The following is a 72089-nucleotide window of genomic DNA, read 5'->3' on the forward strand; positions in this document are numbered from 1 at the left end:
TCATAAACTACAAGACCAAATGGGTTAGTTCCACTTCTGGAAGTTAACATTTTGAGTTAAGAATCAAACCCAATTGGTCTTGTATTAATTGAATTTACCATTTAACAGAAATAACGAATATCATTCTGTTGCGCATGATTTTGACTGCTGTGAGTTTACTGTAATGTTTCAATTATTATGAGAAATCTATGTAGAATAAAAATACAATAAAAATAGTTATGGAAACCTAGCTCATGTGTGCTTCTGTGACGATTTTTGGTAAATTAATTTATATGTTATGATCTATTGAATTGAGTAATCTTTCCAAGTAGAATTCTGTCTTGATAAAACTAGCTGCTGAACTATGTGAAAATACATGAAACGTGTTGGTTGATCGATATTTGCTATGTTTTTGACTAAATTTCCCTTGTGGGGAATAATTACTAGTAATGTACAATGTTAGTACTTGATACTTATGTAGTTGTTTACACATGTAACGTGTCACCAATGTGTTTGTCGAGTCACACACAATTCACAAACGAAATACGAAACGTATCTCATGCATAGGTATTATGTGCCGAGTCTAGAGACTCAATAATAGTTCCAACACTTAGAAAATCTCATTCTTGTTTTAGAGCGCTAGTGAGGATTTTCTGTGACGCGCATCTCTCGGTTGACTTGTTTTTGAATTCTTCGCAAACAGTGAGTTTCACGTCCCCTTTTTACTCTTTTTAAACGCTTTTATTTGGGGGAGATAACATACTCCAACGCTGTAGATTTTGTTTAGTTTTTATATATCACTTGTAAGGCTAAGTGGCAAACAAACCAACTAAAGTCCTTCATAACATCGAACCGGTTAATATTTGGATAATAGCGAGTCACTGTTGAGTAGTACTACTGGGTTTGTCAAACCCAGTAGTACTACTGGGTTTGACAAACCCCACCCAACTCTAAACTCGACTGTAGGTCGAGTGGGTGTAATCTTGGCTAACACATTTCCATGGTCGTGGTTGACATGGTGGCAAGCAATTGATAAACAGTCAGCTTCGGTGTCGAACACTTAGTAATACATGCTTGATAGGTTAGCTACCTATTGATATATAAATTGACTTAACACTATCTGGTAACGCAAACGCAAACGCAAAACGTAAACGCAAACGCAAACGCTTTATTTATATAAACTTGTGAACTCACCAACCCAGTGTTGACACTTTTAGTATGTTATTCTCAGGTAGCCGAGGCGGGCGCGCGGTTTAGGACATGCATTCGCTAAACATCATTGTTTTAAAAACTGCTTTTAATTTCTGTCTTGACAACTTGTGTTTTTAAGTCGTCATGTGTGGCGCAACTATTTTGGTTTACGATTTACGCTTCCGCATTTTTACTTAAGACTTGATGTCTTGGTTGTTTGAAACTTTATTTTTGGTGTTTGATTATAACTAATGATTCCGATCCTGTTAGTTCACACTCTCTGACGGTAAAACTCCGTTAGTGGATTTTGAGGGTGTGACAGATTGGTATCAGAGCCATTGGTTATAGCGAACTAGAATTGCATGCATACTAGACTATAACCGCAACAACCCATTAGTTATAATTATACGCACTGCATATGTATAAATATTATATATATATATATTATATTTAGTCCTTTATTTTCTTTATCTCTTTACCTCATTCACTCATACGCGCGCATACACGACTTATCCTGTAACGATGTCAACGCCATCATCATCATCCGACCCGGTGTCCCACGCCCCAGGAAAGGAACCACAGCTTCCCAACCCATCACCACCTCGAGTAGTCCCAGCACTAGCAGCCCCTGCACCGAAGAGGCACCGCCCATCTGGAGAGGTGTAAGAGGAAAACGGTAACAAGAGTTGGTACCCAAGTTTGATCGTACGGTTTGTTTACCGAGAGAAAGTTCCCCCACTACCTCTCCCGGGCTGTCTCATATCCTTCCAAACCCTACCACCCATAACCGAACCAATGGAGCGTGCTTTCGCAGCTATCGCCTCCTGTCTAGAGCATGAAGTGGGATATATGCGCTCGACGAGAGCGGATGTTACTGGATAGATAGAGGATGGAGCAGAGGCTAGGAAGATAATTTACTACCTGACCGAAGCCATGAAGGAAGTTCAGGATGCTCATGTTCAGCTAATGAAGCTAGTGATCAAGATGCAATCAGAGGTGACAGACTTGCAGAACGAAGTTTGGATAGCAAGAAGCCTTGCAGCAGTAGCTCTAGCTCGTTGTGAGACACTAGAGGTGCAAATTGCTCCGAACGTCGCATAACCGACGGAAGATCCTGAAGAGGATCCTGAGGAAGATCCAGAGGAGGAGCCGGCTGAGGAGGACGCACACTCGGACGTGTCCTCAGTAGGCGACAACCCAATTCGTTTGACGGCACCGAGGGAGCCATAGGGTTCCTGCATTGGGCCGAGAAGGTATAGTCAGCTTTGAGATATGCAACTGTCCACCAGCCAGCAGGGTTAAGTTTGCTGCTAGAACACTGCAAGATTCAGCCCTCACCTGCTGGAATTCCAAAGTGCAAATACTCGGATTGGAGTTGGCGAATGCTATGAACTGGGAGGAATTCAAGAACATGTTGCGGGAAGAGTACTGTCCTAGAGACGAAATCTCGAAGTTGGAGTCGGAATTTTAGGCGCTGAGGATGGTGGGTTCTGAGATTGAAGCCTACACCACCAGTTCTCACGAACTGGCGGTGATGTGCCCGCGGATGGTTGATCCACCAAGTAAGAGAATCGAGATGTATATCGATGGTTTGGTACCCCAGATTCGGGGTATGGTGACGTCTTCTAAACCAACCACTATTCAACAAGCGATCCGAATAGCCCACAAGCTGACGGATCAAGCAGTGGCACAAGGTGCGTTACCACCTAGAGGTTCCACCTCTAAAACCCGCGACAACTCGAGCAATGACAACAGTAACAACAACTCTGGGAATGGAAAGAGGAAGTTTGACAACACCAGGTCCTCATCATCGAACCCCCCACAGCAACAACACCACCGTAAACCCGAACTCGCTCGGAACTTCAATAATCAGGGTTCCAACAATAACAACAATGGTGGCGGACAGGGTTCGAGTTGATATGCTGGAAACTACCCGAAGTGCAACAAGTGCAACTATCACCATGCTGGCCCATGCGACCGTATCAAGTGTTTGCGATATGGTAAATTGGGTCATCAGGCCAAGGACTGTAGGGGAGACCTAGCGGCTAAGGGTGCTCCTAAACAGCCTACAGCGACGAAAGGGTGCTTTGAGTGTGGTCAAGAGGGTCACTTCAGGAAGGATTGTCCCAAACTGAAGCATAATGAGAACAATGAAGGCAATAACAGTAGCGGGAGCAGTGGTAAAGGTAGAGCTTTCGTCATTGGGTCGGGCCAGGCCCGCAGCGATCCGAATATGGTTACCGGTAAGTTCCCTGTGAACGACTTTTCTGCTTCTATTTTGTTTGACACTGGAGCTGATAGGAGTTTTGTATCGAAAGCCTTTAGTAAACTTTTAGACTTAACTCCAACCCCGTTAGATGCTAAGTTTCCTGTTGAATTAGCTGACGGTAAGTCTATAGAAACAACTCATGTACTAGCTGGATGTAAGTTGAAACTGTCGGGTCATACCTTCGATATCGACCTCATACCCTTTATGCTTGGTAGTTTCGATGTCGTTGTCGGCATGGACTGGCTATCCGAGAATAGATCTGAGATTATATGTCACGAAAAGATAGTCCATATCACTACCTCTTCCAGCGAAATCATCTCGATACAGGGCGAGAATAGCGGCATGACTACAAGCGTCATCACCCTCATGAAGGCGCAGAAATATTTGCGAAAGGGCCATCCAGCGATTTTAGCTCATACTGTTGAGAAACCCGCGGAGGAGAAGCAAATCGAAGGCATACCGATTGTGCGGGATTTTCCGGAAGTCTTCCCGGAGGATTTTCCTGGACTCCCACCTATTCGACAAGTCGAATTCCAAATCGAATTGGCCCCCGGTGCAGCACCCATAGCCCAAGCCCCGTATCGGCTCGCACCAGCAAAGCTTCAGGAGTTGTCCACTCAATTGCAAGACTTGTCGGATAAAGGTTTTATCCGACCTAGCTCATCACCATGGGGAGCCCCTGTCTTATTTGTTCGAAAGAAGGACGGGACTTTCCGCATGTGCATCGACTACCGAGAGCTGAACAAGGTGACGATCAAGAACCGTTATCCCCTCCCCTGAATTGATGATCTTTTCGACCAACTTCAAGGATCGAGTTACTACTCGAAGATCGATTTGAGATCTGGTTACCATCAATTGAGAGTGCGCGAGGAAGACATTTCAAAGACGGCATTCAGAACTCGGTACGGTCACTACGAGTTTTCAGTTATGCCTTTTGGCTTAACCAACGCACCAGCCGTATTCAAGGATCTTATTAACAGAGTATGCAAGGTGTACCTCGACAAGTTTGTGATTGTTTTTATTGATGATATCCTCGTCTACTCCAAGAACAAGACCGACCACGAAGAACACCTGAGGTTGATCTTAGAATTGTTGAAGAAGGAACAACTGTACGCTAAACTCTCGAAATGCGAATTTTGGCTTCGCGAGGTTCACTTCTTAGGACATGTGATCAATGAGAATGGAATCCATGTCGATCCCGGCAAGGTAGAGGCCATCAAAAACTGGGAAGCACCTAAGACTCCGACTGAGGTGCGACAATTCCTAGGACTGGCTGGCTACTACCGACGTTTCATCGAGGGATTTTAAAAGATTGCTCAACCCCTCACCGCACGGACACAATAGGGTACTAAGTACAATTGGGGTGACGTGCAGGAGTCTGCCTTCCAACTGTTGAAAACCAAACTCTGTAGCGCACCTATCCTAGCCCTCCCCGAGGGAACAGAGAATTTTTAGGTGCATTGTGACGCATCGATATAAGGTCTCGGTTGCGTGTTGATGCAACTCGAGAAGGTTATAGCCAATGCCTCTCGACAACTACGGATCCACGAGAAGAACTACACGACCCATGACCTGGAACTCGGAGCCGTGGTGTTTGCTTTTAAGATATGGAGGCATTACTTGTACGGTACCAAGTTTACTATCTACACCGACCACAAGAGCCTCCAACATATCTATGATCAAAAGGAGTTGAACATGCGACAGCGTCGTTGGGTTGAGCTACTTAAGGATTATGATTGTGCCATCAAATACCACCTGGGAAAGGCCAACGTAGTGGCCGATGCTCTCAGCAGAAAAGAAACCGATAAACCTAGACAAGTGCGAGCATTACAATTCACGATTCACGCCAACTTACCTGATCAGTTTCGTGATGCTCAACTCGAAGCGTTGAAAGACGATAACCTCCCATTAGAACTCATGTGGGGCATGGACAAGCAGCTTGAAACCAAATCGGACGAGGTCCGATATTTCAAAAACCGGATCTGGGTCCCTTGATACGAAGAGTTGAGAACTCTAGTGATGGACGAAGCACACAAGTCCCGATATTCCATTCACCCTGGCTCAGATAAAATGTACCATGACCTAAAGGCACTTTATTGGTGGCCAGACATGAAGGCCGAAATTGCCACCTACGTGAGCAAATGCTTGACTTGTGCAAGAGTCAAAGTGGAATATCAGAAACCATCTGGTCTGCTATAGCAACCGGAACTCCCAACATGGAAATGGGAACACATTTCCATGGATTTCATCACGGGATTACCCAAAACACCGACGGGATGCGATACCATCTGGGTGATCGTTGACCGGTTGACGAAGTCTGCGCATTTCTTAGCGATCAAGGAATCGGACAAAATGGAAAGACTGACTCGCATCTATATGAAAGAAGTAGTGTCTAGACACGGAGTGCCTGCCTCATCATATCTGATCGAGATTCCCGTTTCAGTTCGCACTTCTGGAAGTCACTACAGAGCGCACTAGGCACCCGCCTTGATATGAGCACAGCATACCATCCTCAAACGGATGGGCAAAGTGAACACACCATTCAGACGTTGGAAGACATGTTGCGTGCGTGCGTGTTGGATTTCGGAAAAACTTGGGAACCTCACTTGCCCTTGGTAGAGTTTTCGTATAATAGCAGCTACCACGCAAGCATTAAAGCAGCGTCGTTTGAAGCGTTGTATGAACGAGAAGTGTCGATCACCTCTTTGTTGGGCAGAAGTGGGTGATAGCCAAATCACTGGTCCAGAACTAGTACTTGAAACGCCTGAGTGTGACGTACAGATTACTCAAAATACATGTGACACTATTAAGTGACAATATTATCATTAATTAATTTAAACATCAAGTACACAAGTTTGTAACATGAAATACATGGAAAATATAAGAACAATTTAACGACTTGTCCATTTATTGAAATACCCTAAGTTCTAATATCTTCTTCTTGTTTCAACTTCGAATAAATGTACCTGTAGCATATATATAAAATAATGTCAACTAAATGAATAGTTGGTGAGTTCACACAAGTTTTGATATAAATACATAAAAATCTACAATTCCATGAACAAGTGTAAATGAGCAACTAAGGTCCTTTCCAGTTGGGATTGTGCACCAATGTACTCGGATAATAGCGCAAGTAAGTGTCCTTTCCGTTGGTAACAACCATCGTACTCGGATCGGGGGTCCCTATTCCACTCATAACATCGAGGTCCTGAGTGCATAGGGGAGCGTATGATCATACTTAATGAGGAAACCATGAGCATGTAATCTTTGAGCAAGTAAGCAAATAAACACACAAGTCCATGTAGCGAATTGTAGTTTGTAAATAATGAATAAACGAAATTGTAATTTGGATAGGATATATATGCTACCCCCAAAAGTAAAAGCGTAAAACGGGGTGTGAGAAACTCACCTTGAAGTTGAAGACAAAGTTGAAATAAAACCGAAAGAGCGTAAATGAAACCGAAGCAATTGAACGACACGAACTAAAATTACAAGTACAAAAATTAATTATTACTAACAACTTAAAAAGTAAAAATAGGCCGGGTTGTCGGGGATTAGAGATGTTAAATTTTTATTTTATTATGGAGTTGGATATTATAATATTTATTCTAAAGCTTCAACGAATTTTAAATGAATTTTAATATTACCCATAAATTACTATATTAATATCAACGGGATTTTTAGCGTTAACGGTATATTTTATTTTAGAATAAACGTTTGTTGGTTTAGAAATTTTAAAGTTATACAACGACACTATACATATCATTTTATATAATTATTTTACGAGTTTAACGAGTGTTACCGGGTTTTGAGAGATTGGTTTTTGAACGAAATTGCTAACGGAAATTTAAACAAGTTTTATTTTAACTATAAAACTAATTTTATTTATTTTGTATGGTTTATATATCTAATTTATTATAACTAATAAAAATGACTTTTAAAAAAATATAGAATGGGTTTGCTATGACCCGGGTTCGAACCCGGGTCTTCATGCCCATACAAAGCATACTCAATCACTGGACCAGAAAGCCTTTGTTGTTAAAGATGGAAAACAATTAGTTATAAACAGAAATTAAACTTCATCTTCTTCACCTTAAACCCTAGAAATTCCAATTCTCTTAATCCATTTCAGATTTTATTGATTTAGATTAGGGGTTTTATTAGACGGGTCGAAACAATGAAAATACATATTACAATTACCTTCCAAGGTTATGATTTGACAGAGAACCGTACGTTGGTCGGAATGTGATGATAAGAACGAATTGATGATATAAAGGAGTTTGTTAGTGTAAAATTATGTCTGTAGCACGTTTAGAAGAGAATATGGATGTTATTTATAGTTGTAATTGATACGTTGGATGGTTAATTCGTGTTATTGAAAATTAATTATATTCCGACGGTTTGGGGTTTGAATCCGAACGTTGGAGGTGTTATTACGCGTAATAGGTCTTGATTAAGCTTTAGGGTGATGGTGCAACGGGTTTTAATCATTAAAATTGATTAAAAATGGCGTTTTTGGATGGTTTTTAATGTCGCCGGAATTTGTTCGTCGGCGCCGGAATTTAGCCTCGCCGGAAAAACGTGAGGGAGGGGGAAGAGAGGGCCGGCTGGGGTTTTTTATTAATATAATATTATAATTTAAATTCCAATTTTCACTTTAAGCCCCTCAACTTCTTAAATATGTATATAAACTGTTTTTGCTTTATTAATGTTTAACCCTTGAACTTTATAACCATATGTAACTTAATCGAAACTTGGTATATTTTATTATCTTGGGATTGTTTACGTTTTATACCCGTAGAGTTTGGAGATTGATTATTTTATAAACTTGTATAGCTCGGAGATTCGTTATTTGAACTAAACAGATAAACAATGAATGAGAAATAACTATAAATCGTCGTAATTAATATTATATATATATATATATATATAAATAGAACAAAAAAACCGAAAATTTAAAATGGGTCGGGTTTTCGGGTTTGAAAAGTAACGAATGTCACAGATGGTGCGAACCGCGGTGGAGCGGCTTGCACACGGGGTGCTTCTCGACAATATTGGGTAAGGTGGCCGAATCGGTGGCAATTGGTGCACACCCGACATGTGGCTTGGGTCGGGTGGTGGTGTTGGCAAGTGTTGCAAAACGGGTGTGGGCCGGTGTAGGGCTTTTTGCTTGGAGAGGCTTGTTGGGCTTGCGGTTGGGCTAACAAATAATTTTGGGAGTTGGGTTTTCTCTTGTTGTTGCGGTAGTGGGATGAGTTATTGTGGTTGTTATTCTTGGAGGACTCAGGCTTATAGGATTCAGGCTTAGACTCTTTAGTGGGCTCAGGTGTGGGCTTATCATTGGGCTTCTTAGAATTCTTCCGCGTCAAGGTCCCGGCCTTAACGTGGTTCTCGGTGAGGGTACCGGCTAAGGTGATGGCATCATGGAGGGTTTGAGGGTCACGACTTAGAACAGAGTCTTGAATTTGCATAGGCAAACCCGAGATGTACTTGTCGATTTCTCGTTCAAGTGGAGTGACCTTGTGGGGAATGAGAAGGCTTAGTTCATGGAAACGGTCGTTGTAGATGGTGTCATTTCCACTTTCTTGTTTCAAGTTCCAAAACTCTTCTTCCAACCTCCGAAGCTCATGTTTCAGGCATAACTTCTTGAGCATGAGTTTCTTGAGGTCATCCCATGGCAAGGCCATGGCAACCTCAGCGTCGAGCGTGTGCTTTTCACCGTTCCACCAATTAAGTGCATTCTTCTTAAGCATACTCGAGGCGTATGTGGTTTTCTTGTCCTCGGGACATTCACAATGGAGAAATATGCTATCCGTATCTTCAAACCATTGCAGGAGAACGGTAGCACCGTCAATACCGAAGTATTCGGGCGGGTTGGCACTCTTGAATTGTTTGAGGGGGTAAGCATTTTTGGATGATGAAGAAGCATTCACAATTTGCAATTGGGAGATGATCGTTGGGAGGGCTTCCACGATGCCCTTAGTAATGTGGGACGACATGTGGCGACCAGAGTTGCCGGTGCGACGGCCATGACTGATGAAGCGAGAAGACATACTGCAGGGGTAAAAGGTGTAAAATTCGTAAGACTCGGGTGAATGTTGCAAGTATTATTAATTGACGAAATATAGTAATCGTGTATTGAGGTTGGGATTGTGTTTGAGAATTTTCATTACTTACGAGCAATGTTGTAAAAGTAGGTCTACAAGGTCGAGTACTCTCCGAGTACTCGCTACAAGGTATGGTGCCGAGGGGAGTTTCTTTAACTCCGCCTAGTTACTAAAAATTGGTCAAAGGTGGTCAACATTAGCCTGAATCACATCTAGTCGGTCAACTTGGGTCTATTTTGACTTAAAAAATACAACATAATTTGTATTCCTATAATATTAAAGAACAAATATCATTATTTTTAATTAATGATTAACATTTTTTAGAATAATTTAGTGTTTAAAAATGTATTTCTCTTATTTATATTGATATTTATTTATTTTGTTATAAATATTGGTAAACTTATGATATTTGAAATATGTATATTACCCAAAATCAAATTTTCTTTATATTTATCATCTCCGAGTACTCCCCGAGTACTCCCTCCAAGGTGGTCGGCCGCCTAGGGACCGCCTAGCGACTTTTGCAACATTTCTTACGAGACTTGATTATATAACATTTTATCATCTTTAAAAAAAATAATATAACAACATAACTTGAATTACAATACATGGGTTCATTTGTCGGTTAGGGCTTCATGAGCCACCATGGGTTCTTCCAACAAATGAAAAATATCAAACACCAAATAAACAAAAACAATCGAAAATCGAATTTGAGGGGGGTGTCGAGGTAGATGATTGAAGTAGTTCGGGAACCACCCCATTGAACATACTTCATCCATTATATCAACAAATCACAATACGGAAAAACCGAGTTTAGCCACGAAATCACCGTGAATTCGGTTATAAATTTATGGATGTGATCGTCACATGACCACGTTGATACAATGAGGGTAGTAGATTCGGGTACGTTTGGTGTGATATGCTTTGGCCTAATAAGTTCCACACCCTTTCCGAACACTCCAGGAAGGCATCCAGATCTCGTGGTTGATTGAGATTTATGCGCATTGTACTTCCTTAGGCTCGCAAGCCTTGGTGTCAAGGGTTCGGTAAACAAGTGCGTACCTCTTCTAGTTACTACATATCCGTCCCACGAATCATCCTCAAGGAGAGGGGAGCGAAAAGGTGGGATTTCCTAAGGAATTTCCCGGAAAAAAAATCGTCCTAGAGTTTAAAAAAAATAATTTTGGAGGATGAGGCATAGCCTCGGATTAAGTGTGTGCTTTTTGTGTACAATTGTATATGATGAACAATATAAATGTGCTAAGCTATGTACAAAATTTAAACAAGTAGGGTGCACGTATAGGAACACGTATAGGGACCCTAAGAATGCTACTAGGTCGTTACGTCTAACCACCTATCTTATAGCCTTCGGCTCTGATACCAATCTGTCACACCCCAACCTACGGCGGAACATGCCGGGGCGCGACTTTGATTGTATCATAGCTCAGAAGACACTAAGTGAAATACACGTATCAATATCTAAATTATTCATTCATATATCAAGTTCAAAAGCACAAACATCGTTTCAAATAAAATACCGTTACAATTAAATATTCAAAACATAAATAACTTAAAATAAAAGTTCTCTTCAATCATCAAGCAACCTAAGGTCTCATCTAACTTCCAATACTTGATTCATCCGATAAAGCTGCATGCGCCATGCGTGAAAAAATATATTTTGTCAACATAAAGTTGAGCAAGTAAACCACAGTTTTGAGTATGTATAATATTAAAATAACAATTCCATGCAATAATCGTAAATTACTACAACTAGCAACAATAAATAAAAGTTGTCTTTTCAACCGAATCGCATTGATAATGGTTTAATTCGACGGCGTATGATCATACTAATGAGGATGAGGATGAGGATGAGGTACCAACCAACATAAAAATAAACACATAGTCATATTCGCACATAACAACTAATCGAGCAATTACAATTATGCATATAAAGGAATTATAGTGAAAACAATAAATTGATTTTGAACGCATAACTCCCCCAAAATTGTAAAGCGATAAAAAGGGGGATGTGAATTTACTTACCTTTAATGAGGGATAAGCGAGGACGAGATAATAAAAGAAAATGCTAGGATGGAAAACGATCAAGCTTCCCGATATTTGCCGACAATTAATCCTAATTATTAACGATAAAGAGAGTTAAATATAGTCATAACGAAATATTAAGGATCTATGACGGGTTTTGAGAGTCGATATGGTTGTGTGTAACATTAAAAATATTGATTGTTACATCTTCGTTAATTATAAGGGTTATTAATATATTTATGTTTGCTTCCGTTATAAAAAAATGATATTTTATAAAGTGATATAAAAGTTGGAAATCTAAGACGAAAATGAATCTTTAAAACGAAAACGAGTTATCATATTCATTCATACATATATACAAGATTTTATGGAGAAGACGACAAGTCTAAAGGTTCGGTTTATCAAATTTACGTTTATTAAATGTTATAACCATATATTAATATAAAAGAAACTTATTAAATTGTTACAAAAAAAAAATAAATAACAAAACCGGGTTTTAGGATGACGAGAAAATGGCTCAATTTGTCGGTTTTTATAATATTTAGATGTTTATTTAAGTAAAAGATAAATAATGTTTAAACAATTAAATAAAATAAAAAGAAAGAAAAAATGCCAAAAAAAAAACATGGCTGGGTCGGGTTCGAACCCGCGACCCAGCCCTTGTTAATCAAAGAATCAGCCAACCGAGCCAACATGACCAGTTGTTAATAGTTGCAGATCTAACTATATAAACGAGGTTTAAAAAAAGGACATGAACCCTAGATTATCCAATTGGATAATCTGGTCCATGTTTAATCAAACGTGTTTAGGGTTAATGATCTATGGTGAAGCGCGATTCTAGCCGTACCTTTTAATTGTATTAGAACTGTGGTTAAGATGGTATAATCGATCAAGTTAGTTGCGGCCAAAGGAGGGTAATTTGAGTGACGGGATGATAGTGTAAATCAAATTGGGTTTAGGGGAAAAGTTGGCGACGAGGGGAAGAGGGTTTCTGCGAGTTTAATTGATTCGTAACGAGGGGTTTATATAGATCACGAGTTAGGGTTTGTTCGTGGCTTAATTAGGTTAATTCATCAAATTACGGCCTAATTAACACGCTCCTACTATAATTAATTGTCGGTTATGCGTTTATTCGACTGAATATGCCACTTGCCCAAGTTAATTGATCATAAACGAGCGGGATTGAAGATTTTGAAGGATTTGGGGCCGTCGGGTCAGGTTTGGGTCAACTGGTCGGACCAGGGTGGGTGGTTTGGGTTATTTATATATTATTATATATTATAATATCATGATTTACATAACTGGCACCTGAAGTTTATAGATGTAAGCGAGAATGGGTTAAAATTTGAGTTTGGGTGAGATTTGTCAAGCTCTTGTAAGTTTAAGTGTTAAAACTACAAAAAAATACTCAATAAATACGTCGGTGTTATTAAATGAGTGACCCGAACCCTTAAACGGGTCGGGTTAATTACAAGAATATAAAAAATGAAAACCCGAAATATTACAAGTTAGCTATATCCATTGCTAATTTGCAGTCGGGCTTATTTCTTTTAGACTTTTCAACATGTTTGTTTCTTCTGTTTGTTGATGATTATGTTTGATGTTTCAAATATCACCTTATAATATTATAAGTATGAGTGTTGCAACATGGTGCTAGATATACATACACAATAATTTGGGATAAAATTTAGTGATATTCATATTCCTTAAATTACAATTAATAAAATTCATTCTCACACACATTAAATAGCACAAATTAATATATAAAAATATTACTTGGACGAAAAAAAAAAGCGTCGAAGCTATATGTTTTTTTTAACCCAGTTTAAAATCTTCTAATAGTTTATCTTAAAAAACATAACCCCTGGTTCTCCTGTTCTCTGTTGAAAGAACCTTTTCCTTGATACCACTTGACACCTAATACGCCACCATAATAGTAGAAACCCCGTAGCTTAGATTCGAACTTACGACCTCACACAATAAGTCTGATTTTATCTTCGTTGGCCATAACCGGAAAAAAATGGAAGACAAAATGAAACCCACGTGGAAAGGAAAAGTTAAAATTATAAAACATTTTGATACATTCTCAGTCTGCTTCAGATCCATTCTCCCACCACCATGTCGGAAATCACACCACCATCACCGGACCACCACCCATCACCACCACCGGACCACCACCTTCACCCCCGCCGCGAGCCATTCGAACACGGCCTCATTCCACTCCAAAAACTCATCTTCACCGACGCCACACAAACCTTAACCTCTCTCCGAGACAAACTTCTTAACCACCCACTCTCCAACAACAACCGAATCCATTCCAATGTACTCTCCGAAACACTGCAGATCTCTCAGGAACACGCGCGCCTTGTGTTCGAGATCATCGCGTCCGTTCATCACTCTGTGTCGGACCCCATTGTGAATGCCAAGGCTGATGATGCTGGTGTGAATGTGTATGATCTGGTTATTTTTCTGTATATACAGTCGTATAAGAGGTTGTTGCCTAGAGGGCATAAGGACTCCCCTGCTATTGCTGATGTTTGGCCGTCGAATTCGGCCTTCGATGGGTTCCTGTCGGCTCTTACGCCCTTACAGGTGCTGCTTTCGGTTATTCATTTCGAATTTCATTGCGTAGTTATGATCTAATTTATGCATCAAGAGGAATATATATCATTAAATACCGAATGCATAGTGGCGAAGCTTGGACGAAACACGCGTGTGTGTGTGTGTGAGGGGGGGGGGGGGGATGTTAATGAGCTACGCCACTGAAATAAATCAAGCTCCGTTTTATGGGAAATTTTAAATTTGACGGGTAATGGCGGATCTTGAAATTTAAAATTGGCAGCCTATTAATGATGTTAAAGGAATAAGGTTAATAGTTTACACGCATCTACAATAAAAATGGATCGATTTACCGCTTCATTACTAGTGAAGTTATGTTTGGTCCATTGAGACGTTTTCGTTCATTACTTATGGGCTTCATAAGTCCAAGCGGAGCAAAATTAATGCCTGGTCCGAATATGAATAAGCCAAATCTTGGATCAACTCTGTATTATAGTTTTGACACAATTGGATACTAGACCAATATCTTATTCTTTACTTGCAACCAAATTAGGAAATGTAGTACTTAAATTAGAACTTTAGGCAATGTAGCGTTAACTATCACAAAGCTTGAACTTAAATTAGACATTCAAATGTTATTGCTTTTTTTTTACTTAAACTAACACGCGCTATCCATTTCATCAAACAGTTGGCACGTAGCAATGTGCGTAGGTCGATGCCATCACATGCTGATGAAGAAGCTCATCAGTTATCATATCTACACAAACATCTTGGCAACCTAATATCCCTTTTGGCTGAGCCTGTAGAAGGCAAACCCGAAGCCGAAGATTCACTGGTTTGTCAAATAATTTTTTAATTTTTATTTTTGAACACCCTTTATTCACGCACTTTTAACAAAATAACGGTTTAACGTTTGCAGGTTTTGACAATGGAAAATTTTGAGCATCTTTCGTTCCTAATCTATTTTGGTGAAAAAGGGTCGTCGGGGAGTATTCCTTTAAGTCAAAACGCTCCGTTTTTTGCTAATTTGGATCCTGATATGCCTACTGCCCCGGTTCCTGCATCACAAGTTCATGATTGGATTGAACAGAATATTAACTCTGCACTACAACGTATCTCTGAAAGAGTTGCTGCAAAAGAGAACGGTTCCGGGCCTACTAGTGCTTCTGATCATGATGCTTTGATGGCTGATGATGCTGCAAAAACTGTTAAGCACTCAATAAGTTCCAAGGGCTTTAGCCATATTGAAGGAATCTCTAAGCAATCATATGTAAAACAAGCATCTGAACTTAAAACCTCTTTTGTGAAGGTTAGTTTTATGGATCATTACTTTTTTAACCTTCTATGATTTCCTCTATAACACTATGCAAATTGTAAAATGTTATGTTATTATCCTGCAGATTGTGAATTGCCATGAGTCGGTTATTTATCTCTTAGCTCCTTTAAATTATGCCACGGTATATGGTTGCTCTGATGCAACTATAGTGCTTGGTGCTGTTGGAAAGGTACACCATAGTAATTCTTTTTTCAAATTTTTAGTATTTTTTCCTGAAATTTAAAATTTTAATCATCTTTTATTAAATATAATCTAAAACCCTTTTAACATTTTTGTCATGTTGTTCATCAGGCTGTAAGAATCGAGCATTGTGAAAGAGTTCATGTGATTTCAGCAGCAAAACGTATTTGTATCACCAACTGTCGTGAATGCGTATTTTATCTAGGGGTAAATCAGCAACCCCTTATTGTTGGCGATAACCATAAGTTGCAGGTATTTATAACACTGAAAACTTGTACAATATCATATTCACCTGACCAAAAAAGTTAATATGAAATGTACTCATTCTAAATACTCAACATTTCATTAAATACAAGTTCTAATATGACCATTATACCCTTCTCTTTTTCCTTATACTCCAAACTCTGACATCCTAATACAAGTTTTAAGAGAAGGGCACGGATGTCATAAATTTGGGTATATTCAATATTATGATTTTTTGTTCATATACCATGTTTTGAGGGGATATTTGAAGTTATCCCATTTTTAATTTACACTATTCATAACATTTCAGTATATCACATTGTTAAACTTTTGATAATGTTATAAAATGATGTACAGGTGGCACCTTATAATACATTTTACCCACAATTAGAGGAACACATGAAACAAGTTGGTGTTGAAGCTAGCCCTAACAGATGGGATGAGCCTATTGCACTTGGTCTCGTGGACCCACATGATTTGGTTTCACATCCAGCTGGCGTATCCGATTGTCAAACTGAATCCGCTGCTCACTTAGAACCCGATCAATTTACCAATTTTTTGGTACTCTCATATGGTTTTATTATTATTATTATCATTGTTATTTTTTTTATTTGCTTTTTAATTTTTTTGCAGATTCCGAATTGGTTTCAAGATGAAGGATGTGGGTCCACAAAAGCCAATCCGTTTCCACTGCCTGGTGTGTACATGTCATCTCAGCAAAAGAATGTATGTTTATGAGTTATGACCTCATGATAATTATTAAACATTTAATCCACCATGTCCATTAATCTAATTATTTGGTTTTTCCAGGACAAAAATTTAGCTGAAGTTAAACAGATATTGAAAGAAACACAACTGGAAGATAACAGAAAGCGTGAGTTATTAACCGCGCTTCACGTATACTTCAAAGACTGGTTATATGGTAATGTTCATGGCACTTCCATTCACATAACCACCTCCTAATTTTGTTTTTATTTTTTGATCTTTATTTTTTGGTTTTTGGTTAACACTGTTTTAATATGATGTATTGCAGCCTCTGGGAATGTTAGGCAATTGTACTGTTTACAGGGAGAATAGCAAGGTGAAACGAAGTTGGAAAGATATAATGAAACTTGATTTGGAAGATGATTTTGCTAACTTAATATAATTTTTTTAATGCTTCAAGTTATAGAGCTTTGTTTCTATACAATAACATTCTGAGCTAATGTGTTTTTACCATTAATTATTAAATTGTATGATCATTAGCTACCATGGATACTGCATGTCTTAATTTTTTATAAAATTTGTAATGCTGACATGTAAAATAGCAACAATTGTTGTATTTCTTGGTGGTTAAGATCAAATGCTTTGGTTGTGGCTTTTCTGTGGTAAAATTTTGTTCAGTTATGATTATATTATATGTGTACAAATAATTGAAACGAACCGACTTTTGTGCCTTTCATTTTTACACAAAATATTATGGTTCGGAAAAGTTTTGTTGCATTTTTTATGAATAATATAGTAGTTATATTGAACTTGACTCCCCTTATATAAAATAAAATGTTTACCATCGTTAACGACTATTTACCAACATTATTAGCAGGGTGTTTATATAAAGAGGTCTTTTTATATAAATGAAACTCCATAATCATTGTTAAATCCAATGCTATTTAAAGAAATGATGTCTATAAATGAGACATAAAATCATACAAATTCATTGACTGCAGTCTGCACATATTAACAAAATCTCCAGGTCTATCATCATAACATCATATGTTCTATGTTTCCAAGAATCTTAACTTCACTCAGATCACCATTCAAACAAAACACAAATGCAAAACTTGTTATCTCATTATTCTGACGTTACGTTGCTAACTCGAAGGCACCAATGCAAGGATCTTTTCTGCTTGATCCGGAAATAAAGTTATGAAAAGATAAGCACCTGCAAAGAAAATTCCAAACTGAATTGTAATCCTTTATTAAAAGGCATATGATTATTTTCAGAATTATTGACCTATCAGTTATTTATTTAATATACAACTTTGGACAAAATGTGTGTTAACCGAAGCGACCACAATAGTTTGACACTTTGACAATGTAAAAGTTACCTATTTGACCCGAACCTGTTGTGAACCGTTACCCAACCCGCCACCTCTAGCAGATGTTTTGGAAACTATTACTTCGTTTTGTGAATAACAAAAATGTGTAAAATGACAACTTACAGATGAGTACGGTTCCAAGAACAGCTGAGATTTTGCCTTGCACTTGAACTAAACCACCCTTACCAGCGTCTTGTAGCTCTGTGGTACCCTCAACGTCGAACCATCCTAAAAATCCACATCAAACAACCCTCTTTAAGTCGCGTATTAATATTATATAGAATTCGTGTAGACAAGGTTTACTCAATTGGAGATATGATGTGATTAGATTAAGGGTTCCATTTTAATTCTATTTAATGGATGCCTATATATAACTAGTTATTTTCAAATAACAAATTCCAGTGCATGCATATGTATAAACCAGAAATTTTGAGTGTAAGAAATTGAACCTGGCTTTACTGACTGGAGTCCTGATGTTATACATGCAATATTCTGAAATCCAGCTGCCTCTAACTTGTTTGCAGCACCAGAAGATCTTAAGCAACAAGAAAACAATAAGTTTAAATCATAATCAATAGGCTTTTATTTAAACCGTGAGACCCTTTACCAGAAAATTCACAGCCCCACTATTACACTGCTAACTAGTTGGACCAGATAAAACGCAATTTGCTCTAGCCTTTTAAGGGGTGGAAGTTGGATTCAAACCTTAGGCGTGCCACCCCTTAAAGGTTAATTATTTATTATAGTTGAACCAAAAGCAAATGATATATATACCTGAGTCCTTCTTGGCATACTATTAAGATTTTACTGTTGGGTGAGAATTTGCTCTTTACCGACTCCACGAATTCGGGATTAGGCTTTGTAAATGGTAATCCATAAAATAATCCCGAGAAGTTGTTATGCAGTTGCCTGTTGATTATAGTTCCTGCATCAAATAAAAAACAAAGAATCAAAGCTACAAACATGAACCCTGACACAACACAAGTATTAGTAGGTTGACACGAACACGACCCGTTAAAAAAAAAAGTTATTTAATTTTTCTCACATTCTAATACTTCACAAAATTTATAAATTTACATACTTTTGTATTTTTTAAAACAAATATGTTTGTATAAAATTTATTTTAAGGTCACACGGGTCAAACTCGGTCGAAACAAAACCAACCTGAACCCGTTTAGACTAAACTGAAACCCGTAAATTTTATGTTTACGAAGAAGTTAACCCATTATACCTATATCATTGTCTTTATTTTCAATAAAGAGAGGAACATGACTACACGATTTGATGTGAGCTCTTTCGTACTGAATTCGATCCCGAACGTCCACAATCGAGTACCCTTCTTCTCCCACAAGTCTCCTTGCTTCTTCAGCGTTTACATAACTAATCTCCGCATTTATTCTTAAACTCTTACGCATAATTCTTGATGTTCTTCCATTATTATTACCAAACCTCAATGAAATTGCTGAAAAAACATATTGCAATCAGTTACCAAATTAATGAAAAATATTGGGAAAAAATTAAATATTAGTTACCTTCGAGAAGAGAGTGCTGAAGAGCAACAGCAACAGCAACTGATCCCCGCCATTAATGAAATGTTTGGATATTTTGTGAAGATAGTGATTAAGCTTCAAGTTAAGTCATGGGTGGGCCGCAGAAATTTAAGAGATTCAATTGAATTTTGACACGTGGAACTCTGGAAGATGAATGGGATTGGATTGGATTGGGTTTTCTGAAGTTCCTTTTTTCCCCCATTAAATTGTACATAGAAAATGGTTTACCAATATGCAGAATGTTTATCGGGAATCACGGAACCCATAATTACCTGTCACTAATGGGTTGAAACGGGTCTCTCCCGTTGATAAGTGTAAACCAGCCGAGCTATATGTGTATTATTCGGGATTTGCTCACTAAAAGCTCAAATCCAATCAAACTTAAATGAGCTTGAGCTTAAAACGAAGCTCGTTTAAAAAACATTTCTGAGTCGTGCTTCATATCCAAAGTATGGCTGAAGTCGCAAACGTATTACCTGTTTAAACGTAATAAACTTTGTTTAAGATAGTAATAATTAAATAATGCATAATATTTTATTTATATAAAATCATTAATTATAAATATACACAAAATAATGTGTATGTATAAAACTATAACTAAAATTTATAAACAAGGGTATGACTAATTATTCTTACAAGCCGGGCTTGGGATTTAGATAAAGTTTAAAACGAGCCAAGTTTAAGCTCTGCCACTTTATACCATTTTCACAGTTGTTTACAAATTAAATTTTAATTTTGTATCAAACTTATATATATTTATTAAATTAAATCGTGTAAATTGTAAGCATCGGTAAAATTTGGTCCCTATTTGATGATTTGATGGTAAGAATAGTTGAAACTTGAACCTAAGTAGGAGTTTAGAACTAATAAGATATTTACATTGCTTTACTTAGTGTTCCCATGTGTGTTTAAGGAGATAAGTAAAAGGAACCAAAAGACTACTCGAAAGCATTTGTGTTCTAGAGTTTCTTTAGTGAAAGAAAGTGGAGAAAAAAAATAACTTTTAATTTCTTTTAACCTCTTTGAACTCTAGAATACAAACTTAAATTATACTATTCCATTTTCGTCATTTTCTCTTCTCTTCCTAATTCACTTTCACTTCTTTGCTTTCGATTATTAAACTAACGAACATAGTGTTAGATAAAAACAAATCCATTAACCGATCCCTGTATAGCCCATTTCTTAGTTAGATCGTTGTATTGGTCGATCCATGTTTTAAAAACCACAAAACATAATAACGGTATCATATCACGATCTATTTAATAGAATCATGAGTCGAACAGAAAACTCATTAGCATATGTGATCAATCTGTAACAAGTCAAGGAAAAAACTGTAACTTTATTTCAGAAAACCATTCTTCATCAACCTTGATTAATTCAACACTAGACCAAAGGAGGGCATGTTTACATCTCCAAAACAGAACATACAACAAATTTTCAAAATATTAATCAGTCTTGATAACATCAGCAGAAACAGACACTCAATTGGCGGCATCAGCTCGTTTCTTGGTGGTATACGGATAATATTCCTTACCCGTATCAACTCTCGTGGTCTGTCCGCCAACATCAATGGCCGCAGAGGTAGCCGCAAGTGCAGCTCCAGCAGAAAGTGCTGTTGAAATGCTCTTGCCTACAAAACAACTTGCCATGTCATTATTAACACGCACACACAATATATATATATATATATATATATAGGATGAGTATCATTACAGAACTGTTAAATAATTTAAGAACTTGAAGGAACCCTTGAAAACTAACGTTTTTTTAAAAAAATTTTGTATGTTATGTGATTTAAGTGTAGCGTTATCATTTTTTAAATCTATATTTACGATTACAATTTTGAAAATTAGTTTTTATACATATCTATGTTTTGTTTTACACATATGTAAACTTGTGATTAATATATGTAATCAACAAGTTTTATGTAAAATATGATAAGACTATTCTTAAATAATGTTAATATAAAAAAATTAAAAAAAAGTTTGGTTGTTTAGAGTTCCTAATTGTTCTTAACTTTTTTATAGTTCTTAAAGGATAATATATAGGGTTGGTATCATTTAAGAACTCTAAAAAAGTTAGGAACTCTTAGGAACCCTTAACAACCAAACAATTTTTTAATTTTTTTTATATATAAACATTATTTAAGAGTAGTTTTATCATATTTTATATAAAAAAAATTTATTACATATATTAATCACAAGTTTACATATATGTAAACTTTATGTACTAACAAATTTACATAGGTGAAAAACAAAACATAGATATGTATAACAACTAATTTTCAAAATTGTAATCGTAAATATAGATATACAAAGTGATAAAACTACTCTCAAATAACATTAACATACAAAAATTTTTATAAAAAACGTTAGTTTTCAAGGGTTCCTTCAAGTTCTTAAATAATTTAACAGTTCTGTAATGATACTAGTGGGGGGGGGGGGGGAATCTGTGTTTTCACTATATATTGCGAGAGCACATAGAACATAGTAAATAATTAATTTTTTCAATTTTTATAACCTTTAAAATATAAGAAAATGGTTCAAATGCAATGTTTGTTCATATTTCCCGAGATTCAAAAAGACAAATATGAACAAATTTTGTTTATTTATAATAGGTACCCATATGTAACTCATGAAACAAATTAGTTTCATATTTGTTTCATGGTTTTTGTATGTACAAACAAATTAGTTTCATAGTTTTTGTATGTACAAACAAACAAATTAGTTTCATGGTTTTGTATGTACATAACATACACATTTGTATGTAGAAGTAGATAGAGGTCTGAGAGTTGCATCTCATGGCTAAATGAGTTTACCTATTTCTGGCATGGCTTTATAGGTATAGCACAATCACATAAATGGCTACTTTCGTGATTTTCTCAGCTAAATGAGACCATGGTTCTCTAATAATATACTATTGAAAATGAGCTAGTCTGGTAAACTTAACATATTGCAACTTGCAAGCAAATCGCTTATTGTAATGAAATTATATCAATTGTAAACAAATAAACATCTTCAAACAATGAATTTTACGTTTATTAGCTTATATAAAAACCCTTATTTGTGAAATAACCATTCTTCACCTGGGCTTATATTGTCCTAAAATAAGCATAAAACATAAGTAACACTTAAATTATCTATCAAAGATACTAACTTCCCAACATTTATTTCTACAAAAAACATCAAATAAACTACTGCAGACAATAGATTCTCCATAAGTATACACAACAAGTATGAACATCATCAAACAATAACAGCTAAATTATCTACATTACACAAAGATTAGATACTTAGGTGAACAAAAAGATGGTTACCTTTGAAACCAAGAATGGCAGCACCAGTAACGAACCCACCAACTGCGCCATTAACAAAATCCCTCTTCTGTCTATAATTCTGAGTCAACTGCTCCACACCAATATAAACCCCACCAATGGCAGCAAAAGTCAACCCATGGTTACCCATCATCTTCAATGTCCTAATCAAACCAGGCAAAGCAACATTTCTTTCAACACGAGGCACATCAAGCCAAGTAGCAACTACGGTTCCCCAAATGGTTCCAGCAGCCAGACCAGTTGCAGCACCCTTCATAGTCTTTGTCAACGAGGAATCTTCTTCCTCCAAGTATCTTCGATCTGTAGTATCCATACGTCTCTGCTAACTGGACAAATTCATTCAAATATTCAATAAGTTCAACATATAAAAACCATTATAGATTTCAAAGAAAAAGCTTTACATTTGTATCAAATATAGTTCACATATTGTAGCCAGATAGCCTAACATTATCGGTAACACAATAACTATATACATAGGATCCTGGAAATTAAAACAGCACAGTTTACAACTAGTATCTATAAACTAATCTGTATCCATATTTATAGCTGTATATATAGGACCCTGGAAACAAAAACAATACAGTCTACAACTAACTATATCTATAACTAATCAGTGTAACAGCATAACAACAGAAATAACCATCTGTATCTATGACTATAACTAATCTGTTATCTGTGTATCAACTAGCTAGATGCTATAATAATAATAATAATAATAATAATAATAATAATAATAATAATAATAATAATAATAATAATAATAATAATAATAATAATAATAATAATAATACACAATATGAAAATCACAAGGTTTTTGCTTGATCAATTTCGTATTTGAATTGATTGAAATAAATCTGGAGGTTATAAAAAGAAAAGCACCCAATTGCTGGATTCATATACGAAATTAAGATCAAAGAAACAATAGGAAGCTCAGTTATAGGTTACAGTCAATTTAATTTAGTAAGGCAAACCCTAGAATCTAAATCAGAGGATCGATTGCTCACCGGAGTTACTGACAGAGGCGGAGGTGAACAACGGATCAGCGCTGAAGAGACAGAAGACGACTGTCTTTACTTCAGGATTTCTGGTTGCTTAGGTTACATTTTAGGGTGTTAACCGGGTCGTGTTCACGGGTTAGCAGATCCAACCCGACACCAACCCGAAAAGTTGGTAGTTTGGTACGAATCCAAGTACGACCCGGAATAAAAAAACAGTGTCCGGCGCGTAAGTCAGAATGGGATACTATACTTTTGGGTTAACCCGAACACCACATATCTATACGAAATTGTTTTCAAATATAATTTATTATTATTTTTAATTTATATCCATAAAGTAATATTTTAATGTTACATTTTTATATCATATTACAAATTTATATAAAGTAATTGCAGTTTTACGATAAAATTTATGTCAGTTCTATCTTAGTTTTAATTTTTGACATAAAATACCCAACTAATTCTATTCATTACACGAGACACATTTTAAAGATGTAAAAATAAAATATTAATGGGTTAAACGGATCAACCCACAAGCACATCAACCACGACCTTCAACTAAACGGGTTCGTGGGTTCGACCTAAAGCTGACCCAAACACAGCTATACCAAAACCCAAAGCTACGAATTTCGTGTTAGGGTTTGCATCGTGTCAAATACTTATACTCCTATACTTAGATTATGAAATTTACTCTCACCATAATTATCTATCATATTTTAGCGAATGAAGAATAATACAAAATTAGAATACTTGGTAAACCGTTGTATCCAATCAACTATTTAAACATAAAAGAATCAGTAGGTTTATGTTGTTTAAGATTTTTTAAGGTTGTGGTTTGATCGTTTAACAATCCATTGATTTGGAATTGGAATGTCAAACAAATCGTGTAAATCGAACAAACCCTTTTTTCCTGACATCAACTAGGTAAACCCTTAAAAGTAGTCGCCTCGTCCTCCTTCAGACGTCTAGATGTATGTAAAAAGGAAGTAGTAACGTGATAAGTCCAAAAGCAATGAATGCATGGGTGTATTACAGTTTTGATGCCCGTTACAGAGTTGAGAGTTACAATTGGGTGGGGGCCTTACATGCTTGAATTACAATTAATAGACAAAACCAAAAGCTTGACGTAGGTTTAGAAGCGGTAAGGCAACGATGATTACAATTTTGGTTATTAATAGTGTGGTTGGGGAGATGCGGGAATGTTAGAAAATGGAGTTGCGGGAAAAAAAAAAGAGTTACGGAGAAAGTGGAAGAGATGGGAGAGGTTTGATGATCAAGAGGAATTCTTTCGAGTATACAGGGTCAGAGAGAATGAGACAAACAAGAGAAACCTAAGAAACGACAGTGAACATAGAGGCAGGGTTGATAAGAATTCGTTTGGTTAGAGGGCAACTTGTACGAAGATCATACTGACTCTCACAAGCTGTTTAGGGTAGGATAAGGGAGGTCGAGTGGAGAGTAGACATCATTAAAAAAAGTGGATGATTATCGACGGTAATCACATATAAAGAAAGGAAGGGGGAGCTAAAAACTGACCCAAACCAACCCTTGCGGCCATGCACACCACAACGCCGAGAATGTAGGGTCCGCACGAAGCAACATAATCAAGAATCCACATGTCAATGAGTGGCTGAACCACCTGTGATCATCTCTGGGTGTAGAGTTAGTAAGCAGGAAGATTGTTATTTATGTTTAGCAATTGAGACACTTTTCTTGTAATCATTTAATTGTCTACGTGTACTTGATGTTTTGTATTGTTGTTCAATCATTTCGTTGAAGGTTAATTGACATCATTGACATTTGTTTGAAGGCTAGAGTAATACTAGTTCATGTTAGGGTTTAATATGTTACTCTTAGGCTATATTGCATACTCTTGTTAGTTAATTTGTGAAGGAATTTATATGCTAGTTGCAATTAACATACGAGTTTTGGTGTTCTTGATTAAGGTATTACAGAAGGTTATTATTATAGGAACTCAATGTGATCACTTATTTTATATACTTGTTAACACTTAATAAAAGTTTTATCGACATTAAAATAACAACTTTCATCCAAGTAAGTTTAACTATTGCAAACTTTATAAATGTTTTTTATTTGTTATATAAATAGATTAAGCATGGTCGTCTTCGAGAATCGTGAAATTTTTTTTGGGACGAAGGCGAAAAGAAAATTTGGGCCTTAAATTACTTGAGTAACTGGGTTTAAACATTAACAAAAAATTCAAGCCTATCGGGGTGTCGGGCCGGGATAGGTCGACCACCTAACCCTACCTCATAGCCAACCTTGAGTTTAAGTAATCAAACGAAACATATAATATTAACCACATGCTCCTCATATACGATACCTGACTTGCCCTAGCTACCTAGGTTAATTTGGTTTTTGCATGAGTAGAATGAAACGAACATCAATGACCGACATGTTACCGGGTCGAAACATTGTGGGTCGTCGGCGGGCCGGTTCGGGTTGAAACGTTGCGGGTCCTCGCCAGTTCAGGTTGAAACTTCCCGGTTTGTTGCCGGCCTGTTCGGGCCGAGACGTAGCGGGTCGTGGGCGAGTCAAAACGTTGCGGGTGGTTGGCAGACAAGTCCAAGTCTTAATGTCACAGGTTGACGGTACCAGACATATCAAGAATGAAATTGAAATTCCAATTTCAACATATTCCCATTCCTATTAGAATGTTCAAATTTCAATTCGAAAACATTCCGCGAATCAAACGCACTTACTATTATCATCATGTTTTGGAAATGGTGAGCTCTACATGGGCTTGGACTTGTGAAATGAATATGTGAACATGTATTAAGTATTAACCCTTGATCTTAAGGCCCATGTGCAAAAATCTTAAATGTATAACCTGGTAAAACATTAAACACAAAAATATTTGTCCCAACAACTTCAGCATATTTTCTAAACCCAATAGCTGTTGAATACATCTCAACATTGGTCACACAATTGAATTCAAACTAGAGTTGCATAAAACACAAAGCATCAAACTTATAACAAAACAAACCAAAAGTTCAAATCCAGGCAAAGTTCCTTCTTATTTAATACAAGATTCCCACTTCATCACAACATAAACAACACTTAAACGGTCTAGTCCGATACACGATCAAACTTTAAAGTGACCAGTCAATATGGTCAACAGACGAGTCATACCACCTCCCACCCTGTTGACCGGGTCCATGCTCACCCGAGTAGCCGCCCGACTGCGAGATTTGACCCAAACCCAAATGGGCTTCATCAGTATCATAGCCCCAGCCTGTTAAAAACTGACCCTGACCCGGGCCCTGAACCATGGTCCCACTAGATGGTTGAACCATGTGTGCACCAGTATTAGTAACAGTATCAGTACCAACATGATGATCGGGATAATACTCAAGGGTCAAGGTTGGGTCTCTTGAAGCTGATGAGTGATTTGACAGAAGAGAGAGAGCACAACTGGAATCTTGAACTCCATTAAAAGGTCCAGGTGGCACGTTTGGGTTGATGTAAGGTGGCGGGTTGTCCAGGTTACTCTGCCATGGAAGTGGCGACAGCTTAGCGGCGCCCGTAGGCGGTGCTCGGGGGTTAGGCCAGTGAACCCGCTCTCTTGAGCATGATGAAAAGTCCATCAGAAACCCTCCAGAATTGCTTCTGTTTTCTGTCACAAAATAAAGAAAATTAGAGGTTTGACTTTTGTGGTCAACGGGCTTCTAGTCAAACAGTACATATGGGAAGCCTAAAGTAAAAAAATTAAATTTCTTAACTGCTTTTGTTAGTCATTAGCCACAGTTTGACTTTTGAGGTCAACCGTATATCTTAGTCTCAAAATGACATGAAAATTGATATCAAGAATTTTCCAAATTTTTAGTGACAGCTTCATAGTCAAAACCATATAGTTTGACCTTTTGTAGTCAACAATGCTTGAACTTTTAACCCCAATATAACATAATATCATAAACTTTCGTAAGCTTTAAATAAAAAAATTAACTATGAACTATATGCATTAGAATTATGGCAGAACATTACCAGGAGTTAATGTAGTCAACAATGTTTTGAACTGTTAACCTCAATATAACATTTTTTAATCCAATCATAACGAAGTTTTATATAATTTACTATAAAACGATTACAATAAAGTGGCAGGCAAACGGGCAACAAGCTGCGCCGCAACCCCCTTTTGAATAGCAAAGCCAATCCTGCTAAAAACGAAGCTTTGGGACCTAGAAGCTGAAGAGGTTCCGTGTACGACGCGCTGAACCCTGCTCAAAAATTTCACAGCCTCTGGAGCCAGAAAACCAAATGTATCAAAGGCAAATGGTAGAAAGACATGTTGATTATCTAAACAAGCTTTCTCGTGTTTAACAACTTTGCCCGATTCAGCCTTCAACGCAGCCTGACCCACAACAAACCCACGGTCCCTGAGCCCAACAAGAGGAGACACTCCTGTAAGATCCACACAGGCGTGTTTCCCCCCTGCCCACCCGAACACAAGAATATCAGCTGGTCGTAAAGTAGACCTCCCTTCAAGAGGATCCGTGAGAAAGTTAACAGAGGCCTCATTTTTAGCAGAAATCCCTGCCCGTTTAAGAACATCACACAGAACATCCCTAACCAGATCATGTCTGTATTTAAAGCCAGGCAATTCTTTGCAATGCACCGCATGGTCACCAAAAGAATCCAAACAGACCTTGCGACAAATTGGGCAAGGTTCATCCGTCAGGAACATAGGGATCATTAACCGGTACTTAAGGATAGCCCGATACTCCAAACCCGACATACGTTGGCCTAATCCTTCAATGGGGATGGCCGTTAGAAAATCCTGAGCCCGAGGAGCCCGAAGGCATTCAAACACCGCCTTTTGGCGAGGGGATAGATCAAACTTCACTTCTAAACTCTTGACGATTCCACTAAATAAGGCACTCGCCACAACATGTTGGGCTTTAGGGGGGGCGGTGTCCTTATTAAAGAACCCGCTAAGATCAAAATCTGGAAGTGAAGTACGTAAACGATCCATCGCACACCCATAATCAGAGTCCAACCCATAAATATCACAACCCCGAAGAATATGGTCTTGCAAACACCACGACTGTGCTCTCGAAGCCACAAAAGCATACTATCAACTATAACATGGAATCAAAAAGTTTCGTAAGCTATAAATAAAGAAAACTAACTATCAACTATATGCATTAGAGTTATGTCAAACATTCAAAATTTTCTTCAAAAGTTAACTTTAAAAGTCAAAAGCCTTTCCAGTTTTTTTTTTTTTACTTACTTTCATTCATTTTCAGACAATCGAAGAACTTGCGATCTCCAAAGTCTAAAAGTTTCCTTTTTCTCATAATCTTTGGCCAATTTATTCCACAAAACCGTGCGGTTTCGGTTTCAAGGTTGTATCAATATCAAAATGATATGAAACTCCAAAATTTCCAAGTTTTGAAGAGAAAAAGAGTCAGCTACATATAGACAAACATTACAAAGGGAATATACTGATGTATTAGCTAAAAGTTCATAGATTTCAACTTTTAACCGTCAAAAAGTTTGACTTCAAGTTAAACAATGTAGACCTATAATCACTGTTTTTAGTGAAATACAAGACTATTTTTCTACGGTAAATGCAGGAAAAACAAAGAAATGTAGAAAACAACTGTTAATAGCAATTTAAAGAGTGCACTTAAATAAACAAATGAGATTTCATCCATACGGGTCAACTTAAAAAGTGTACTTAAATATGAACAAGTCAAAAAAGTTGAGAGTCCCCCAACATGTTACTAAATCATCTCACGCTTCTGAACTGATTTATTCAAACAAACTAGACACATATTATTACAATAGTTTAGTTAATAACTTATCATAATCATATTCACTACAAGAAATTTTATATAAAAAAAGAAATACCCAACTTAATCTAACCATTTTTACCTTTTAATCAATCCACACATTTTGTAGCCAAGAAAAAAAAATTATAAATTAATGATATGAATATCTAACCAAAAATAGAGGCGGGAAGACTTCCATAGCGAGCCGACAGCAGAGTTCCGGATGTTGGCTTCCTTCTACGCTCATTGTGCCCCGCCAACCGTCTACGGCAACTCCTTTTCCCTTGATCAAACTCCGGTAGTTGATGGAACCTGTAACAAAAGATTATCGATCAACAAATGTCATACACCACTTTAGAGTATTCCCTGTCCTAGGGCTGGTCTAGTGGCCTTCATTTTTTACGAAAAATTACAAAAATAAAGGCTGCATTGCATCTCTCAAAATTCCCGAGACACTACCAAATGAGTGAGATTTTACCAGGTACGTTTGTTTGAGAAAACGTGTGCATTCTATAAAGGGTAAAACTAGCATGATATCTAACACTCAACCTTACCTTAAAACTTATCCTAAAATAGACCAAAAACAAATCAAGCAATCCCATCAAGTCCTTTTACAACCCTCTAAATCTCTAAAACACCAAAACAAGTGCAGACAAATATATAAATATATATGATGTTCAAACTTCAAGATCAACTTAAAACACAAAGTCACAAACCAATGCAGAACTCACCAGACTCCCACAACTTTTGATGACTAAAAAGCAGTCAAACTTTCACAATTCTCCAATGTGGGACAACAAGTAAACACAAAAAACATGGCCTTGTCTAAATCAGAGGATCGATTGCTCACCGGAGTTACTGACAGAGGCGGAGGTGCACTGACGGATCAGCGGTGAAGAGACAGAAGACGACTGTCGTTACTTCAGGATTTCTGGTTGGTTAAGTTATATTTTAGGGTGTCAACCGGGTCGTGTTCACGGGTTAGCAGATCCAACCCGACACCAACACGAAAATTTGGTAGTTTGGTACGAATCTGGTTACGACCCGGAACAAAAAAAACAGCGTCCGGCGCGTAAGTCGGAATGGGATCCTATATTTATGGGTTAACCCGAACACCACATGTCTATACGAAATTGTTTTCAAATATAATTTACTAGCTTTTGAACTCGTGTATTACACGGGATTTGTCAAATAATAAAAATAAAAAGATCCATTATCTAAAAGAAATTAACATAATTATATGTAAAAAGAAGATAAAATATATAGTATAAACAATAATAAGTCTAAAATCTCAAATTTACAAATTTGATTTTTTTATATACGACATTTGCAAAAAGTGTTTTGACCAATTACCCGTGGATAATTATGATAAATGAGATGAGAGATTAGAGAATTAAAAGAGAAATTATAACCCATGGATATCTAGGATAAATAATAGGGCTGGCAATTCGTGTCTTAACAGGTTTAACAGGTAAGAGGCGACGCGCGTAAAACAAATACCAAACGTGAATACGACTCTTTTAACTACTTTATATGTCATGACTATAAGACAGTTTTAAGTTTTGTGTACCAATAAGGGATAATGAGGGAATCTAGCCTACTAATTTCAATTATTTAAGAAAATAAAAAAATCACATACCGCACTTTTTTGTTTAACAGGTCTTATCGTGTCTTTAACAGGTACCCAATTGCCAGCCCTAACAAATAAGATGAGAAATTAAAGAATTGTAAATGAAATTATAACTCATTTGCCAAATTATTTTGGCACATAATTTTAGAGATATTAAAAGAAAATACTAATGGGTTAAACGGATCAACACATAAGCACATCAACCACGACCTTCAACTAAATGGGTTCGTGGGTTCGACCTAAAACTGACCCAAACACATTTATACCAAACCCGAAGCTACGAATTTCGTGTTAGGGTTTGCATCGTGTCAAATACTTATACTCCTATACTTAGATTTTGAAATTTACTCTCACCATAATTATCTATCATATTTTAGCGAATGAAGAATAATACAAAATTAGAATACTTGGTAAACCGTTGTATCCAATCAACTATTTAAACATAAAAGAATCAGTAGGTTTATGTTGTTTAAGATTTTTTAAGGTTGTGGTTTGATCGTTTAACAATCCATTGATTTGGAATTGGAATGTCAAACAAATCGTGTAAATCGAACAAACCCTTTTTTCCTGACATCAACTAGGTAAACCCTTAAAAGTGGTCGCCTCGTCCTCCTTCAGACGTCTAGATGTATGTAAAAAGGAAGTAGTAACGTGATAAGTCCAAAAGCAATGAATGCATGGGTGTATTACAGTTTTGATGCCCGTTACAGAGTTGAGAGTTACAATTGGGTGGGGGCCTTACATGCTTGAATTACAATTAATAGACAAAACCAAAAGCTTGACGTAGGTTTAGAAGCGGTAAGGCAACGATGATTACAATTTTGGTTATTAATAGTGTGGTTGGGGAGATGCGGAAATGTTAGAAAATGGAGTTGCGGGAAAAAAAAAGAGTTACGGAGAAAGTGGAAGAGATGGGAGAGGTTTGATGATCAAGAGGAATTCTTTCGAGTATACAGGGTCAGAGAGAATGAGACAAACAAGAGAAACCTAAGAAACGACAGTGAACATAGAGGCAGGGTTGATAAGAATTCGTTTGGTTAGAGGGCAACTTGTACGAAGATCATACTGACTCTCACAAGCTGTTTAGGGTAGCATAAGGGAGGTCGAGTGGAGGGTAGACATCATTAAAAAAAGTGGATAATTATCGACGGTAATCACATTTAAATAAAGGAAGGGGGAGCTCAAAACTGACCCAAACTGTGACACCCTGGCTAAAGCGGAATACGCCCGAGTGTGACGTACAGATCGTCCAAAACACATGTGACACTATTAAGTGACAATATTATCATTAATTAATTTAAACATCAAGTACACAAGTTTGTAACAAGAAATACAAGAAAATACAAGAACAATTAACAATTTGTCCATTTATTAATATAACCTAAGTTCTAGTGTTTTCTCCGTTTCATACTCTAATAATTATACATGTAACATATATATAAAATAAAGTTAACTAAATGAATAGTTTGTGAGTTCACACAAGTTTTGATATACGTACATAAAAATCATATAATTCCATGAACAAGAGTAAATGAGCAAGTAAGGTCCTTTCCAACTGGGATTGTGCACCAGCGTACTCAGATAAGCGCAAGTAAGGTCTTTTCCAGTTGGGATTGTGCACCAACATACTCGGATAATGAGGCCATTTTCCACTCATAACAACAAATGTATTGAGCGCAAAGGGGGGCGTATGATCATACTATATTGAAGTAATCCATGTGCAAGTAATTTTGAGCAGTAACAAGTAAACACACAAGTCCATGTAGCGAATTGTAGTTTGTAAATAATGAATAAACGAAATTGAATTGTTGATAGGATATATATGCTACCCCCAAAATAGTTAAAAAGGGTAAAAAGGGGGTGTGAGAAAACTCACCTTGATGTTGAATACAAACTTGAAATAAAACAGAAAGTACGTAAATGAAATCGAAGCAATTGAACGTCACGAACTAGAATTAAAAGCATAAAAATTAATATTAACTGACGACTTATAAAATGTAGATATTCATACAAGCACTATAAGTATTTTCTAAGCAATTCCTAGAATCCTTAGTATCCAAACAATCCCACGGATTATTAAAAGTTTGACCAAAGTTTGACTTTCGTTGACTTTTGACCAAAAGGTCCATGTTGTTGACTAAAATATTGACCGTTGACCAAAATATTGACCCTTGACCCTAGATGTTGACCGACGACCCGTTGGTGGCTTTTGACCAATTATCTAGACTTAAAATAATCATAAGATATTCATAGTCGCAACTGTCCTAACAATCGATCATGTAATTTACAGTTAATCATTTTTCATGCAACCCTATGACTAAGTCACACTTTTACCAATTTCATTTCTCCACCAAGCATTTAGTCAAATAATTTCAAGTTGACCAATAAAGTCAAATTCCGATATAACATAACAATCTTTGTACAAACTATAACTATTTTTACCAAACAACATGCTGGATAAATTTGGGCAGGTTTTAAGTCACCAAAACCTATTTTCCTAACCAGTCAAAACATGAAAATAATTTACCAAAAAATTCTCACAGATACTTTCAAGTATTAGGAACAACATAAAATTTTCTTGTAATATTTCAACACTCACAAACATCATGAAAATTCATACACTACAGAAACCTATTTTCAGCTACCTTATCAGCACAACAGAATGTAAATATTTGCTAAATATTCCATATATGTCCAATTGATGCAAGACCAATTTGATTGGATTCCTAATTAAATTTATAACATTCCACAAGTGGAATAACACCCATATCTATTTTCAATCTCAAGTTATACAATGTACAACACAGCTCAGAAAATTTTTCTTTCAATCAGGATTGCAACCCGATTTTGTAAATTAATAAAAACTAGTCAAACAAAGTCCAAAAATTATGATTGTTCACTTTTTGAAAACTAGATTCAAAGTACTTAATCATAGTATCACAAATAAATCAGAAAACCAACGTATCATCAAGTTACACAATCTACAATCTAAAACACAGAATCTGTCAACAAGAAGATTCAAACCAAAAGTCACAAAAATCATGATTCTTATATCCTTATGATCTTTAATCATCAAGGAACCATTTTTTTTATAACCAAATCTCATGTATTTCATTATTTTACTGACTTATAAAATAATATTTGTGTACAAAAGGTTTCCGTATTTTCTTTTATGACAAGACACACAATTTCTTTTAAAACCATCAACTTGATCATCTTTTTATTTCTTATGATTACATGTGTTTGGATACTCAATCCCACAATCCCAAATCAAAGAAACATAAACAAAATATATATTAACCATGCTTACTTACTTGCTTGATCAATGCTTTATCACTATTTGTTCCAAGAATCACCCAACTTGATTATGATATTTTGAGAGTATTTTAGAAAAATAAAATGTATGTGTGTGTGATGTGATATGGGCGGCCAAAAGAAAGAAAAAGAAAAGTTATAACCTTAATTGTTATTTACTCATCATTAACACAATCATTAAAACATAATTAATTTTATTAAACTTTAGGTCATGTTAGTTTTTATTACATGTGACATGTTACATTCTATTATAAACATTTTCTAGTAACAATATGTTGTGTACTAGTCTTTTTGTTACTTGTCATGTAATATATTACAGGTTATGTTATTTTAATTATTCACTTCTCCTACAACATATAAGTATACAATAGGGATGAGCTTTTTTCCTAAATACATGTACCTGTACCTGTTCAGTACCCGTACTTGTACCCATACCTATACCTGTACGTGTCTATTGGGTACGGGTATGGGTACGCAAATTTACTTATTACATGTACGAGTACTTTTGGGTACAGGTACATGAACAAGTACGGATATTATGGGTATTGGTACCCGCTTAGAATATGTAGGGTTTTTATTATGTTTCCAACACTTATGACTTAACTTTCAAACAGGATTTTCAAAACATAATGTATATTAGTTGAATAAGTTCATTCTCAATTTATAAGTGTATATTCATATATTTATTGTGTATTCGTATATTTTATTCCATGTATGTGTAATCGTGTATATAATCATGTATTAACTTTCTCTCTTGTTTTTATATAGAAATTGAGGAAACAATAAACTAAAAAAAGGAAAAGGAAATGAATTTTATATTATGGCTGATTTGTTTTATTTTAGTTTTGGTATTATGTTTTGGTTGTGGTATTACGGTTTTGGTATTATAGATAATTGATTGTCGGTATCGTACCGTTACCTAGTTTAGTGAAGATTTAAAAAAAAGAACAAAGAGGTACCAAAGCGAGTACCATACCCAAAGTACCTGTACCCATACCCGTACCTATACCTGTAGCCGTACCATATAATTCGGGTATAGGTACGGGTACCAAGGTTTACTGATTTTAGGTACGGGTACTTTCGGGTACAGGTACAGGTATAGGTACGGGTACGGTCCCGATCTCATCCCTAGTATACAACAACTAATCATGTAGCATGTAATATAATTTCACCCACCATATATAATACATGTAACATATCATGTGTGACAAATTTATTATAACCTATCATATATTATAACATGTGTGACAAGTTTATTATTCTAGTTATCAATAACTAGTTACTCTCACTTAGGTCACCAACGACACCACTGACTCAATGTATGCATACATGACACTATATGCATGGGAGTTCATTAACATAGTCAACAGAACTAACTGGGTTTACTGACACAGTCAACATGATTTAACTGAAAATGTCCGGTGTCACATCGGGAATTAGAAATGTTGAATGTATATTTTATTATGGACTTGGATATTATAATATGTTTTTATACATATATTTATAATAAAACAGAAAATTTAAAGCGGGTCGGATTTTCGGGTTTGAAAAGTAACGAATGTTACACAAACCAACCCTTGCGGCCATGCACACCACAACGCTGAGAATGTAGGGTCCGCACGAAGCATCATAATCAAGAATCCACATGTCAATGAGTGGTTGAACCATCTGTGATCATCTTCGGGTGCAGAGTTAGTAAGCAGTTAAGATTGTTATTTATGTTTAGAAATTGAGACATTTTTCTTGTAATCATTTAATTGTCTATGGTACTTGATGTTTTGTATTGTTGTTCAATCATTCGGTTGAAGGTTAATTGACATTATTGACATTTATTTGAAGGCTGGAGTAATACCTATTCATGTTAGGGTTTAATATGTTACTCTTAGGCTATTGCATACTCTTGTTAGTTAATCCGTGAAAGAATTTACATGCGGGTTGCAATTAACATACGAGTTTTGGTGTTATTGATTAAGGTATTACAAAAGACTATTATATTAGTATAGGAACTCAATGTGATCACTTATTTTACATACTTGTTAACACTTAGTAAAAGTTTCATCGACATTAAAATAACAACTTTCATCCAATCAAGTTTAACTATTCCAAACTTCATAAATGATTTTTTATTTGTTATATAAATAATTTAAGTAGGGCCGCCTCCGAGAATCGTGAAATATTTTTGGGCCGAAGACGAAAAGAAAATTTGAGCCTTAAATTACTTGAGTAATTGGGTTTAAACAATAAAAAAAAAATTCGAGCCTATTGGGGTGTTGGGCCGGGATAGGTCGACCACCTGACCCTATCTCATAGCCAGCCTTGAGTTTTAGTAATCAAACGAAACGTATACTATTGATCACATGCTTCTCATATACGATACCTGACTTGCCTTAGCTACCTAGGTTAATTGGGTTTTTTCATGAATGGAATGAAACGATCATCAACGAGTGACCTGTTACAGGTTCGAAACATTGTGGGTCGTCGGCGGGCCGGTTCAGGTTGAAACGTTGCGGGTCCTCACCAGGTCAGGTTGAAACTTCGCGGGTTGTTGGCGGCCTAGTCTGGCCGAGACGTTGCGGGTGGTCGGCAAGTCAAAATGTTGCAGGTGGTTGGCAGACCGGTTCAGGTCTTAATGTCACAGGTCGACAATACCGAGCATATCAAAAATGAAATGAAATTGAAATTCTAACTTCGACACATGTTCAAATTTCAGTTCCAAAACATTTCGCGAACCAAACGCACTCTTACAGCTATCATCATGTTTTGGAAATGGTGAATTCTACATGGGCTTGGACTTGTGAAATGAATATGTGAACAGGTATTAAGTATTAACCCTTGATCTTAAGGCCCATGTGCAAAAATCTTAAATGTATAACCTGGTAAAACATTAAACACAAAAATATCTGTCCCAACAACTTCAGCATATTTTCTAAACCCAATAGCTGTTGAATACATCTCAACATTGGTCACACAATTGAATTCAAACTAGAGTTGCATAAAACACAAAGCATCAAACTTATAACAAAACAAACCAAAAGTTCAAATCCAGGCAAAGTTCCTTCTTATTTAATACAAGATTCCCACTTCATCACAACATAAACAACACTTAAACGGTCTAGTCCGATACACGATCAAACTTTAAAGTGACCAGTCAATATGGTCAACAGACGAGTCATACCGCCTCCCACCCTGTTGACCGGGTCCATGCTCACCCGAGTAGCCGCCCGACTGCGAGATTTGACCCAAACTCAAAGGGGCTTCATCAGTATCATAGCCCCAGCCCGTTAAAAAGTGACCCTGACCCGGGCCCTGAACCATGGTCCCACTAGATGGTTGAACCATGTGTGCACCAGTATTGGTAACAGTATCAACATGATGATCGGGATAATACTCAAGGGTCAAGGTTGGGTCTCTTGAAGCTGATGAGTGATTTGACAGAAGAGAGAGAGCACAACTGGAATCCTGAACTCCATTAAAAGGTCCGGGTGGCACGTTTGGGTTGATGTAAGGTGGCGGGTTGTCCAGGTTACTCTGCCATGGAAGTGGCGACAGCTTAGCGGCGCCCGTAGGCGGTGCTCGGGGGTTAGGCCAGTGAACCCGCTCTCTTGAGCATGATGAAAAGTCCATCAGAAACCCTCCAGAATTGCTTCTGTTTTCTGTCACAAAATAAAGAAAAGTAGAGGTTTTGACTTTTGTGGTCAATGGGCTTTTAGTCAAACAGTACATATGGGAAGCCTAAAGTCAAAAAAGTTAAATTTCTTAACTGCTTTTGTTAGTCATTAGCCACAGTTTGACTTTTGAGGTCAACTGTATGTCTTAGTCTCAAAATGACATGAAAACTGAAATCAAGAATTTTCCAAATTTTGAGTGTCAGCTCCATAGTCAAAGCCAAAAGTTTGACCTTTTGAAGCCAACAATGTTTGAACTTTTAACCGCAATATAACATGATATCATAAACTTTCGTAAGTTTTAAATACAAAAAATTAACTATGAACTATATGCATTTGAATTATAGCAGAACATTACCAGGAGTTAATGCAGTCAACAATGTTTTGAACTTTTAACCTCAATATAACATGAAATCAAAAAGTTTCATAAGTTATAAATAAAGAAAACTAACTATCAACTATATGCATTAGAGTTATAGCAGAAGCTGCAGAACATTAGCAGGAGTTATAAACATTCAAAATTTTCTTCAAAAGTTTTTAACTTTACAAGTCAAAAGCCTTTCCAGTTTTTTTTTTTTTTTTTTTTTTTTTCAGACAATCAAAGAACTTGTGATCTACAAAGTCTAAAAGTTTCCTTTTTCTCATAATCTTTGGCCAATTTATTCCACAAAACCATGCGGTTTCGGTTTCAAGGTTGTATCAATATCAAAATGATATGAAATTCTAAAATTTCCAAGTTTTGAAGAGAAAAAGAGTCAGCTACATATAGACAAACATTACAAAGGTAATATATTGATGTATTAGCTAAAAGTTCATAGATTTTAACTTTTAACCATCAAAATGTTTGACTTCAAGTTAAACAATGTAGACCTATAATCACTGTTTTTAGTGAAATACAAGACTATTTTTCTACGGTAAATGCAGGGAAAAACAAAGAAATGTAGAAAACAACTGTTAATAGCAATTCAAAGAGTGTACTTAAATACACAAATGAGATTTCATCCATACAGGTCAGCTTAAAAAGTGTACTTAAATATGAACAAATCAAAAAAGTTGAGAGTCCCCAACATGTTACTAAATCATTTCAAGCTTCTAAACTGATTTATTCTAACAAACTAGACACATTATTACAATAGTTTAGTTATTAACTTTTTTCATAATCATACTCACTACAAGAAATTTTTTATAAAAAAAGAAATACCCCACTCAATCTAATCATTTTTAGCCAGTTACTCAACCCACCAATTTTGTAGCCAAGAAAAAAAAATTATAAATTAATGCTATGAATATCTAACCAAAAATAGAGGCGGGAAGACTTCCATAGCGAGCCGACAGCAGAGTTCCGGATGTTGGCTTCCTTCTACGCTCATTGTGCCCCGCCAACCGTCTACGGCAACTCCTTTTCCCTTGATCAAACTCCGGTAGTTGATGGAACCTGTAACAAAAGATTATCGATCAACAAATGTTTTACACCACTTTAGAGTATTCCCTGTCCTAGGGCTGGTCTAGTGGCCTTCAATTTTTATGAAAAACTACAAATGTAAAGGCTGCAGTGCATCTCGCAAAATTCCTGAGACACTACCAAATGAGTGAGATTTTACCTACGTTTGTTTGAGAAACTGCGTGCATTCTATAAAGGGTAAAATTAGCATGATATCTAACACTCAACCTTACCTTAAAGCTTATCATAAAATAGACCAAAAAAAAATCAAGCAATCCCATCAAGTCCTTTTGCAACCCTCTAAATCTCTAAAACACCAAAACAAGTGCAGACAAATATATGAATATTATGATGTTCAAACTTCAAGATCAACTTAAAACACAAACCAATGTAGAACTCACTAGACTCCCACAACTTTTGAGGACTAAAAAGCAGTCAAACTTTCACACTTCTTTCATGTGGGACAACACGTTTACACACACAACAAACAAGTACATAACTATATCTATAGATCTATCTAGTGTCTACACTAACAAGTGCAACAAGAACATGTACACAAAAACATAAAAAAATAAATAAAAATAAAAATAATAAAGGGTTTGTAATAAGTTGACCTGCTGCACTGCTGGCAAAACCTCTGTTCAATCCCATTAACAATAACCTTAGCAGTCTTTGAATGAACACCACAGACTTTATGCCTTGAATAGTAAGTCTTAGCATCAGTCAGATCCAAGTTACACCCTTCCACCTGACACCTTGGTGGCTGAGGCCCAACCACCACCACATCACCACCAGTCTTACCCTTCTTGATCACTGGCCCACCATCATCTTCAAAGTATATTTCTTCACCAAACTTCAAACCAATTTTTAGCAAAGAAGATGAAGAACTTGAACCACCCATATCCATGGTGTTTGTCCTGCTGATGCTGCTTGTGTTGCTACTTGCTAGTTAATCATCAGCAGGTGGGTCCTGTGGTAGAAACTTTGTACTTATAACAATAATAATATTATAATAATGATGATAATAATGGAAATGGAATACAAGCATACAAAAACCAAGAAAGATAATAAAGAGAGGTGTGTGACAAGACTCTTATTGCTGCTGGTGATGATATAAACTTTTTGACGAGCTAAGACTGGTTTTTTCGGACTGTTTAGGGTGAAGCAATGGACTGACAAAGATGGGGTAGTGACAGGTTGGAGATGTACCTTGTGTTTAATTACTTGTACTTTGTGACAAGAAAAAAGATAAAAAGGTGGAAGCTTTGTGGGAGTTGGGAGATGCTTTACATTACAATACAATACAATACTCTTTTTATGGTCACTGTTTTCTGTGGAAAACAAACCAACTTCTTTCTTTCTATGTTTCCTTTTCCTGTTTGGGAGTGTCAATACAAATGATGGGTATGTATGTTATGTACTCAAGTTGAACTCACAATTTTTGCCTACTAGGCATACTTGTTAAGATCATAAAATAATAATTAATCTTAATGAAGTTCCAACAATTCCTGACAAAGTTTAAATTGTAAGTTTGTAAACCAGACAAAAAACTCTCAACCATGTTGAATTAGGATCCACAGTCCCACACATTGTGGCCGTTATTAATAGATGTAAACACATTGAACCATGGAGGCATGCACGCAAATTCATAAAATTCAGACCGAACTATAAAACATTATCATAAAAAAATAACAAAGTCGAAATGATAAAAAACCTACCCAGAAAAGGAAATAGGAAAAACTGAACAAACTTTTACTCAATAATAATAGTAACTAGTTTTATACCCTTCCGGTGGACGGGTAGTCTAATGTCACTATCATAAAAAAAACAACTTTCTTTGGTTTCTAAACGAAAATAGTATATGATTAACATGAAAGTACAACTCATTTAACTTGTAATTAAAAGAAATGACCAATGTCATTAAAAGAAACACTAAGGCTGAGGGGTGTGGGGGGCTCTAATGGGGGCTCCAGTGGGGGCTCCAACCAATAATATTATGACGTGTGGCAGAGAAAGAAACTGGATAAGCGGGGTGTTGGAGCCCCTGGCCCTAGTATGGGGGGCTTTAATGGGGTATAATTATTTAGGAAAAATATTTTTTTTTTGGGTTTGGTCGGCTCCCAACGGTCAAAAAACCATCAAATCCCATGCTTTTCTCTCTCTTCTCCCGCTAACCAGCTTGCGCCTGCATGTTTTTCCGCGCTAGCGCCCCGGTTAGCGCCCCGGTGGTGTGGTGTTAGCGCCTGGGGGCGCGAGCGGAGGGGCTCTAGCGCCCCCGTTGAAGCCCCACACCCGTCAGCCTAAGTAATGAAAGCCATTCATGTAATTGTCTAGGTAAATACATATAGTCTCTAATAAGTGAGACCAAATTCATCAGATCGTTCTCAACATCTTCAACAGATATTTCATATATCATATGTTCTTTTGCATTCCATGTTGATTCTACTTTCATGATCACCTTGTGAGGCTTCACTATTTCACATGCAATTCATTGTATTCTTCCACCTAAATTACAACATTTAAAGTAAATGAAAACTTATATGTTAAATATAATTTTTAATATAAAATAAAATAACTTAGATATACCATCTTGTTAGGCATAACAATGTCTTGTATTGATACCGGTACTGTAAATACCACCCTATAAAACTTAAAACTTATTAAATAACCGGAAATTTAAAATCAGTGGCTTTAACAACATAAAACAGACCTAATTGGCGTCATGTATATTCAGATCAGATCTCGTGTTGTTTAAGATCATTGACATTCTGAGATTAAGTAACTTAAAGATATATAAATATATTATTACCTGTTGCCATTTAGCAAGCTGCCATGCCAGCTAACAATACAAGAGTGATCGCTAGGTCCTATAATTGCGTCCACGTTTAATTTACACCTACATGCGTGGCGCAAAATCAGATGGGCGATTGCAACTCTTGTCCTTCACTAAGTAAATTATCATATCACATGTTATATATGTTTGATTTCACATCCACCCTAAAAACCTAGGATCTTGTTATATATATATATATATATATATATATATGTAATCAACAATGGGACAATATGGTCATAAAAACAGACCAAAGTCCGTTTCTTTTTAATCTTGGCCTGTCCAACATATTTAATTCTTTCTCTAAGCCATTAGATTTCCAAAGCTTTTAGAGAAGAACGGTCAATTAAAATCTGTACAAGTAACTATATTACATCAGTGTAATCGTATTTTAACAAAATATTGTTTTGTAATAAAGTTTTTTTTTTAAAAGACAAAATAATTGTGGGTCGATACGCATCGTCCTGTTTGACCCGTTACCCAACCTGACTGGTTCGTCAAAATTCGCCATTATATTAGGAAGGAAAGGTTATCTGGCCACTTGTTGGTTCATACAGACGAAGTAGAAGATTCGCAATTGTGCTTTCCCGCCACCACTAAGACGATAATTATCAAAAAATATTTAATACTTGATTGAAGTAGTTGTTTTATAAAACAAATTAGGCAGCTAGAATACATGTACCTGTTGAAATGTGTAGTATTTCTTTGCATTTCAATAGTCTGCATTATACAGTCTTGTCCCAGTTAGATATATATATATAAGAATGCATTACAAGTGTCTCCCTTGTTGTATAGCTAAATGATACATTAACAAACTCAAAAAGACCCTTCAGATTTGGCAATTTTCACCCTGTCACGATTCAACATGGCCAATTAGTTAAAATATTAAACAGTACGTGCTTTTGATGAATTAAAAAGATTCCTTGCCTCTGGAAGTGAACTGGTGAGTGAGTATCCATCATTTGGAATACTTTTTCACTTGCACCAACAAATTGCATTAATGATGATCAATTGTCACCCATAAGCCATGTTGAGTCAATCAACCATTCACTGTACAATGTGAGCTATTTAAGTTGTTCAGCAATAACCTATAAAATGCTTGGATGGAAATAGATATGTGTGCATATGATATGTAATAAAATTCAATAAGCAGCAATAATTTTCAAGCTTAAACATATAAACATGACAAAATATGGGTGAAGAAACTCACATGAGCAAAGATACCTTTAACTTAGCCAGTGAAGCCTTCAAATTGGATATCTTGTCTTCAATTCAGTAAGATAAAATGGGACTTCCCACAATAGAACCCTACACGTGCATATCAATTCAAACTCCTCCTAACACTAGATGCATTTAAATAAGCATAAAACATCACATAAATAAGAAAAATATCAACAATTATCAGTATATAATAAAGATTAAATTCTCTAATTCCATGAATATACATGGAGTCTCCTAAACTTTTCCAGACGCCTATGGCCTCGTTTCTTAAGAATAAAGAGTATTGATTGGCTAATAGTGCCTCGATTTCAAGTAGCTTCCGGGAATGATGTGGTGAGAATCGAGAATTAGGGTTCCGGGGGAGAAGATTATGATGCTAAACTGCTCCGATGATGGAGGGGAATGGAGGTTGAGAAACGGATGGTAACCTCCCCCATTTTCCATGGTTTAAACGGCCCAGATCTTGTTTCAACATCATCCAACGGTGGACAATCAACCTAATAGCAGTTAACTACACCGAAAACAATATATTATATAATGTTAATTAACTTATAAAGTATATAGTTTATTCAAATCAAAATAAGGGTTGTATTGTATTTCTTTAATACTTTGAAAAGAAAAATAAAAGTTATAAATAGCCTGAAAGGTTGTTTGATAGTCTCTGAATGGTTAAGAGGTAACCAGACTTAAGGCTAAGGCTACCTCTTAACCATTAAGAGGTTATAAACCATTAAGATGTAGCCTCTTAATGACCATTGATAGGCTACTAAACAACCCCTAAAAGAAAAAAAAAAGTTAATAAAATCTAAGGAATTAAAAGAAAAATTATGAGATGTGATACATATAGAAAAGCATAGGGCACAACTACAATTAGAATTAATAATATATGGTTAATAATATTTCTTTGTCATTGTACTCGTTGAATGTGTTAGACCGTGCGTTTCGGTCACTTCGGCGTCTTCGTGAGTGACAGGGTAAGAAGATCAACCACAAGTCCTACATTGACTACCCTTAAGGAACCCGAGAAAAAGATCAACCATAAATACCAAGGTCGATTCGGCATTTGTCGAAGACGTACATAAAATATCAACTAGTATCGAGGCGACGATCGGGGTGAAAGTTTCAAAATACAGATTTAGGAAGTTAGACTTTCTTACCAAGGAATTTAGCAACCTCGACCCCATGCGTCGATCGGTATTCGAAGAAGAACAAGCGCTTGTTCTTGAGGAAATCAGAGCAGATCAAGAACGAAGGCGAAGAGCTGGAGGCGACGGAGGTCGGGAATAAATTTGTATTTTTATTCTTAAATTTGTAATTTTTTTATACTTTTAGGATGTTTATTTTTTTAATGGATGTTTAATGTTTTTTGTATTATATAAACTAGTTTTTTAGTTATATTATTATGTTGTATTAAAAAAAATCAGATAATTTGCTAAAGCTACCGCTTGCCTGGACCACAACAGGCTCAGCGCGACTTCAAGTCTTCTACAGTGGCTTCAGCGAGTGTCTAGTTAGCATCCAATCAACACTGCATGTCGCAATATTATTGGATGAATTCGGAGCCTAACTTCAGCGACAACACACAGTCTTATACATAGCCAAGTTGAGATGAACTGCCATGAGGTCAAAAGCTTGAATTAGTTTGTGGACTGTCGAGCTGGCTCATTGATGGCTGGGTAAAAGTCGTGTGTTTTATTCTATTAATTGTTTAGTTTTAGTTTAAATATTATGTGAATTTTGGTACTACAAGCGTGTTTATGTGTTTTAGGTTATCAGACACTAAGGATGCTAATCAGGGAGATTTATGGGCTTGGAACGAAGACTTAGAAGAGCGGAATTGGTCGGCACGCTTTCTTATGCATAAAACAAGAAGAAAACAAAATCCCTATCAAGTGTCTCCTTCGCGCGACGCGAAGGACCTTGTTCAAATTAGTTCACGCGACGCAACTCAACCTCAGACGGAAAGTTAAACCTAACTTTTAATATAATCAGTTTTAAGGCCCCATTCGATATATCTTTCATTGCAACAGTTAGAGAGAAGCCCTAGGACGATTTTCCACCATCCCGAAGCTTCCGGTTCGTCAGTTCATCGCATGCTTTCAGCCTTTAATCAGATAAGTGAATCTTTCGTGATGCCAATATCAGACTAAAACATTGGATTCACTTTAGGCTAGGGTTTTGTGTATCCAACTTTTGACTATCAAACTTTACATCACTTTTCTGGTTGTGTTTATCAACATTTAGAGTTAGCTCTTATGTAATTGAACCAATAATAATTAGTCATTGTTTATAATTGATTTTCATACATCAAACTAGTAATTGGGTAAATTGGGTTCAGTTGTGTCAACAATTCGGTTAGATTATCGTTTGTCATCATAACCCAACTATTATGTTTAGTAATTATTGCGCAACTAATTTATTTGAATCTGTGATTAGTTGGTAATCACATTACCTGAACCTGAAGTGAATCAGTTTTCCAAAATTGTTTACAAACCTTTAAAGTAATCGTGTGTTCTTACAAATCAGTTTTTATAAAGCGTTTGACATCGATCGTCAGCCTATTACAATATAGAGGCAGGTAAGCGGGCAACAAGCTGCGCCGCAACCCCCTTTTGAATGACAAAATTGGTCATACTGAAAACAAAGTTATCGTTCTTCAGCATCGTTGAGTTACTGTGCATGATCCGCTGAACTCTGTTTAAAACGTTACTAAAATTAAAAACATAAAAGGAAAAGATATGCTTAAAACTAGAGAAAATAACCACAAACAATGCATATGTAGGACCAACGTTCTTAATTAAAGCAAAAGTTATAGTGATGTTAATGGCTTTACATCGCATCTATTCCAAAGATTTGATTGATTATTCCTACAAAGTTTTATCAATAAACTGGAATAAATTATTCATCGAAAAATAACAAAAAGAAAAAAAAAGGAAAATAAAAAAAGAACACTTAGATTAGTTTTTGTTGGAAAATTAGAAATGGTGAATGAAAATTAATTTATAATAATCATAATGATATAAAACTCTTGGTTTGGTAAAACTCTTGAGTAGGTTTGGTAAAACTCTTGAGTAGAGTATCTTGATAAAACTTAAAAAGTTTTTATTATTACACTAGTTTGAGGTTTGTGTATTACACGGGTAATTGATAAAAATTTTAAACTAACTATGAAGTGAATTACAGTCAACAAAAATCATCAATTATTGTTAATATAATTTATATAAAAACTAGTATTAAGACCACCCGCGTTGCGGGGGGCGACAAACTGTGCTAAAAACTAAACTTCGAACGTTATCGCGATTAACTACTCGAGGCTCAGATCATGGATTTGTTATAAACAAATACAAATTTCACACATTAGACCAAACTTTGATTATATATGATAGGTACATAATTGATCTCTTTCATTAAAAAAAACTTCACTGTTGCAGTCCATCTCCATCTTGGATGAACAGCAAGCACTCATTGTACATGTTCTGTAGCATCTAACTATCATCATGTTTCATCATCAGCAAGTCTAAGTCGTCCAGTTCATATCCCTCCATGCTAGTTTGACTCGTTATTACCCACAAATTTGCCAAATGTTTATCCAGCTGAACATCCAGTTCTTGAAATTACTCTTATCTGCAAAGAAATAGATCATTGTAATTTAACATGATGTTTGATCACAAAACTGACAATGTGTTTGAATTGGAAACACATAGATATTTTTTCATAATGCATCAAATCATACCTTTTTAGAATAGGATAAAAATGTATGTAAGGCATAGATAACCAAAGTCTTTATAGCCTAAAAAACAAAGAACACATTAGTAATACAATGTTACATATCACTAAAAATCTTCATGGATTATTAAACATGAACAACAAATTATCCAAATACGAATACATCCATTGCCCCACATTCATCTACCACATTTTTTTAAACAATATTTTTGGACCGGTAACTTGTATATATGATAGATTATAGACATGGGCGAAACATGTTACCTCAGGGTGAGCAAGCAGAACTGGTTCCAACTCATTCCATTATGATGAAACGAATGTTATCAGATATAGAGTGCAGGCCAACATCGATAAATGTACAATAGTGAGTTAGCTTCAATTAGTCAACATATGTGTTGAGTGATTGACTGTAGAACAATAGGGCTAAACTTATATAAATGATAGAACTATGTTAACCTGTTAAAAACTTTAAGGCTACTAAGAATCAAGATCATCAAAAAGATCAAATCCAAATGACGGCCTATGCTACAAAAACATGCACTACCAAACCAAAACAAACTAAAACGTAAACTAAATGGCTTTTTTAAAGCTTTACCAATAATCTAAAAAAAGGTTTCAAATTTTCTTTATGATAAAACCATAGTCAATTACACATATTTCCTCTATTTTTTAACACATTTAGAGTAACTACCAATCAAATATGGCTCCAAACTTACATTGTCTACTCAGTTCCTGTATACTCTTAAATCTAATTTCAAAGAATTCAACTAAGGTTGTAAAATATATGATTAATGCCCTTTAAATCTTTATAATTTGATAAAAAAAAATATCTTCTTGTGTAGAAAAGCACAATTTGACTTATAGCATCAATGGAAGAGGAAGAAGACATGGAACACAAATTACGAAGAAGGTGACGGTTTCATACGCAAGAGAGATGAAGCGGTTGAAGTGTAGTGGCTTTGAAGGTCCAATCAGAATATGGTACGAATTATGTTTCAGATTGTACAACACGTATTGCACAATGTCCCCTGAAAAAATATATATATGTGTAAATATATTGGAAATGAAATTAGGGCAAAGAGACGAAGGCCTTACCTCCGACGAACGATGAGGCAAACAAAGACGGCTACCTAGCTTAGAAGTCAATCAATGCATTGAGAATTCACATTCTTTTCAGGATGGCTACTTTCATAATCCCTCTTGCTAGATGAAGAAACTGTACCCACTTCCTTTGAACCCTAAATCACTGAACAAACCACGCATAGTAATTATGTTTCTCAATAAGTTGAGCAATTGATTTAAATTCACTATTGTTCATATTTGGTTTCACAATAATACAAAAAGAGTTTTAATATGTGGAGTGCAAGACCTAAACAACAAAAATTAAGCTACGCTAGTTACGGTATAAAGTATAAACAAACAAAACATCCATATATGTGTTGAAAGGTAAATAGAAAATTAGGATTTACCTTTTTCGGTCGCGGTAAATGGGGGACGTTGGTCAAAGGAAATGGCCGATGCCTTTATCACCATCACCTGCGAAACAAAAACACAATGTCAGATTAGGCAGCAAAAACTGAAAATCGCAAGAAGCATAGGGTTTCATTGAAGAGTAGGTTCATTGGAAGTGAAGATGAAGATGGTGAACATGCAGGTGGGATGGAGGGACAGGTGCCGTGACAAAAGAGAAGTCAGATAAGATAAGCAAACGCACTAAATGGTGTACAACTTGGACAACACATATTTCAACCAGCAATGCATCAAGTTAGACGAAATTGTAATATTATAAATTATAGAAATTACATAAATAAGATTAAACAAATATGTTACAAATAAGCAAAACTTTTCTTGTACACTACATTTGTGATTGTATTGTTTGGTATACATTGTTTATCAAAAATCAAAATTTTTAGTCCATGTATGCTTGTAACTTTTGTTAAGGTAACATATATGTCTACTTATAACTCTTGATATAGCCATGTATAGTTATCTGTGTGACAAATAAGGTTATTCAAGTACATACCATGACCCTAGATAAATGATAATATATATCCATGATACTAACAAAAAAAATATTTATACACATAAAATGTCATACATTTTGATCAGTTAATATTTACGATGTCATTTGAGATCATCCGCTCATGTTTATCAAAAAAAAACATGATTATTCCAAAAAAAAAAAAACAGATTACCTAAACTTTGATAATATAATCATCCTTGGAGTCTTCAGAATCTGAAATTGATTAATCATGATAAATTATTTGTTGTAATTAATATACTTCATATGAAAAATTTTAATTAATTTTATATATTAAAATTAACATTTGCATAATCAAGAAACATATAAAACCCAAAATTTAAATATAACAAAATGATTTGTTTCATTTCATATGAGTGGAAAATGACAAAGAAATAATAACCTTAAAGTCATGTTCAACTAACAGTAACTTTGAAAAAAAATGATAGCTTTATTATTTTGAATATAAACTTTAATAGACACTTTAATTATGTATTAACCAACATATAACACTAACATAACCTCAATCGTTGTATTTGTATAAAAATAAAATTACTAAATTAATATAATATTGAAATTATGTAAATAACTGATGAAAACGATATTCTAGGTTTTCATATCTTAAATGATTTTTGGAAAGCGAAAATAGTGGAAAGGGTTGATACATAGTTTTTGGTTTAAAAATTTGAATGCTTTTAATTAAGTAATTTGTCTTATAAGACATATTATATTAAATATATTTGAATGTATAAAAAAATATAAATCAAATCATAAAATATATGTTTCTGAAACATTTCTGTCTGAGTTATGAAAGAAAAATATTGAAAACTAAATATTGATCTTCTTGTTGCTAACCATTTATACTACACAAAAAAATTATATAAATAAATGAGAGATAGTTCATATAGTAAATCATTATTCATATGGATTATAATTATAATACTCAACTTCAATGATTTAATACTAAACACCAAGATATATATAATATTGTTTCTTCATGTTTGCAATATATATATATATATATATAATGTTTGGAGAAATTAAGAAAATACATATTTTTTTGAGTTCAAATACATATGAGAAAATTTTAAATCAAAATTTGAAACTAATCTTATGTAAAAAATTATGCACTACTGCTCCAATCCCAGTTTAAAAACAAGTTATAGTTTGCTATGATTTTAATTACTTGTGATTTTAAAATTTTTTCTAATAGATCAGCAACTTAATTTTGAGATTTCCTTGTTTTCTTATATTTCACCATTAATATTAATGAATGAATCAAATATGATTTACATTTAATAAAAATAAACTTAAATTCATATATTGAAATAACTTAAAATATAAGGATCACATGTTGAAATGTTGAAAAAAAGGGTGAAGATGGCTATGAAAGTTACAAGTGGCAAAAATGGATAGTTATTTATTAGAATAGATAGATTAAGTCAATAATTAAATGAAACACTTTATTTTTTTTTCAACTCTTGAATATATTAGTAGGCTTTGTGCCACATTTGAAAGAACTTAAATGGTGTTCACTCAAGAAACCATATGGTTAGAGTGGAGTACTTTCTACTTGATTCTTTCACCACCTTATTCTAACATAATCCCTTTTAAGAACACCGATATACCCGATGTAACCTCGGGCGCGTAGTCTTTTCCGACAGTACATAATGCTTCGGCTGTTGTACCTTAGGAGACAGACATACTCTTTAGTAGAGACTCAAAATCTGTTTTAAGGGACCCTTGTTTAACACGAATCCTCAACCACAACCGTCAACATTTTGTTTACTTTTTTGTTGTAGTCAAGACGCTTAGTTAAAGACCAAATGTGATGAAGACACAAGACAATGATGCTGCATAAAGACTTGTTATCTATCCGCTAAAGACTTTGGATCATATCAATTTTGAATATAAAAGTTTTTATTTATTCAGTTTTATAAACGGTATCGTACTAGAATATTTCTGATTACTAAAGATTATAAACTTCTATACTTGGTGTTCGGGGTGACTTCGGGGCTTATATCTATTCCCACAAATTGGAGACATGGAGAGAGATTGATTTTCCTTTTGGCCCTTGGCCTTCCTGCTGCACTTGGTCTCTGGCTACCTTCTGGGGCGGTACAAGATTTGATTATGGTGGAAGTCTAGTCATTCTAAATTGACACATTTACTTGTGAACGTGTCCTACAAAATAACTATTAAACGACAAATGGTGGAAGCACGGCGATATGTGGAGGATGGATAGTGATGAAGGGTGGGTGAAGGTGGCTACTGGCTACGTGCTTTCATGGATCCACTAGATAACTATGAGTTTACAAGGAAGCATATATGCACTACTACTCACAATTGGCTTGCCGTTTTGGATCCAGTTCTTTTAAAAAAAGTGAATACGAAATTTAGAACACAATATCGCTATGTTTTTTCTCCGAGTTGGAAGTATACATCTAGCCAAATCATATATATTGATCAGACTCTTGTGTCACCCAATTCTCGTGAGAAGATAAGACCTTGAGAAAACTTTATTTTATGAAATTACTTTTGTTCGGTGATCCAAAACTGTTTCAAGTATCGCGAATCACATTGCAAGGTTAAACTTTAGTTCTGAGAATGGAAAGATTAGTGATTTTGTTTGAAGATAACTTCTTTGCATGTGTCAAATTTAGTAATACTCTTCAGCTTTGAAAGAAATTAGAGCCTTTAGGCACTAAAGAAAATAAATAATGTGCAGTTGTCAATGATGTTTAATAAGCAATGTATAAAAAAGGTAAAATTTTGAGTTGATTCAACACAAATATATGTAACTAGTTTGATTCTTCCGTGTTATGGGGGTTTATTCAAGTTTCTGTTTTTAATCGTTTTGTTATTTAATGATTATTTATTTTATCTTTTAACATAGTTTTGTTTTAGTTTAATATATATATATATATATATATATATATATATATATATATATATTAGCGCTTGAGATTTTTCAATTGAGATGTGTATGTTTTTTAGATATTTAACGAACAAACAAAAACGAACACGATCATGTTGATTTTTTTAAAATGAACAAACATGAATACAAATATTTGTCTAATGAAACATGGGACGTTGATGTATGTAACATCCTACTTTCGATTATAATAATAGATGAAATTTCGTTATTTTATAGTGTGTCGTTTATTGGTTTAGACAATTAACTAATAGAAGGCGAGCTTGGACTTTATAAGATGGAATAAGAGATGGAATGAGCCTTAGGTCCATGGGCTTAAGGGAGTATAAATACCCCTTAAACCCTAATCCTTTCCATTTTATCCATCTCTACACCTTAGCCTACACCTTCCAAAACACACACATCATCCTATATCCCGAGCCAAGATCCGAAGTTGAGAACCCGAGCTTGATAGTGTTAGACGAGCCAAAACCTACCTCAAGACCAGCTCGTGTTCGTAAACCGACTCGTTTAAGGTACGTCTATATCAAGAACTTGTTCGTTTAGGTCCAGTTTACATCTAGGAATCTTAGATCTATGCTTAAATGGTAAAAACGAATCTGATGCAACAAACCTCATTGAAATTCGTTGATATTTGATGGATTAATTGATTGTTTAATGAGCCAAACCTATGTACCTCAATCGCACCATTTAAAACACGATATTCAGATGATTGGATAGTTGGGGTTTGTTGGCGCTGGATTTACAAGCTCAATGATACCAGATTCGTGTCGATTCATCATGATATGAGGATTTAATTAAAAATCAAATACTTGTTGACCTTTTACTGTTCTCGATAATTTTGACCTTGACCCCGAGTCAAAGTCTGGATAATATGAGTGTAGTTCGTTAGGATGAGGTAACGAATTAACTAGCCCAATTTGTTAAGGCAAAACAACGAATCAGTTCACCCATTTGTTATGCCCAAATAACGAACTAGACAACGAACCATATAACGAATCAGGTGATTCATTACTCGCCAATTCGTTAAGAATAAGGTAACGAATCAGGGCTTGTTATAATAACGAACTGGAATGACGAATCAGATAATGATCAGATGACGAATCAGTTAACGAACTAGATTATGAAAGTAACGAATTAGTTAACGAATTAGGTTTAATTCGTTATAGAGAATGAGTTAGCGAATTAGAAAATAAATTAAAATCCTAATGGAAAATGTGTTAAGACAGTTAATGAAATTAAAATTTTTCCAAGCTGACCTGACAGCTTAACCCCAGCCAGGGGCTTTGCCCCTTGGACCCCACTAGGGGCTACCGCCCCTAGAACCCCGCTGCCAGGGGTGCTGCCCCCGAACCCCCGTTCGTTGTGGGTTATGTAAAGATAGAAATACGATATGAGTAATAATAGTTAATTGATACATTTAAATATTATACAGTTAGCCGTGCACAACTCAAGAAGTGAATAACTATTAATGGTGAACGTAACCGCATTCAGGTGAGTTTCTAGCCCCACTTCCTTGTTATGTTTTCGGGGCTGTGTGCATACTCGATGTAATTTGTTAATACACTTACCTTAAGCGGTAATTGTATGTCTTATATGATTTATATATGAATGAATGCTGATGATGCATGAACGATCTTCGGATATTGCATGTATCTTCGAGGGATAGTTTAAAGATATGATTGATATATATATATATATATATGATATACAAATGATGTATGTACGTATGAAAGTTATAATTATGAATGTAGAGAAATGTATGGTAGGTATGGTTATAAAGGGAACGGACCCTAATAATATCCGCGAATGAAGGGAACGGACCTTAATAATATCCGCGAATGCAGGGAACGGACCCTAATAATATCCGTGAATGTAAGGAACGGACCCTAATAATATCCGCGAATGTAGGGAACATACCTTAATAATATCTGCGAATGTTTTAGGATGAGGTATATGTATATGTGTATGTATAAAAGGAAAGAAAGAAGGTATGATAGTATGAACGTATGAAGGAAGGTAAAGAACTATGCATGTATATATACATTCGGGTGCGTATATATGAATGTGTATGGACGTATTGTATGTTACCTAATTAACTAGAACTCACTCAGCGTAACTGACTTTTAGTATGCACGCAGGTGAGTAGAATGAGGTAGCTCGCTTGATGAGGACACATGGCATGGAATTGAAGATACTGGCATCTCAAGAAAACGTTATGATGTTTTTAAAAGACTATGTTTTATGTTTTGTTTGTTAAAGACGAGATTTTAAGGTTGTGTAATATATATAATGGTTGAAGTTTATATTACGCGAAAGTTTTAATTAACTCTGATAATTAGAACTGTGTTTATGAGTAAATCCAACGTGAAGAGTGAGGCACCGGTAACGGGGCCTTACAATATAGTTGACGATGATGGGCAGTATCGATAGTTAACCAGCGATGGAGATGACAGACCATTAACATGGAACATGTAAAAGAGAGAAATTAAATTAGGGTTTTATGATGAAAATGTTTACAAATAAATGAGATCTTATAACCCATTTGAGGTCTATTAGAGTTTGGTAAGACTCATAACCCGTGGAAATTATTCTTTGATGATTAAGGGGTTATTTCACAAATAAATGAGATGTTATAACCCGTTTAAGGGTTATCCGGGTTTGGTGAGACCCATTACCCGTAATAATTATTGTTTGATTATGAAAGAGTTTCACAAATACATGAGATGTTATAACCCATTTAAAGACTATCCGGGTTTGGTGAGACTCATACCAGCGAATTCAGGTCAAATGAATGAGAATCATCCATTTAGAAATCAAGCAATCTAGTGGCTCTAAAGAATAGAGGGAATAATCTAAGAGTGACTCGTATGATTTCATGATAGGTAATTATATAGATAGTTAGATTCATATATATTTTCGGTGATAGTCTTATCCATATTTTTATTATTTATTGATATAGTTGTCTAGCATCCACCGGACCAACATCCAAAACATATCTTGGAGCATAACTAAAGTGTAGATTTTCTACACATTGTTGCCAATTAAAGTTTTTACTTTTAGGCTTTTTGCTGGCCCATATTCGTTAAAGACCATCAACATTAAAACAATAAACGGAACAATTAACCAGTTAGACAAACCTTTCCATAACGAAAAGAAATGGTTACAAAATCCAAGAAATGAAAATCCTAGATAGAGAATATTATAAACTCACAATATTAATATTAAAAGAAATGGTTTAGGTTCTTCCATCTTATAGTTTTAGGTTAAAATTGCTTAACATAAGTTTCTGTCACACTTATTTTATTTGCATCATTTTCAGTCAATAACCAACAATATATATCCATAAACAACAGTGATTAAGAAATTATTTATTGCGTTGCAAATTAACCTTTATTAATCGCAACACGTACTCTTATCAATATAATCACCTAAAATATAAGTTTCAGTCACAAACTTATTTTATTTGCATCACAATCATTCCATAACTAGCTATTTAAATCCTGAAACAATGGTAGTTAAGAAATCATTCATCACAATGTAAGATGAACCTTTATTAATCTCAACACTTGCTCTAATCAATTCCGCAAATTCACCTGCTTTTTTCCTCATGTCTTTGCCTTTTCCGCCTTCACGTTTATCCAACACCGTCCTTATCACCCTACTCACCTCTTCTTTCGTGAGCCGACTATGCGCCCATCTCGCTAACACCACACAAACGCCTAATTCCTCCACCAGCATCTTCGCATTAAACGCTTGCTCTGATGCTAACGGCCAACCAATCAACGGCACCCCTTGGCTTAAACTCTCCATCACAGAATTCCATCCACAATGACTAAGAAAAGCACCGGTTGACGGATGGCATAATATCTCTAGTTGAGGTGCCCAGTTATGCACCACCAATCCTTGTTTTCTAATTCTATCCTCAAAACCAGTAGGTAGCCATTCAGGTCGGAATCACCTTTTGGGTCGAACCCGATTGGTGGTCTGATTACCCAAATAAAAGGCTTCTTGCTCTCTTCCAACCCTTTTGCTAGTTCCGTCATTTGTGTCTCGCTTATTGTGTTCACCGGACCAAATGAAATATAAAGAACTGACCGTGTAGGGTGCGAGTCTAACCATTCAATGCAATTTTTGGGTTGTTTTCCAGAACTTTGACCGAAACTGTCCGAACCCAAATTCTTATTTAACATTTTAGATGGGATAAGGGGGCCGATACACCAAACAGGAAGTTTTTTCGAATTTCTCATGACCTTCACCCCCAATGTTTCTAGCTCTTCAACTGTGTTACATAACCAACCATTAGATTGGTGACAAAATGAGACTTGCAGTTGGAAAAATCTTGAGTGCACGTCTTTCCCATCAGTAGCTAGTCCATGTTCATTAAGTTCGGCAACCCTAAACCGGCAAGATTCCGGGAATCCTGGAACGGTAAACTCGTCGTGGTTTCCACCTTTGGCTATATTCCGATGAGGCTGATTTAACAAAACAGAACCAAATGTGGTTCCACCGTATGCGCCGCAGGTGATAAATGTGTAACCAGAAATGCCAAAAGATTTCGCTACACCAATAGCCCACCCCATGAGCAAATCTGAAACTACACATACCAGCGGACTTCCTTCACCTGAAATGATGTCCGATATGAACTGACGAAAAAGGGCATCGAGTGCCGCGGAGGCAAGCAAGAGTTTCCCGACGTCCGACTGGGGGAGGCCATGTGTGTTCTCGGAGTTGGGAGGGAGGCCGTGGTGGGAGCTGTTGAAGGGGAGAGGCTTAAGATGAATAATGTTATTAGAATTAGGGCGCTTGGCGATGGCGGAACGGAGGTATTCGATGCTGAGAGGGCTGTTGGCGATGGTGATGGTGAAATTAGGATTGTGATCAAGGATCTTGTAGGCTAATTCTAGGAAGGGTATGAGATGACCGTATGCCATGTATAGTAACATGATTATGTGTGTACTACGTGGAGCTTGAGCTTCCATTTCGGATTAAGGTGTTTGTTTGTGTTGTATAATTCAGTTCAACTCTATTTATATAGTAAGTGATCTCTTAAGTCAAACTTACGAAAGATAGCTTAAGTCGGCATACCATTTATAATTCACTTAAATGTTCGACTTACTTTAGTCGTTGTACCATTTATTTTTATAATACATTAATTAGTCGGTGGAACATTTATATGTATAATACATTTTCATGGTTTTATAAATACTGGACTAGCTTTAGTCCTTGGAATATTTATGTAAAATGTACAATAACAAATATCAGTAACCTCAAATTACAAGCAAAGCACAACAGAAGTGAAGTTGTTAGTGTTAGCGATAATACTAATATTATTTTTATTTTAAATACGTCTCTAAAAGTACCTATATCTGCATCTTTTAAGATTTGAACTCACAATATCTGCATATTCATAGGTTTATAAATATTGAACTCGGTGTGATTTTTGGACTCTTTATATGAAATGTTCCGTAATAAATGCAGGCAAATTCAATAATTACTCAATAATTACAAGCAAAAAAAAATATTGATACGACAAAACTGAAGTCGTTGGTGTTAGCGATAAACCGATAATGATACACAGTTGTTGGCTGGAGAGAGAGCTCATGTTGGAGTGGTTGTTTCCAACGATCATCCGCGGTGAGGCTGTTCTACGGTTCTCTCTTACCCTCTTTGTGTCTAATTAGCACATACTGGCTTTGTTTATTTGACTTTTACTATTTCGGTTTTTAGTGTTTATTGAACGAAATGCAAAGTATATTCGCTAATGTCAGTTGTAGAGCTCTTCTGAGTAGAAAGAGGAACATTGATATAGAGGTTTTGGCTAGAGGGAGAAACTATGCTAATTTTCTTCGTTTCTTGCGGTCCATCATGGCAACGAGGTTGTGTTGGTGTTTTTCTAACCACGTGCTCTTAGTTATTTGTGTTTCTCTTTGGTTAGGATGTACGACCTATGTTTCTTTGTGTTTCACTCTTATTCCATTTAGGGTTTTCAGTTTCGTCTTTAATTTATTTTGATTTTTGGTATGATTGTTGACTCAATGATGTTTAACCAAGGCTCATCTAAGAGGTAAGCCCTAACTATTTATTTGGGTAGTTTGATGTTGTTGTTTGATTCGATAATGGTGAGCCAAACCTCACTTGTCTGTTTATACCCTTGCTAATAAATCCTTAGGGTAAGACCTCACTTGTCTCGTACCTATGGTACGAGTATAACCTTTTCTTTTGGATCAGCTTCAATACACTGTCCGAGGGTCTTTCCCTCTTCTTTGCTATCTCACACCTATAGTACGAGTATAACCTTTTCTTTTGGATCAGCTTCAATACACTGTCCGAGGGTCTTTCCCTCTTCTTTGCTATCTCGCACCTATAGTACGAGTATAACTTTTTGTTAGTCGGATATTCAATCCGGCTTAAGACCTCTAGTCTCTTTTGTAAAATCTTTACCTCGATTTTATTTTCTTTACGAACATTTAGTTCAAAACATCTTTTCTTTATTTTAAACCTTTAGTTTAAAATATCATTTCTTTCTTTTCTTTTTCAAGTTAAAACTTTTTCTTTTAACTTATTTCTTTGACAAGATAAACCTCTATTTTAACGTGTTTTCTTTTTCTTAAACTCTATGTTTCTTCTTCATAAAGAAACGTATATCTTTCTTTTATTTATTATTTAAGAATAATAAACTTAAATAATATTATCAACTATAACTTTTTTCTACTTCCATCTTTTCCTTTTCTTTTATAATATGTTTGAACCTATAGTTCAACTCATATATATCTTTTATTTTCATATTCGGACTGATAGTCCAACATGTTTTTCTATTCTAAATTACACGTTTTTCAACAACATATACTTATATATATATATATATATATATATATATATATATATATATATATTTTTTCATTCATTCATTATTATTTAAAGTATCTTTTAATAATATTTTTATCTTTATTTATTAATAAAGATTATTTTATTTGTTTCTTTATTCTTTCTCTTCTATTATTATTTCTTTCCTTTATTTTCTTTTGTATATTTTCGAGGTATAGACTATACCTTTTACTAGGGTCTAAGCCTTTATTATTTTATTAATATTTTATTCGGGCATTATGCCTACCTTGTTTGGCTTATTATTTTCTAAGTTCACGGGCAGCACTTCGACATTTGCACGTATATCGAGAATCTTGATCAACACCTCCTTGTTGCGTAAATCGAGGCACGCCGGTCTTCAATCTCGTCGGCACGCACTTCGGGGCGGGTCGTCTGGTCTTCTCGGGTCGGCACGTACTTCGAGGCGGAACGTCGGGTCATCTCAGGTCGACACGTACTTCGAGGTGGAATGTTGGTATGTCGGGGTATCGTTGGTTTATTGGTACGGATTACGAGGTAAGATGTCGGGGTTTTATGGTCATGGAAAACGAGGTGGTCAGTACACATTTATCGAGGTATCTTTAGAGAGATGTTAGAGAGAGAAAGTGTGTGTGAAAATGGTGTGTGAAAAAATGAGGTTGGAGTCCTCTATTTATAAGCTGGCCAGGAGACCCGTCGCGGTACGCGAAGGGCCCAGACATAGCCGTCGCGTATCGCGACGTAGCTATTGTGAGTCACGATGTAGGTTTGCCATGTGGCGCCACGTGGGGGACGCGGTGCCACGTGGCGAGGTTTTGCCACGTTGTGACACGTGGCAGGCAACGGGTGTCACAGCGTCATGGCTTTATGCCACGTGGTGACTGTCACCCCCGACCAAATGCGGAACATGCCGAGGTGCAACGTGATTGGACAAATACACAAGACATTAATTAAAGTGGCAATATTTATTAAACTCATTTTATTCCAACAAATCAATAACAACACATCTCGTTAAAATATCAATCATATTGTTCGTTTTACTAATACCCTAATAGTCTTGGTAACGTTTTCCGTCAAGCACTCGAGTCAACAATAGTCAAACCTGTAACATTTCATAAAATACAGTTTGTCAATACAAAGGTTGGTGAGCAATTCATAAGTTTGAGCATATAATTATATAGTAATAAAAGCCACAAAACTTGTATACAAAAACAATAAATAAAAGCAACAACTTGGATAAATTGACAATCGCTAATAGAATTACGTTAGCGCCACCTAGCTACAAGGGGTTACCAAGTAGTCTAGGATTTAATAGAATATCGTTAATTGCATTACGTTAACGACACCGTGCTATAAGAGAATACCAGATAGATCATGGATTTATAGACTTCCCCCATGTCTGAAAGCGATAAACACATAGACATATATCATAGAACACCAAATCAAGCAAGTATTTAAGTAATGTATACAATCACGTTTGTGGGTTTATGATTTAAGTAAATAAAGCATTTAGTTTGATAAGTATGAAATGTCACCCCAAAACGGAAGATGGAAAAAGGGGTATGAAAGTACTCACCTCGATTGATGAATTCAAAACTAATTAAGTGATCGACATATAGAAAGCTTGTGAACGAAACAAACGAATCCGACTTGAAACGATAAACACCTTAACTAAAAATAAATAATGTAGTATATTAATGAACTTGAAACCATGATGAAACTATATTGGAAACAATGAACGATGAGGTTCGGTTGTAAATCAGATTACCGGTTAATTTGTTAATGATTAGGTACTCGTACTTAATTGATAATTTAAAATAAAATATTATTATTTTATTGGGCTTTTAAATAACTAAACCAATATTAAAATAGAAACTAAGCGGGCTTAATTTAAGAATTTGGTTTTATAAAAATGAATAGATAATAAAGTTTATAATAATATTATTAATGATAAAGATAGTAATGATAATAATAATTCTAAAGATCTAGATATGTTAGCAATATATATATATATAAGATAAGGATGATGATAATAATAACAATAATTATTACTAATAATAAAAGTAATAATAGTTATAGAATAAAAGCCTTGGTGTTAATTAAAGTGTTGTAGGTAAAAATAATAATAATAGTAAATAATATTGATAATAAATAATGATACTATACTCGATGTCGGCTCGAGTTCTAAACGAGTTCACAAAATAAATATAATAATATTATTGCTAATAATAAATGATAAGATTATATAATTTTAATAAATAATAATAATATGATCTTTAATAATAATATTAACAACTTTAATATTTATAAGAAAATAGTAATAGTAATCATATTAGTAATGAATACATATAATAGTAAATTTAAACATAATAATGCTAATAATAATCTTTATGTAGTGGTATTAATATTAGTAGTAACAATAAATTTGTTAAGTATAAGAATAATATCAAAACCGATCTAGGATGAGACCCGAACCCGAGACCTCTAGTTTAATAATTAACGTACAAGCCAAAACGAACCATGATAAAATGTGTTAACTTAAACCCATTAGGAATTTATATCCATTATCCGGTTGTTCGTCTTTTACCCAAATCAACCCAACTCCATACACAACCAACCCGTTTCAAAGAATAAAACCGATAAACAAAACGATTATTAACAAATTTAAAACCCGAAATTCGATATAAGAAATTTAATAATACTAACACCCAAATTAATTTACCTATTGGGTGAACATGAGGATCCGTTGGAGACAAAGATACAACAGGTCGCCGGAGTCAATTCCGGCAGCCGGAGGCGACCGGAATTACACATCAGAGAGAGAGAGAGAGATAAAAGAGAGACAGAGAGATGGATAGAGATAAAGAGAGGGACGAGATAGAGAGAGGGAGCACCGGAGCTCCGTTTTTCCGGTCTTCGGAGAAAGCCGAGGGTGGGGGAAGGGTTGCCGGAACGCGAATGAGGGAAGGAGAGGCGACTATGGTTATATGTGTGAGTGTTAGGGCTTGCCGGAGGTAGGGAGCTCGCCGGAAAAACGCGAGGGAGGGAAAGGAAGGTTGCCGGAGGTGATGGGGTAACCGGAGAAGGGAAAAGGAGGTCTTGGGTGTGAGAGTTTACCGGAGGTGGGTGGTGGTTGGCCGGAATCACGTCGCCGGTTTCCTGCCGGAATCTCGGGCTCGCCGGAAAACGGCTACAAGGGGGTGGCGGCTGGAAATGTTAATATGAGATGTAGGGTTAGGGTTTGGCTTATATAGGTGGGTATAAAAGTTTAACTTTGGCCCCTCATGTTTGGTATTTTGTTAAAAATGATTTCAAACTTGCATAACTTTAAAGAAACCTACTTTAGTCCCTAACGTTTACTTAACCGAGCTTTTAAATTATAAATAATTGTCTTTGACAAACTCCACACACGCTAGAATTATAGCATCAATAATTTGATAAAATGCCGGTTCGGGTTTACAAGCTTTACCACAACTACGATATATAATTTATTAAAAATAAACGCGAAAAATCGACATGTTACAAATGATCACAAAAAAACGAATATAAAACGAGACTCAAATTTGACGAATGTCACAGTATCCCCAACTTTTTAGAAATTTCGTCCCGAAATTAAAATAAAATTAAAGAAAAAGTAATTATTAATGAATATCGTCTTTAGTAAGATAATTGCATGAACAAATTTTTTAAGCAAAAGAATAACGTCAAATCCTTGCATGACTCGAAAAACGCTACAAATGAGAAACATAATAAAGACACTTATATATAGGAAGTACCAGCGGCGTATCCACCATGCCCTTATCATGACTCGCATTTCTACCGTCTTTCCGCTATCATCCTCGGACCTAAGTTATCGCACACAAGTGTACTTACTATGACTTTTATACGGGGATTTCGATAATTAAGTGTGCACCCATAATTATTTCGATCGTCGTATGGTCCACATGGTGCGTCCCATTATGTGGTTTAAAAGACATATTTATTTTGAAATCTTTAAATAATAGATATGTAAATAAATTTGTTGAATTTTACCAATATTGACAAACAGTACTAGCGGTTGAGAATTTCGGGATTGACTTTTTAATAAGTAGGAAAATGGGATACATAATTGAAACAATTAAATCTAAAAATGTAAACCAAGGTGAAAATATTAATTCGGTTTAAATAAGTAACGATAATCGAATAACTCACAAAAGAACAAAATATTTTAGGGTAAACAACATGAAATGAGTTTGAAGTCAGAAGTCATCGAGGCCCTAAATAACCCCGATAGATGAAATCCGATAAGTGAAGAATGAGAAATCCAATAAATGAACCAATAAAGTTGAGGTAAACAACGATACAATTAATAATAATTTCGTACAATGAGTTTCATATATGTACAAACTTTAGGTTATAAGAAATTGAGAATACGATTTCGTGAAATCACGAGGATGAGATGAGTTTCTTTGGGGTGACGCATACGTGCATCAATATAAATAAAATAGTATTTAGTTAACAACCAACATTCGATGAAATGTGATAAATCGTGAATACGACCACTATTGTGAAACCATTTATATAATCGTCATTATAATAACGGTTTCTAATAGCGCCAAAACTTGTAGACAACCACACATAGGCCGTTAATAGATTAGATGAAATGAAATAGAATAATGTATAGAATCGTGTTTAAATAAATGCTCAAGTATAAATTACAAAGTCATGAAAATATCGTTTAAAAGATAAACGAGATTTTTGGCGAAGTTAAGGTTTTGAAAGTATTACACAAATTACTATTGAATAGTTTGCATTCGGTCGCGAAAATCAAAAACACCAAAAATGATATAACAATGTCATCGAAACATATCATCAAATGAAAAGAAAATCGCAATAATTGTGTGACTCGAATTAATGACTAAATATGTAAATCGCGTTTTATATGCTCATTGAAAATATAAGAATAACATCGAAAATGAAATCTCAAGTAAAGTCGTTTTATTATTTCCAAGAAAATGAATATAATAATATCAATATATCGCGGTATTGCGTAGCTAGAGAAACGTTTTGATCATTATCAAGTGTAAATCTTGTAAGTCCAATTTGTTAAAGGAATTTGTATACAATAAGCGGTTGTGATAAAAAAAATACTTATAAAATAATGCTTGCGATAATAAGGAGTAATAGTTTGCGTAATCGTTATTAAGCAAAAATTTGTGTAACAATATACAATATTTATAAACGCGCCCCAAAAGATTGGCAAAGCCATGGTCGTTGAGTTTATGCAATATGGTGAAAGTTGAAATTTGTTACTAAATAAATCTTGTATTCAACATTCGAAATGAAACCTCGAATTTATAAAGTCTTTATGAGATTTATCACCTTAGGTGACAATATTTAAAATCTTGAAATCATACATATAATCGTTTAATAATCTCTTTGAAAACAAATACTCATAATAAAATTTTGTTGTCGTGACAATATTAGATTTTTTTCAAGGATGATTTATAAAACGTGAGTATAATAATATGTAAATCATCCCCTTTTCTTTTTTTTTTTGTAAGAGTTTATAAATTAAAAGCGATTATTTGAATACGTGAGGTTGTTATAAATACACTAGTTGTATGTATGTATACACACACACACACACATATATATATATATATATATAAGAATTAAGGGTAAAACGAAGCTTGTGTGTATATGGAGAGGTTTCAGGCTTCGAATGGTGAATGATTTGGAAATTTGGTGAAGAGTGAGTATGTTTCTGTTGGCTTGCGTAGTTGGGTTTTCTTGAGTTGGATTGATAAGGTTTGTTGAGTTTAGGTCGTTTGAGTGGGTTAGGCTTGGATGATTTGTGTGAGTAGTGGTTAGGCTAATAGGTGAGGTTTGACTTATTTGAGCTCGGGTTAAGTTGATGGGTTGGATAATTTGATCTTGGCTAGCTTGGGTTGAGATTCGGTTTATTCATGTATTTTGTAAGGAGTGTTTGGGGTTGTTACTTTTGATATCAAACTCTATGGTTGGATGGGAACGGTGTGGCGATAAGGTTTGGTGAATTTACGTAGCATGGGTCGAAGGATTTGAGTCATAGTTGGGTAAGCTTTGGTTATTATATGTTAAAGGCATTTTGTGGGAGTGTTTGTCGGTGTATTTAAAGTATTAGGATAGTAATTTTGATAGGTTTTTGTGGCGTGGGAGTGTCGGTATTTAAGGCTTTTTGTTGGGTTAATGTTGTACATCTTGGATTTTGCATGGGGTTTGAGTTGGTGAGGGTATACTTTTGGATGTTTAGGATTTCGTTCATATTGAGGAAAGATTTGAGGGCTCAAGAAACTTTTAAAGTGGGAGGGTGGTTTGATTTAATATGGTAGTATGAGATGAGATACATGTGTTTGGAAGCTCGTGGTTGCGTATAGGGAGATTTTATTTTTTTTTACGAGTAATAAGTATTAATTTTGAAAATATCATAATTTATAATTAATGTTTGAAACGTCCATGAAAATCTTGATAATTTAAAATTACAAGTTAATATATATATTATATAAACAGAATTTTTGAGATCCGATCGTGTGAATCACACAAATTTTTTTTATAAAGATTAAAATAAAATTTATTATTATTATTATTATGCTTATTAGGAACTTTAAAATACGTAAATTGAATGTTAAAATTTGTTATGAGGTCTCAATATTAAATATTGCATTTCGTTTTTGGGAATACAAAGTTGCGTAATTAATTTTTTTTATTTTTTTTTACCAAGTTCGTTGTTTAATATAGTGTAATGAAGAATATCATGGTAAGTTAAAATGACCGGCATTGTAAATTGAGAAAATCACGAGTAAACGATTTTTGGTCTATAAAGTAAAATTTCGATGAAGTTTTGCATGAGAGTTTCAAGAAGATTACAAGCTATAAGTTTGTGACTTTCTTGGAAGATCATGGCAAAACTATCATAAGAATTTTAAAACGCGGAAAATCGTATGATTTAAATTTTTTATTTGCGAAAATTTATAATTAACTAAAGATAGCCTGATGAAAGTTGTTATGAATATAAAATTGGGTAGTGAAAATTTTACCACGTGTATCATATAATATAGTATAATTAAAAAAATGTCGTGCAATGTTTAAATAATTAAAATTTTTGAAGTGATCCTCCAAAATAAACGGAGCAGTTATAAAAATAAAATTTTTATAAAATTTTGTACGAGTACTTTAAAGACAATTTAAAGTTTATACAATAGGAAAATTTACTTTAAAAGTTGAGGTAGAATTTATCATAAAACTTTCTTAATATGATAAAATTTATATAATAAGATCTTTGTACGTAACTAGACTTAATAAAAATAAATGACATATTAAAATCATTACGAACAGATCGAACCAGCTATATATATACATACATATATTTTTAACTTATATCAAAGAGATCATAATGAACGAAACTTGTAATAAAATCATTGTGAAATCAAAATGAGAAAATTGGTGTAAAACTTTACCATATAAAATCGAGATATAAAAGAATTATTAACAATAAATAAAAAATTATAACATTTATAAGTGAAGGCTTGTGATAAGGATTTTTAACAAAATAAAGGAAAATGGTTTAAATTCTTGAAATGTAATAATAATGTTTTAAGATTTAAAGGCGGAAAAATCGTGCATGAATCACCATGACCTGATATTCCGACACTAAAAACCTTTATTACAAAAATACCATGTTGGAGTCTAAACGTGTGCACGTACCACCGCGTCTTTTTCATGCATTCGACTCAAATAACGATTGTAGCAAAAATAATAAATCAGAATACAACGTCATGTCAAAACACTAGTCCACGAAATCACCGTAGTTCTATTGTCTTAACACTGAAAATTAGGATGGCGGGCGGAACGTTCGCATTCGACTACTTAAAGTGGTCATCTCATATGAGACGATCTTTAAGGAGATTTGAAACAACGGGATCCAAGTTAAGCTCGTGATCCATAAAACACAATAAAAACTAATGTTTTTGCATTTTAAGGTAAGGATACCTTGGAGTACTATGAAAGTGTGTGTATGTGTATATTTCTGATTTGATAAAATAAATACGTATATAAGTAAACAAGTGTATTGAACAATCAAGTAGGGTAAACACGTATAGGCAACACGTATAAGGACCCTAAAGTAAAGACTATACTAGGTCGTACGTCTAACCACCTATCCTATAGTCTTGTGGCTCTGATACCAATCTGTCACACCCCGACCAAAGGCGGAACATGCCGAGGTGCAACGTGATTGGACAAATACACAAGACACTAATTAAAGTGACAATATTTATTAAACTCATTTTATTCCAACAAATCAATAACAACACATCTTGTTCAAATAGCAATCATATTGTTCGTTTTACTAATACCCTAATAGTCTTGGTAACGTTTTTCGTCAAGCACTCGAGTCAACAATAGTCAAACCTGTAACATTTCATAAAATAAAGTTTGTCAACACAAAGGTTGGTGAGCAATTCATTAGTTTGAGCATATAAATATATAGTAATAAAAGCCACAAACTTGTATACAAAAACAATAAATAAAAGCAACAACTTGGATAAATTGACAATCGCTAATAGAATTACGTTAGCGCCACCTAGCTAAAAGGGGTTACCAAGTAGTCTAGGATTCAATAGAATATCGTTAATTGCATTACGTTAACGACACCGTGCTATAAGAGAATACCAGATAGATCACGGATTTATAGACTTCCCCCATGACTGAAAGCGATAAACACATAGACATATAGCATAGAACACCAAATCAAGCAAGTATTTAAGTAATGTATACAATCACGTTTGTGGGTTTATGATTCAAGTAAATAAAGAATTTAGTTTGATAAGTATGAAATGTCACCCCAAAACAGAAGATGGAAAAAGGGGTATAAAAGTACTCACCTCGATTGATGAATTCAAAACTAATTAAGTGATCGACATATAGAAAGCTTGTGATCGAAACGAACGAATCCGACTTGAAACGATAAACACCTTAGCTAAAAATAAATAATGTAATATATTAATGAACTTGAAACCATGATGAAACTATATTGGAAACAACGAACGATCAGGTTCATCTGTAAATCGGATTACCGGTTAATTTGTTAATGATTAGGTACTCGTACTTAATTGATAATTTAAAATAAAATATTATTATTTTATTGGGATTTTAAATAAATAAACCAATATTAAAATAGATACCAGGCGGGCTTAATTTAAGAGTTTGATTTTATAAAAATGAATAAATAATAAAGTTTATAATAATATTATTAATGATAAAGATAGTAATGATAATAAAAATTCTAAAGATCGAGATATGTTAGCTATATATATATATATAAGATAAGGATGATGATAATAATAACAATAATTATTACTAATAATAAAAGTAATAATAGTTATAGAATAAAAGCCTTGGTGTTAATTAAAGTGTTGTTGGTAAAAATAATAATAATAATAGTAAATAATATTGATAATAAATAATGATACTATACTCGATGTCGGTTCGAGTTCTAAACGAGTTCACAAAATAAATATTAATAATATTATTGCTAATAATAAATGTTAAGATTATATAATTTTAATAAATAATAATATGATCTTTAATAATAATATTAAAATCTTTAATATTTATAAGAAAATTGATAATAATAATCATATTAGTAATGAATACATATAATAGTAAATTTAAACATAATAATACTAATAATAATCTTTATGTAGTGGTATTAATATTAGTAGTAACAATAAATTTGTTAAGTATAAGAATAATATCAAAACCGATCTAGGATGAGACCCGACTACTGATGCATAAGGTATCAATCTCATTTTCTCCTTTTCAACCTCTGTTTTCAGACATCAGAATGCCCCCAAAACGTCTCCTTTAACTACAGGAGCTGCAGTTGGGTTACAATGTTGCATTTTGTAACGAGTAAGGACACGGCCAATGTAGGCCCTTTGAGATAATCCTAAGATCCCTCTGTGTCTGTTTCGGTGAATTTCGATTCCAATAACATAAGAAACATCTCCGAGATCCTTCATGTCGAAGTTATGCGAGAGTAATCGCTTCGACTCATGCAACATGTCTAAATTATTACTTGTCAATTTAATATCATCTATGTAAAGGACAAGTATAGTAAACTTACTCCCACTCATTTTGAGGTAGGTGCATTGATCCACTTGATTCGTTGCAAAACCTTGTTTCTTCATGACTTCGTCAAACTTTAGGTTCCATTGACGTGATGCTTGTTTCAATCCATATATTGACTTCTTGAGCTTATAGACTAGATGTTCTTGACCTTCAGGTTTAAAACCTTCAGGTTGCTTCAAGTACACCTCTTCGTCTAAAGTGCCGTTAAGGAAAGCGGTTTTCACGTCCATCTGATGCAGCTCTAAGTCAAAGTAAGCTACTAAGGCCATAACAATCCTTAATGAATCTTTTCAAGAGACAAGTGAAAAAGTCTCTTGATAGTCAATTCCCTCTTTCTGAGTGTAGTCCTTTGCAACCAATCTCACTTTATAGCGTTCAACGTTCCCATTTGGATCAATTTTTGTTTTGAACACCCATTTACATCCTACGGGTTTGACACCGTTGGGAAATTCTACCAAATCCCAGCCGTCATTTTTCTCATGGAATCAAGCTCATCAATCATCGCTTTATTCCATTCAGAAGACTGATCACTGCTCATGGCTTTATTATAAGGGATAGGATTATTAAGCTTTCCGGCGTCAGCTTCAGTCAGGTAGGTGACATAATCATCAAAGTTAGTGGGTCTTCTAGACCTGAATGACCTCCTGAGTTGATTAGCGGGTTCAGCATTGTCTTGGTTTTGAGTGTTTGATGTGCCTTCATTTTCTGTTATAACGGGGTCTGAGTGTGGAGAAGGTGGTGCAGAAGGTTCAATTGCATGGGGTACAAGAGGAATAACCGGAGTTACAGTAATCGACGAGTCTCCCCCCGCATCTTGTATTTCTTGCAATTCTTCATAAGGGTTAGTACTGCTCCCACTGATCTTGTAATCCTCCAAGAACACGGCACGCTTAGTTTCTACGATACGAGTGACATGGGAAAGACATTAGAAACGATAACCCTTTGAATTTTCAGGATACCCGATAAAGAAGCAGGTAACAGTTTTAGGGTCAAGTTTCTTTAGGAAAGGGTTATAAAGTTTTGCTTCAGCAATACAACCCCATACTTTCATATAATTAAGGCTCGGTTTCCTTCCTGTCCAAAGTTCATAAGGAGTTTTAGGGACAGACTTAGAAGGAACTCTATTGAGTATATGAACGGCTGCTTTTAAGGCTTCAGTCTAGAGAAATAGAGGTAAATTAGTGTTGGCTAACATACTGCGTACCATATCCATAAGGTTTCGATTTCTCCATTCAACGACACCATTTTGTTGAGGAGTACATGGCATGGTATATTGGTTCACGATCCCATGGCCCTTACAAAACTCAAAAAATGGACCAGGGGCCTGACCCACAACAATATGTCTTCCATAATATTCACCTCCTCTATCTGATCTGACAACTTTTATTTGACGATCTAACTGTTTTTCAACTTAAGTTTTATAATCTTTAAAAGTTGTTACAGATTCAGATTTTTCTTTAATAAGATACAGGTACATATATCGGGAATAATCATCAATGAAAGTGATAAATGAAGTATGTCCAGCTATACCAGCAATGGGGTAAGGACCACTAATATCAGTATGAATGAGTTCTAATAAATTAGAGCTTCTAGTGGCGCCTTTCTTATTTGCTGATGTCATTTTGCCTTTAAGGCATTTAACACATGTCAAAATCTGTGAAATCGAGATGTGGTAAGACTTCATTCTTCACGAGGCGGGCTAACCGATCTCGTGAGATGTGACCTAAACGTTGATGCCACAACATAGAAGAAGTCTCTAAGTCTCATTTCTCTTTAATAAAAATGTATTAATAAAACCAAAAATAGTTAGGGTTTATCAGATATTAGTCCATGTCTTCCGGTTTTAGATCCTGAGTTAATGGAAGACATGAAGAACTGATTAATCAACATCGCTACGATACCATATGTTGATAAGCTCTTCATGTATATAATAGAAAACATGAATATTATGATAAACCTACAACTAAAACATACCTGTCACAGCAGAGAGAGAGGCCACGGCTGATGAGAACGATCCAGACGACATGACAGTCAACTTGGTCGGGTTCCCCTTTAGGATGTATATTAGTGATGGGGATTAGGGTTCTTGAGAAACCGAATAATATAGAGGGAGAGAGGGTCACGAATTTATGTGAGGGTTAGGTTATGTTCAATGATGTTAATTAGTCTCTCCATATATTTATATACACCCAAGGGGAAACCCTTGATTAGCAAGAAAGGGTAATTTGGTCCATCAACAATTACTTAGCTAATATTATTGCCTTCAAATAATTTTTTTTTATAAAAATTAGAAATGGCAATGGCGGTGGCGGCGATGGCGATGGTGGTGGCAGTGCAATGATGGTGGCGGCAGTCATGTGAGGGCGGCGGCGGCGGTGACAACGATGTTGGTGGTTCAACCATGCACCATTTTGTTTTCATTCTCTTATAACGATCAATTCAATTGCAGTTGTCATTTATGTATACAAAACGCTACCTAAGATTTTTGGGTATTTATGTTAGTGATGACAGGCCTTGGCTCATATTAACCAATTTAAGGCTTTTATTGTGAGTGCACTGATAAGCTACACGTACATGTGTGTTACAAGGTCATTGATCAGGTTGCATCTAAACACGTTGTTGTGTTTACTTCTTTTAATATATATA

General features: G+C 35.2%; 5 protein-coding genes and 1 pseudogene across 5 annotated transcripts; 1 reads left to right on the forward strand and 5 right to left on the reverse strand.

Annotated features, from left to right (window-relative positions):
- Nucleotides 1-13668: 13668 nt before the first annotated feature.
- LOC143546716 (uncharacterized) lies at nucleotides 13669-17274 on the forward strand. The gene is made up of 9 exons (XM_077038323.1): nucleotides 13669-14181; nucleotides 14837-14983; nucleotides 15068-15457; nucleotides 15549-15653; nucleotides 15776-15916; nucleotides 16265-16468; nucleotides 16541-16633; nucleotides 16718-16829; nucleotides 16941-17274. Exons 1-9 carry the CDS (start codon nucleotides 13708-13710, stop codon nucleotides 16982-16984), a joined length of 1710 nt encoding a protein of 569 aa, XP_076894438.1. The 5' UTR covers nucleotides 13669-13707; the 3' UTR covers nucleotides 16985-17274.
- Nucleotides 17275-17590: 316 nt separating this feature from the next.
- LOC143546695 (rhodanese-like domain-containing protein 9, chloroplastic) lies at nucleotides 17591-19439 on the reverse strand. The gene is made up of 5 exons (XM_077038306.1): nucleotides 19217-19439; nucleotides 18760-18910; nucleotides 18435-18520; nucleotides 18109-18213; nucleotides 17591-17828 (listed from the first exon to the last, which is right to left on the reverse strand). The coding sequence occupies exons 1-5, from the start codon at nucleotides 19398-19400 to the stop codon at nucleotides 17758-17760; spliced, it is 597 nt and encodes a 198-aa protein (XP_076894421.1). The 5' UTR covers nucleotides 19401-19439; the 3' UTR covers nucleotides 17591-17757.
- Nucleotides 19440-20858: 1419 nt separating this feature from the next.
- On the reverse strand, nucleotides 20859-23224 carry LOC143546696 (outer envelope pore protein 16-3, chloroplastic/mitochondrial-like). Its single transcript, XM_077038307.1, has 2 exons — nucleotides 22852-23224; nucleotides 20859-21165 (listed from the first exon to the last, which is right to left on the reverse strand). The coding sequence occupies exons 1-2, from the start codon at nucleotides 23180-23182 to the stop codon at nucleotides 21017-21019; spliced, it is 480 nt and encodes a 159-aa protein (XP_076894422.1). The 5' UTR covers nucleotides 23183-23224; the 3' UTR covers nucleotides 20859-21016.
- Nucleotides 23225-26780: 3556 nt separating this feature from the next.
- LOC143546697 (squamosa promoter-binding-like protein 14) lies at nucleotides 26781-29982 on the reverse strand (the record flags this gene model as incomplete). The annotated part of the gene is made up of 2 exons (XM_077038308.1): nucleotides 26781-27501; nucleotides 29832-29982. Coding segments are annotated over 2 exons (675 nt in total), but the record flags the coding sequence as incomplete, so codon positions are not given.
- A 7554-nt stretch (nucleotides 29983-37536) lies between these two features.
- On the reverse strand, nucleotides 37537-40685 carry LOC143546698 (squamosa promoter-binding-like protein 9). The gene is made up of 3 exons (XM_077038309.1): nucleotides 40325-40685; nucleotides 39565-39704; nucleotides 37537-38257 (listed from the first exon to the last, which is right to left on the reverse strand). Exons 1-3 carry the CDS (start codon nucleotides 40615-40617, stop codon nucleotides 37740-37742), a joined length of 951 nt encoding a protein of 316 aa, XP_076894424.1. The 5' UTR covers nucleotides 40618-40685; the 3' UTR covers nucleotides 37537-37739.
- A 15200-nt stretch (nucleotides 40686-55885) lies between these two features.
- On the reverse strand, nucleotides 55886-57428 carry LOC143546699 (UDP-glycosyltransferase 92A1 pseudogene; annotated as a pseudogene).
- Between the last annotated feature and the right edge of the window lie 14661 nt (nucleotides 57429-72089).

Source organism: Bidens hawaiensis, unplaced genomic scaffold, assembly GCF_021521415.1.
Source record: "Bidens hawaiensis isolate Kalapana, Puna unplaced genomic scaffold, B.hawaiensis_p1.1 tig00014424_1, whole genome shotgun sequence".
In the NCBI taxonomy this organism is placed as follows: Eukaryota; Viridiplantae; Streptophyta; class Magnoliopsida; order Asterales; family Asteraceae; genus Bidens; species Bidens hawaiensis.

Excerpts from the sequence above, each read along its gene's own strand:
- LOC143546716 (XM_077038323.1), top strand. The coding sequence starts at position 13,708 with ATGTCGGAAATCACACCACCATCACCGGACCACCACCCATCACCACCA. Across the intron at positions 14,984-15,067 it reads CCGAAGCCGAAGATTCACTG|GTTTTGACAATGGAAAATTT; the intron begins GTTTGTCAAATA and ends TAACGTTTGCAG. Across the intron at positions 15,654-15,775 it reads TGCTTGGTGCTGTTGGAAAG|GCTGTAAGAATCGAGCATTG; the intron begins GTACACCATAGT and ends GTTGTTCATCAG.
- LOC143546695 (XM_077038306.1), bottom strand. The coding sequence starts at position 19,400 with ATGCGTAAGAGTTTAAGAATAAATGCGGAGATTAGTTATGTAAACGCT. Across the intron at positions 18,214-18,434 it reads ACTCCAGTCAGTAAAGCCAG|GATGGTTCGACGTTGAGGGT; the intron begins GTTCAATTTCTT and ends GTGGATTTTTAG. Across the intron at positions 17,829-18,108 it reads TCTTGGAACCGTACTCATCT|GTGCTTATCTTTTCATAACT; the intron begins GTAAGTTGTCAT and ends TTTTCTTTGCAG.
- LOC143546696 (XM_077038307.1), bottom strand. The coding sequence starts at position 23,182 with ATGGATACTACAGATCGAAGATACTTGGAGGAAGAAGATTCCTCGTTG. Across the intron at positions 21,166-22,851 it reads TGCCATTCTTGGTTTCAAAG|GCAAGAGCATTTCAACAGCA; the intron begins GTAACCATCTTT and ends GTTGTTTTGTAG.
- LOC143546698 (XM_077038309.1), bottom strand. The coding sequence starts at position 40,617 with ATGGATATGGGTGGTTCAAGTTCTTCATCTTCTTTGCTAAAAATTGGT. Across the intron at positions 39,705-40,324 it reads TTTTGCCAGCAGTGCAGCAG|GTTCCATCAACTACCGGAGT; the intron begins GTCAACTTATTA and ends CTTTTGTTACAG. Across the intron at positions 38,258-39,564 it reads TCTTCCCGCCTCTATTTTTG|AAAACAGAAGCAATTCTGGA; the intron begins GTTAGATATTCA and ends ATTTTGTGACAG.